We start from the raw sequence: 72,089 nt of genomic DNA, 5'->3' as shown, positions 1-72,089 counted from the left end.
TAATATTATCAAGTGCATTTGTTTTATAAGCTTGTAGCAGCGTGCATGCATGTTATCTCGTATATAAACTAAAAAACAACATTTCAATAATGAATTTAAAAAAATTAATTTATTCCTTGAATTTTTATTTTGCACAATTAAGTCATATTGAACCCAAATTAATACCCAATTATATTTTTTCCAGGGATGATTGAATTGAACGACAAAGCACTAAAATAAATTTAAAAAAAAGGTAAAATAGATGATGACTTTGAAATTTATTTTAAAAGTTTATTTTAGTACCCCTATATTTTTTAGATATTAGATAATTGGCCTCTCTAATTTTCAAACATCTAATTTTGGTATCAAAATTCATTTTCCTCTTGTTTCAGTTTGTTTTTAATGGAGGAGAGAGGGGGGGGTCGCCTAATTTAGGTGTAAAGAGAGAGAGTTTCTATTGGAGATGATTTTGGCCACTAAAATAATTGATTTTTGTGTGAAATAGTTCCATATGATGAAAAGAGTTAAGATTAAGTTTTTTTTTTTAAACCTTGACAGGACCTAAAAAACAGATTTGAGCTTGAGAAGATTTTTTATTTCATGTTGATTATGGATTTTAGGGTGATTTTTTTCTATTTTAAGGGGTCATGGATTGATTTAACAAGGTTTCAAATTGGTGTTTTATAGAGGTTATAAATTGGTTCAAATAGCCTTTTGGGTGAAAAAACAAGAACCACTATGGTGGCCAAAATCTAGGGAATTATAGACAATACGTTGTTTACCAAAACAGAGGATGCGTCATCTAATTTTTTTTTTTTATATATCAAAGAATGGGATAGACAACATTTCATCAACCTCATTAACATTAAAAAAAAAAAAAAAAAAAAACAAAAAAAAAAAACATTAAAGGCCCCTATGTGTAGGCTTGAATTTGCAAGACCACATGTGGACCCTTTGTTTGTGGGCTAAATGTTTGGATTAGTTTACCAGGCCCACAGTGTATCTCCTCATTTGTTTTTAACTAAATAATAATTATTTTTTAATTATACTTGTGTGTGTTTAATATCTAAAAATATTAGTATGATTCTTCTATAAATTTTGTAATATTTTATATAGATTATATATTTATTTTTTATGATATTTTAAATATATGCATTCTTGCATAGTATTTGTTTTTCTTTTTATTTTATGTGTGTGTTGGTTTCTATTACAAATTAATTTTAATAAATAAATTTATTAAACACAATCTGGTAACGAATTTTTTCCTCTTATTTATTCATGTTATCTTGATACCTTTATATATATTCTTGTTTACTATAGTTGTCTTTTCTCTCTCTCTCTCTCCATATGATTCAAATAAAGCTAGCTTATTTTGTTGGTTGGAACTGTAATTTGGGTTATTGAATTTCTCTTTCTTAAAAAAAAAATGCTTTCAATGCCTAAATATTTTACTAGAAAAAAAATGTAAACTCCCAGTGTAGCACAGGCACCAGTCTAGCGTGTGTGTGTGTAACATAGTAAATATTCACTATGTCCTTACATTCTAAAATATACCAATTATATCCTTGTATATGAAATTAGTTTTTAATCTATCATTCTTAAAATCATTAGAAAATATTAACTGATTTGTACATCAAACCAATTTAATGCAGCCAAACTTGTAGAAACTATAGGTTCCGAGCTATTAGATGAGGATTCTAACACAATATATCCTTACATTTTGCAATATAGTTCCTCGGAAACTTCAATTTTAGAACAATCTATAGATATACATTTCTCTTCCCCGTAATCATATAATCATGTTTTATATGTATTCTTCAATTCTCTCCCCTTTTGTTCAACAAGCATATAGGGAAAATATAGCAATCATAGAGAAATAAAACATAAAATCATTGCATAATGTTCAAATGATAATATCCATTAAAATAAGGAATGAAAAGTACTAAAACCATTTTAAAAAAAATGTGAAAACATTAAATAATTATGGTACAATTGTCTGGGTGGTGGATAATAAGAGAGCAAATTAGTCATCATAACTTTGATATCATGCACATCCTCTCAAATGTATTGCACCTCACCCAAATAAATTAGTAATGACTAATGCATGCAATTTTTGTTGGGAAGGACAAAATAGTCATTACACAGTAGCGATGAATAATGAAATGTGACAGGCTACAATGAAACCTCCTTATATTTTAGTTGTTTGTTAATTTGTTATAGTTTTTTTTATAAGGAAAACAAAAAATAAATCATGATTAGCAATTCAAATATCTAATGAAATAAAAGTTTTAGAAAAAATCATTTAAACTTCACACACATATATATAAATCCCTTACGAAAATTTCATAATTTGTCTTATGAAAATGTCCCTAGAATCACCACAAGAAATATTTATTTTTTAAGAAATAAAATAAAACGTAAAATAATAAAAAATTTAAAAAACCTTGAAAACCCTATAAAAAAATTGAAAAAAATAAGAAATAAGAAAAAGAAGTGAGTGTATACAATAAAGAGAGAGAAAAAGAGAAAAAAAGGGTTAGGTGTGCTAACATGGCCTTGATAATCAATCATGCTTAAACTTTTTTTTTAAAAAAAAAAACCCTGATGTATGGTCCTGTCAACCTAGGTCTAAGCACCCGGGCATTATTATTCATTTCTTTTGTTTAGGGGATAATGATATGTGGTGGATGGAAAAACATGGGGAGGAATATTTTGAGTTAGAAATTCATTCTTTCAAACTATTTTCATCTAAAAACACCTATAAATACCATAAAAAGCCTCACTAAACTACTTGTCAAACACAAAAACACTTAAAAAGCAAACAAAACAAAAACACTTAAACTATTTAGGTGTGTTTAGAGAAAAAATTAACACCATCAAATTTGTTTTACTGAATAAAACTTTATGACACAAAAAACAAGTTTCTTCATTGAAAAATGACTAAATCATTTTTTTAATTCCTCACCGTTATCAGAATTCTTTCTCCCTTCTATTTTAAAGCCATGAACCAAGAAAAAAGGGGTTTTATGATGTTGATTTTCTTACAGCATATTTGATAAAAATTAGAAATCATGGGGGCTCTTATTTTAGTAATAAAAGCAACTATTTTAAAAAATAAGGTTTTATGACGTGGCCACTTCATGTTTTTCAATAATAATTTATTTTTTATAGGCCATTGAAGTATTTTCTAGATATTATTTGCAGTTTTATTTACATAATATAGTGCAACAATAAAGTTTTATGATGTGCAATCTAGACATTATAAGAGTATTTTTTAGAAGAAAAAAAAACTAATCATGAATTCAAATTTGATGTATATTTAACGACATCTTTTTAGAAAATAAGAAAATAAGAAGCCAGCACATTCGATTGACTCAGGTTAACGAGGGTTGGCTGTCAAATTTCTAACTCAGGTCATGAGATTATAATAAATCTATAGAAAGAAAATAAAAACATTCACAAAGAAAAATTCTTAATTGGTGCAATGTTGATAGCTGAAATTTGAAAAAAAATATTAAATATTAAATATTTTAAAAAAAATTTAAAAAAAAAAACTTAATTGAATCTAAATTAACTTGGCCAACAAATAGTTTGGGCGATGTACCCTGTTATGTATAAAAGCTTTTTATAAATTTTTCTTTTAATTATATAACAACAATAATACATATTAAAATATTAAGCACGAACAAATAGTGGGATGTTCTTCAGATACTTTGATAATGCTACCGAAAGCAAACCAAAGCATATCAATGAAGACCAATTAAAAACAACTAATACAAAAGAATTAAATTGAGAAACAAAAGTCAATAAAAAAAATCCACACAAACACGGGATGAAATAAATAAATAAACAAAGAAAATAAAAATTAGGTGTGTAGGTGTCCTAGGCAACCCAACAACCCTCGGCCTTATTAAAAACAATCAAAGTGCGTGGGTTTGCCAGCCCAAGCGAGTATGTAGTGGACTTTTATTTTTTTATTTATTAAAATAGGTAGATGATGTATAATTGTTTATTTTAAAATGAAAAACAAATGATGTGATGTTTGATGTGTCAAATAACATGTCATGTGCAACTTAGAATCTCTCTGGGCAAGAAAATATGGGGTGATGAATTTTATATTCTAAAATCTATTTTAAACCATTTGTTACCTGAAAATAACTTTAAAAAAAAACACCCTAATGACCCAAACAAACCCACCTTAAATTAGCGAAAAAAATTCAACCAAAAAAAAAAAGAACGCAAACCCAAAAAAACTATCTAATCTCTTAAGAACTTCTAAGATGAAATAAAATCCAAGTGGAGACTATATTTTGGCGTGAGATTTGAACCTTAGTGACCAGAAAGGAGAGTAAATGTTTTTAACTATTAACTTTGCATAATTTGGCGTGAGGTTTGAACCTTATTATTTGACTAGAAAGGAGACTAAATGTTTTAACTATTAACTTGTGCTAGGCCAAGAACTATATGTGAATTAGTCGCGGACAGTTTGATATATAGTATATTAGAGCTATTACAGATCCATGAATTTAAGTTATGAGAATATTCTAACAATACGCCATATCTTTGTTACATGATCGCGTGAAACATCTTTAATTCGTAGACAGTTTGATGTATAAATTGTGCTGCATCGAAAATACATTAGGATGAAGCAGAGTATAGATGAGAAAACCTATGAATACATGCAATAATTGGAAACCAAAAGCAGTCAACAATTTTTCACTTCCCACCGTAATTCGCGATCGGAGAGAGAACCTTTTCTTTTGATTATTGCTGATCTTGATCTCCATGTGACCAAGTTGGCGGTGAGGAGTCATTGCTTTTGGAGCTTTGTTCATTATTTTAAGGTTTTTTTCTTGTCATTAATAAAATTTACAAGCATTGTTTGGCAGTTGGAAAGACCACTGGACCAGTCTACTGCCGAGACAAGTTCACCGGGGATCAGAGAAAAGGATTCTTAAATGATACTTACGATGCCAACCAGACCATTGTCTTGCTAAGACAAGTTAACCGGGGATCAGAGAAGAAGATTCTTAAATGATACATATGATGCCAACCAGACCATGTGGGCTGACTAATAGCCTGAATTTCTTTTACATGAGAAACTATGGATGCATCTGTACGTGGAATAGAAGGTTCTCATTGACTAAAGATACGTGGCAAAGAGACAGAGGTCATGCACGCATTTTTTATTTCTTTTTAAGTGGCACGCCAATAAAAAATATTTTAAAAAATAATAAAATTAAACACCATCACTTCTATTGGCGCAACATAAATATATTCATTAATAAGGTTGCGCTAGTTGCGCTGGCACAACCAATATTTTTAAAACAGGTCTGAAACTAAAATTAACTCAACAAGATACATTTTCTTTTACTTTTCCAAAATTCATAATAGTAGAAGAAAGAAAAGATTGAAGAATGTTTTATAAAAGCATAAGGAAAGAAGTTCTAGTTGACATAGCCAAAGAAATCCTCTTTGCTTTTAAATTGTTCTCTTCTTATAAGAGATTATAAATTCCTAAGTCAGGGAATTAGAGAAAAACGCTTTAAGAAAAGTACATGAAGAGAAGAAGATATGAATCAAAGACATATGGCACCTCATCTATAACCTAGGAAGGCCAAAATCTTGCAATATTTATTGTGCGCCGTCGAGTGGTCTTCCCAAAAAAAAAATTCCTTTTCTCTAGAAAATCTTTTTTTCATTTATAACACCATAATGCCTTTTCCTAAAGAAATACAATACATGTACTGGTCATTTATCTCCGTAAAAATCTCCTAAGCCTTCAGTGCAAGATTACATATTAAAGGCTTCTGGGGTAACTAATGGGTCAACTTATTTTTTTTTATTAAGATTTTTATAAATAGAAAATAATATTAAAAAATAAAATAGGTCTGGCAAATATGCCAAAATCGAAGAACTTGAACTTTAAAGTTAGCTTAGTCTAAGGTAAGATGCTAAAGAACTTGGACTTGGTAGTCAGCCAAGCTTAACGTAGCGTGGGTTTGACAAACATGCCAAACCTATAGGACTTAAGCTTGGCAATCAGTCAACCCAAAGGTAGAGTCATTCCGACAAACATATCGGACCCTAGAAAACTTGGACTTGATAGTTAGCTAAGTCCAAGATAGTATGGGTTTGGCAAACATGCCTGACCCCAAAGAACTTGGGCTTGGCAAACTACGAACGAAGCCCAAGATAATATGAGTTTGGAAAACATGTCAGACCCAAAGCACTCAGGCTTAACAGTCAACCAAATACAAGGTAACGTGGGTCTGGCAAGTATGTCAAACTTAAAGCATTTGGATTCAACCATTACCAAGTTTTAAGGCTATATGCATGATCCTAGACAAACCCCTAAAATAAAAGTATTGAAGACATGATAAACCATCATGCCTCTTAATCTAGAATAATAATTCATATTGTGGTAATAATTTTTCTATATTTATAGGTGTATACAAGGTCTCTTAAATGACTTACTATACTTACTATCTCGTTAATGATGTGTAATGGATATTTGTCACCCATTAAAGTCGCTGAAAGCATAGGACTTTTCAGTCATTCTCTTTTCTGAAAACAAGAAGGTTTATGGAGTATAAATACCCCATTAACCATCTAGATAATGATTATGAACTTTTTATCTCTTAAAATAAACTCATTTAGATTTTAGAATATTAATTTAAATCTTTGTTCCTTTAATTTAAGGTTTTTTTAAGTTATTTATTGTCTTTATCATAAATATACTAACTTTATCATCAGATAGTTTTTAAGTCCCCTGATTAATACTATTTTTTACAAGGCTTAATCTTTTACTATAATCCTGGAATTCTTTAGACTAAAAAAAAGAATCAAAGTAGTTGAATATTTTGATTAACTACAATCTCAAATACTAATTAACATATTATTTACATGTATTTAATTTTGCGAGATCATCAAGTCAAAAACAAACTATTCTAGGGTATTTATATTACGAAAACTCCTGAAATCTCATGGGACTTCATTAAGGGTTGCCTTTTTATTAATTCTCTCTCATGGGGCTGTAGTCTTCTGTTTTCCTGGTCCTTGCCGACATAGTAATCGACGAAGAGAACTGAGCTTATTATGTAAGAAGATGCTGGGTATAAGTTCATGCATTGAGATTAATTAATAGACAATAAAATGGAGCAACAACTTCCGTTCCAGATAACAACTAGAGATGGTCGCTGGATAGCCTCGATTGAAGACAAGTGGGTTTTACATATTTAGTTAATGAGAAAGACATGGGAGCATAGCAAGACAAGAAGTTCGGCACCGCACCCCTAGCAAGGTGCGGTCTATTCCGGAGATGGTCCAAAAATGGTAACAAAGAAAAGACTACAGGATCAGGTCACCCTTAATGCCCATCCACATGTATGGATGAATCATGTATGAGTAGGAAGCTCATCATGTTCAATCCAAGTGGGAAAGAGTAGTCATCTTCTAGGATTATTGTCCTTTGATTTCTTAAAATACACAAACACATTAAAATTAGTAATTTAAAATTTTGTTAAGATGTTTAAGGATCTCGTTAAATAATTTAGAGTTATTTAGAGTTTGAATAAATATTATCTGAAAATCAAATCTTTTTTTTTTGTTTTGAGATTTGATCAACTTTTCAAAGTTAAGTTGTCACAAACCACAAGTCATTCAATTATTCAACTTGTAATAATAATCCACACAAACCAACAAATCATAAATCTTCTAAGATCCTTTTAGAAGTGAGGGATTGCTATGCATTGAGTGTTGTCATTTTTTGACCATTTATTTTAATTATTATTATTATTTTATTTACTGAAAATGATTAAAAATGATGATGAAAAAATAATAATGATGCCTTTGCTAATTTTAAAACTTAATTGGACTTTGGATTTATTCTCAATTTTCAGAACTTTTTTGAAAATTGTCATTCCCATCACACAAACGGCACCGTTTTTTAGAAGCTGTTCATCGCCCTCTTAGGAGCCGTTTTCTGGCAGTAATGGCTTTGAAGCCGTTTCAAATGGTTGGTATTCTCTGGCTATATTCAAAATACCAACAGGTAAGTCAGCTTTCGTTTTTTTCTTCTTTGCCTCATTTTGTGAAGTATTGCACTGCGCGAAGGTAGCGGTTGCTTTTCAAATAGCTTTTCGTGCCGAAAAGCATGCCAATAATGTTTTTTTATTTTTTAAAAATCATTTTTGACATCAGCACATCAAAACGATCCAAAAAGTACAAACCGCACTCAATTTTAGCAAAAACAAAATTGAATTTTTTTGAAAAGCCGGTTTGGCCGCAATGCCAAACAGGCACTAATTACCTTCGCACAGTGCATGCACGCGTGGAGACACTCCACGCGTGCCTCCTATTTGGTTGGCCCAGCCGGGTCACTAGCTTGGGCCAAGCAAAAAAATAAAAAATAATAAAAAATGTGTATGCATAAATAAAAATAATGTAAATTTATTGGTTTATTCATTGACGCCAGAGTCAATAAAATCTCAGTTTAAATTTATATTATTTTTATTCGCTAGAAAAAATAAAAAAATTGTGCAGAGTACTACTACGAATTTTACCAACGCCAGAGTTGGAATTATTCAAGCTCGAATATTCATTGGCGCTAGAGTCAGGAATATTATAGACAAATCATCACAGCATAAATTAATAAATATTTAGCAATTTAAGACAAAACCAACAATGCATTCTGCCTTAGACAGAACGTTTAAGATAATATCTTCCCTTCTTACGTAACCAATCCCGAGTCATAGAATCTTTGTTGACCAGTTAGAGTTCCTAATGACCATAATACTAGGTGGCGACTCCTCAAACAAGACATTTTTCCTAAAAGAACCGGATGCCAGAATCATAATTAATTCAAGAAAATTATTATTTTTTAGATGTCGGGTGCGCAAGTGTATCTCTTTATTTTTAGTTTTTTTTTAGGTGTATCTATTTGCAATATATCACATGTATTATTTCAAAATAATTTTAGAAATTAATGTAATCAAGTCCTTAGATTTTTCTAACACTAGAATTGTAATCTTCAATGTTAATTACATTATTGTCCTCAATTTCTAGAAATTTATATACAATCAAGTCATATTTGATTAATCATTCTAGTTTATTTTTTTACTAATGATTCTTTAAGTGTGTGACATATTATGTTCTCTAAAATATTGGCCTAAATATAAATCACAATCCTAATCAAAATAAAATTCAATAAGTTAAATAATTTAACTTATTATCAATTCAATAAATTAATTGATTTATGTTTTAAAGATCAAGTTCAATGTCTAGAAATGTGTTAAGGTCCCTCAAATATTAGAAAAGACATACTTTGTTTGACTGAACATTTTAGTAATCAGTTTATCAATGTAATCATTATCTCTTCATCGAGAATGTTCTGATTTGAACATTTCAACATAGATTTTTGTTCTCAACACCATATTTATTTATTTTTGTTTTATAACTCAATTTTTTACCCCTTCAAAAATCAAACAAACAAATAAATTTTCATCCAAAAATTCTCACAAAAAATGTCCTTGTTACAAAAAAGAAATTGTAATTGAAAAAGAAAGAAAAAAGAAAAAAAATCAAAATACAAAAAAAATGAAAAAAAAAACACAATTGGGGTGAAAATGTGTGACAAAGGTTAAAATTAGCTAAAAATTTAAAATTGGAAAGTCATTGACCGAATTGAAATGGTATCAAAATCAAAGGGTCATTTTTTATTCAATTAGGGATTTGAACAGAAATTAAGAAAAAAAGGGTAAAACTTAATAAAAAATTTAAAAATAAAAAACCAAGGATGAAACTTATAAATTAAGGGAAATCAAAGGGCTGGTTTGAATTATGACATTGTAGAATGATACCTTTTTGGGTTTCAATTAAAAACTCTAATTTGATCCTAAAACAAAAATGATTTCACGTCATTTTAAGCAAAACAACATATTTTATTTGAATGTCATCCTTTCGTTAACTAAAAAAAATAGTAATATAAATAAAATAGTGTTGATGTGAAGGCTATGAACAAGTCATTTTTTTCCTCATGATTTGGCTAAATACAAAATTAACCCTTTACGAGGGGCCAATTGTGGCACAACTTTACTATTTGTTTCCTACTTGTTATGGACAAATAACTAACCCAACACTCTCTCTAACACCACACCTGTAATCCCAACTAAAAAACCTACTTAGCCCCAAAGATAATACCAATCCACGCAAAAACCAACCACCACACCTCCAAAACAAGTCATATTAGCCACTTTGCCAACCCCAACACTGGTACAAGGATAGTTTGGTGACAAGCCAAGGTTAGAGATTTATTCTTAATGTTCAAGGTCCTAATCTAGCAAAGATCAAGAGAACCCTAGAATGTTATAACACCTTTATAATACCCTTAAACCTATAGCCCTTATGAGGGTGGGGGAGAAGAAGAAAAAAAAAAATACGAAGAGCTGATACACGAGAGAAATAAAAAGACTGAGGGAGTAAAAAGGAAAAGGATAGTAAAAAGAGAGATATAAGGTGAGAGAAAAAGAAAAAAAAATCCTTGCAATTTTGTTGGAAGAAATAATGGTGGATATGAATATTGGTGATGATAACAATGATGGTTTTGTCTAACAATGATAGCTATCTCATTCACATTCGAGTTATGGACATCTAAGAACCATAGAAATACCCCAATGAAGTAATCATAATAATATCAAACTCTAACATTAGACCCATGTCACAGAAAAAAGTATTGGACGCTAATTTTTCATGAGTGGCCTAATCAATAAGTCTCGTATTTTTAGGGATGGGTACCATTTTTTACAAAAGGCCTAATCTATGAGCAAAATTTTCAAATGGTCTAATTGATGAATCTTTTATTTTTAGAAACAAATGTCAATTTTTTCATGAGTGGCCTAATCAATGAGTCTCTTATTTTTAGTGATGGAAATCAATTTTTTTGAATTACCAATTTGATAAGTCTCCTATGTTTAGGGATAAACATTGACAAGTTTTCTATTTTTAGAGAGAGGTATTAGATTTTTCTCAAATGACCTAATCTATTAATCTTTTATTTTTAGGGATAAAAGTCAATTTTTTTGAATGACCTAATTGATGAGTCTCCTATATTTATGGGCAAACATAAAAAAAAAAAAAAAAAAATTGAACTTGCCTAATTTACAAGTCTCATATTTTTAGGGAAAAATGTCATATTTTTTTCAAATAACGTATTTGATGAGTCAAATTTTTTGAATCGCCTAATTGATGAATCTCTTATTTTTAGAATAGATGTTGATTTTTTCACTAGTGACCTAACTTGAACAAGTCTGTTATTTTTATAGACACATATCAAATTTTTCATGAATGGCCTAATCAACGAGTCTCCTAGTTTTAGAGATGGACACTAATTTTTTGCAAATGACCTATGCAACTATCTCTTATTTTTCGGGATGTATATGAGTTTTTTTTCCAGAAACATTAGAAATAAATTAAAATAAATCATGAATAAGCTTAAAAAATAATTTTTTCTATCTTTCTTTAAACAAAATAAACCTTTTTTCTGAATCTCTAAAACTAGTTCTTATAGTAAGATTTCATGTTTTCATTATCTACTAAGTGGCAACTCTATTTTCCCAAATTTCCTTTTATTTTAGAGGTGCTAATGTCATGTTGGTTGCGACACTTTGAATAATATTTGAGATTCTTTTTAAATCTCATTCCATGTTGTACAAGGATTTCATAATCAATACTATTTAAGAATAGTTGGAATATTTTTCCTAATTTATCTCAACTAGTACCTTTCTCTTGAAAACTCAAAATATCTTTATATAATTCATCTTATACCCAGTATTTACTCATTTGTTACCCATTATGAAGGCAATCTATTTTGAGGATCAAAGCATAACATTTCCTATATAAGAAAATTTAGTGATCACAAGTTTAAGGATCATTTACGCAATTATCACATGAAGTCTTTCAATAGACACAAGTGATCTCTCCATGTGGAATCCTTATTTAGGTCGATTTAGTTCAGTGTATATATTATTAGACAAATACCTATATAATATTTCTAGGTATCTCTCATGCCTTAACTTCTGAGAATAGTTGTCTACAACTCTAATTAATAATCATGTCTTAATAGAGTGAGAAATATTTAGGAACAATGCTGATGCAAGAGGATCTCTTAATTATAATTTTGTTATAATTTTCTTTGCAAAGTATTTTATCTCAAGAATTCTAACTTTGCTATAGATTTATTGATTAAATATAAATGAATATTAAAAATAAAAAATGTTTTTATTAATAGTGAATATATTTTATATAAACAAAGTCAGTGTCATGTAAATCAAATAATTAGCTACAAAATATATACATTAATAATCATATAGTTCATGAGTCCTTAATTAATGGACTTGTGTTGCTTCCATGGTTTTGTTTGAACTTCCACAAAAAATGTTACCGTTTAAATCTAAATTTTGCTTTTTTAATGTCTTTAATTTACTACTGATTTGAAGAATAGTTCCACTTTAAGGGTATGGTAGGGTTGTCCTATGATTGTGCTTGTTTATGAAAATTTACTAAATTTTTTAGTTCAATATATGCCATCATATATAGGACGGCTATGACTATTATATATCTTTAAACTTCAATTTTTCTCTTTTTTTTTTCATGCATATTTTTTTTAGGTCATTTGATATTTTTTTCAACTATCAAAGTATCATTAAACTCGATACTAAAAATATTATACTCTTTTGTACTAATTGTTTGATTTACTTTTAATTACGTATTTTTTTTTTTGATCTGATAAGTTTTTATATTTTATATTTTAAAATTAGCTCATAATAAACTTTTTGATTGGATCCAAATCTAGGGTTTCATGGGTTGCCAGTTTTTTTAGATTTAACCGATGTTTGTCTCAGTTCCCTTGGTTTTTACTTATGTTTTTTAATTTCCATTCTTATGATTTTTTTAATCTTTAAAATTTAGTCCTTATTATTTTAATTACTATTTATTTTATTTTGGATGATTTCTTTATTGTTTCAATAGCTTGCAACCTCCTTGGATCTTTTCTATCAAATTTTATCCTTACTTTTTTTGTTGCTTTTGCAGGTTTTTTTATTAATATTTTTCTAGAGATCTCATATTTCAAAATTAAATTAGTTGAGAATTATTCTTCTTGATTAAAATTAGGTCAAAGATTTCATGGGATGTGACTTTTAGAAATTAGACAAGGTTTAAGAGGTTTGCTAGGTTTACTCTTTTTTTTTCTTTCTCTAAATTGATGCTTTCTTATTTTTTATCCTCTTTTTTAACTTTTGAATTGTTATTTGTTTTCGATTTGATTCTATTGGGTTAAACCCTCAATATTTATTTATTTATTTCACCTCTACCATTTTTTAATTTATAAATAATATATCATAATACAAATGATATTCAATTTCACCCCCTATAATTTTTTAATATTTCAAGTTTGGTCCTAATTTTTTTTAATTGAAATATTTTTTGTGTTTGGGATCATTTTTTTTATCAAATTTCATCCCTATTGGGGTTTTTTTTTTTTTGTCAGATTTTAGTCACATTTTTTTTTTTTGTGTTCTTTAATAATAGTTTTTCAAAGATTCTATCCTTGAAAATTAAATTAAATTAACTGAATTTTCTTAATTGAAGTAGAGTTCATGATTTAACAAGTTACAAGTTTTTTAGATTAAACTAGGTTTAAGAGATTTGTCTGAATTTTCTTGGTTTTTTTTTTCTCTTTTTTATAAGCTAATGTTTTTTGTTTTTTTTTTTTTTGAAGTCTTACTCTTTTTTGTGTTTTTCCTTCAATTAGGTTAGCGTTAGGTTGTTTGATAATCTAAATAGGCTCAAATGTGGATCTTTTTATCTTTTTTTCATTGTTTTTTTTTTCATTTTATTTATTAATGTTGGTTTTTTTGCATATTATTTAAATTATTACCTAAACCAATGACTTGAAACTTGAATTTTTTTACCTATTATTTTTTTACAACAAAAAAAATATTGTTCAGCCCTCGGCAAAGCATGGCAAACATATCTAGTAATAAACCAAATTAGTAGATATATAGTCCAGGTTATATTATAGGAGAACACACATCACGCTACAATTTATTTAATTTTTAAAATATCCTAAACATGCAGCATAAGAAAAATGCAATAAATATTTTAATATCAGATATTTCTCAATAGTAATCAAAATAAAAAACAAGTACTATCAAAATTCTAACACACCCAATATTTTAGATTATTTACCGTTAGTAATCCCTTTGGAATGTAGTCTCTCCACAAAATTTCTCGTTGGTGATTTCATTGGAGATTATAATTATTATTATTTTTGTATATTATGATCCCTAACCACAACAATCACAAAAAAAAAAAATAAATAAATATATATATTCACCGACTATACCTGACCATAAGCACACAATATATAGGATAAATTAAAAAAATTCAACACTAAACTTGTTACTTGCTTGCATTTTCTGCTCTTTCTCCAACAGCTGTGATCACTTGTAGTCGTGTTTCTAATTGGTTGATGTGTCACTACTTCTATTTGCTAGCGCCCGGCATTTTGATTGATCTATTGACCCGTCGTAACATTTTCTCTCGACCAGTTGGTCTTGTCACGTAAGGAGATCAAATTCACACGATAAATCTCAAAGCAAATATCTTAGGTTGTTATATTAAGAAAGCTCATGAGACTTAAGCAGGGGCTGCCTTTTTTGTTCATTCTCTCTCCCTGGGTTCTGGTCTTCTATTTTCCTGGTGCTTGCTGACATAGAAATCGACGAAGATAACTGAACTTAGTACATATGAAGCTGCTGTTCACGCATCGACATTAGTTAATTGTCCATAAATTGGAGCAAACTTTTTGCTCCAGATAACTAGAGATGTTAGTTAGATAGCCTTAAATAAAGTGGTATGATGACAACTTGGCTTTAAATATTTGGTCTATGAGAATGACATGGGAGCACTGGCAAGACAACATCTTCGGCTCCGCACCCTAGCTGGTGGCAGCAAACTCTGTAGTCTGTTCTGGTCCAAAAATGGTAATACAGACAAGACTACACAATCACAGGTCACCCTAAATATCCATTCACATGCATGGATGAATCATGCAAGAGTAGGAAGCTCACCAAGTTCACTCCAAGTGGGTAAGTGTTGTCATCTTCATGAAGTGCTGCAGATCATAGGTCGCTAGACTAATGGACTTGTGTTGCTTCTATGGTTTTGTTTAGCTCCACAAAATATGTCAGCGCTTAGATCTAAATATTGGTATATATCCCAGTGTCCTTGTGCTGCTGAATTTAGAGTAGTTGCACAGAGAATATGTAGGGCTTTTCCTATGCTTGTGATCGTGTGTGATGATCTACTCTGTTTTTTTGTTCAATACGTACCATCATATATAGGAGGGCTATGGCTATTCTATATCTTTAGATTCCACCGTTTTTTTTGTTTTTTGCTTTTTTCATGCATGCTTTCTTTAGGTGCTTCCGTCAGTTTTGAGCTGCCGTACGTCTTTGGCCTGTTTGCCTGACCTTGCTCCTGCTTCTCTTTCCCTTCTCCTTGCCCCCGTGTCTTACTAGGTTAGCTAAATTGTACAAGACTCCCTTGAACTATCAAAGTACCATTAAACTCTAGATTAAAAATTTAGTTCTCTGTCCAAATTCTAACTGAATTGGTGAGTGAAAGCCATGTGCTCTTATTAAAATAAAATTAATATAACTTTAATTTTCTTAAAATAAAATGGTAATATAAAAAAGATGAACAATCACTTTAGCTCTAAAAAAATTAGTACAGGAACTGGTGACATGAAATTTTAATTCACAAACTAAAGATATTTTGATCAATAATTAAAGGATCTCGTGCGGTTTAGTCTAATCTGAGTCATCAAGGCACATAATCCGTGTCAAAAAACTAATGAATACTGTTTTAATTTGTATAAAAATATATGGAAGTCTAATCAAAGCCTTTTTTTTTTTTAATTTTTTCCCTTACCAAACTTCAACATCAACCCCGAATTTCAGCACTTTTTTTCATCGTAATTCTTGGTTTTGAATTGTTTTTAATTTAGCTCCTAATTAATCATTAAAATTTCAATTATCTTCAATTTTACCACTAATTTCAGCTAATTTAAATCCCCAAAATTCGGCCTTTCTTTCAAAAAAATTATTGGCTGTGAATTTCTTCAATTTAGCTCTTAATTAACCAAAAAACTTTAATTTTCTTGTGATTTTACCAATGATTTGAATCAATTGACTTTGTAAAAATTTATTTTTATCCTCTAAAATTTTAAACTTCTCAATTAAGCCCAAATTAGGCTCCTAATTTACATTTTCACCAATTAAGTTCCTAATAAAATTAATTTAACCAATTTAAAGTATAATTAATTCATTGCACTTAGTTAAATCCTTTAATTTGATCCAAATTAATTCTTAATATAATTAAACTTTTAGTTTGGCCCATTATTAAATCAAATTGGTCTATTAAAAATATAATTATATCTCTGGACTAAATTTTTATACAGATTCATTCAAAAATAATTTAATTTATCCTTGAATCTGCATTATCTCTCTAGTTTTAGGTAAATGGTGTATGATTAAGCTCATAATTCCTTCCAAAACTCCAGCTTGATTTTTTTTATACATTTGAAATCCTCTTCAGCCTACTTTTTCCAAATCATCAATCTTCTTGCAATTATTTATTATTTTTTTTTTTTACGAGGAAGGAAAAATGGATAGATTTTGGGGAATAATAAAAAAATAGGTTATGACATTTGTCCTTCTATTTACAATACTTAATAAAAAGAAAATGACTTTAGATGGTAAACTTGTAAAGAAAAAAAGAAATCAGACTTCAAGAAATGGAAGTGAGGGCCTAAAGGTGCAAACTTTGAAGAAAAAAATTATAGCTAGAAAGCGCATTATTTGAGTGATTATGGCTCAAAAAATACTTGGAAAGGAAAAAATATAGGGCTAAGAAAGCGCACTACCTTAAACCAAGTTAAAAAAAAATTATCAGGAGACTCCTTGTAAAATTTCAGTCCGATCTAACGGTCATATTAAAAGTTATGATTGATATCATAAAACTAGATAATAGATAATTTGCTTATTGTTTTATTAATTAATTTATCATGATTTTCAAAATAACTCACTAAAGACTCCCATTTATAATCATAATAATATTATTACCCAGAGTTTTCACCATTTTTAGTTGAAATAGCATAAATTTACACGTGGTTATACTGGTGGGTCATTGTTACTTATGTGTAAAACCATACATTACTTATTTAAAATTCCACTCCATTATTATTATTATTTTCTAACCATTTTCATCTCAATTTATAAGAATTTCTCAATTTAAAATGATTATTAAGTTTACTAAATCATTAGTTACCACTTCGCGTACTAATTTTATTATTTTATTTCATCTGAAGTTTAAGTTGATTTACTTGGGATTTTTATCCCACATTATGACGATTCTCCCTTTTAATCTACCATTTTATTTTTTTTTGTTTTTGAAGATTACCCTATTTACTACTGATTTACCATTTTTTGGGCTGAGGGTTTAGCGGGTTAGATTTTTTTTTTTAACATAAAAAATATATAGGTGTTGCTAACATGTTCTCTTGTAAAAAAAAATAAACTAAAATGTTTGGAGGTTGATTTGATGGGACCCGATCAGCTTCATGGGTCCAAAGACAACTGAACAACCATTAAAAATAATGTTTGACTAAAAAGATTTCAAAACAATATGTTTTTTTATATAAATATTGATGCAAAAATATATTAGATTGACATAGGTCAACCTGGGTTGACCTACCAAATCCGCAACCCGGATCATGTGACCGAGAAAACTCTATAGAGAGTAAATTAAAAAAATTATAAAAAACATAATTCTCAATCAATCATGTTGTAACCCAATTTTGGCCATTGGCTTTTAATTTAATTTTTACAGGGTTTAAAATGTAAAATTAAAAGATCAGAGACTTATTTCGATGAAAAGTATGATTTGTCAACTTGCATGAAAATTAAGGACTATAATATGTTTTTACCATTCTATCCTTATCTTTGAGATAATCCTTCCTTTCGAGATAATCCTTACCTACGAAATAATCCTTACCTTCAAGACAATCCTTACCTTCAAGATAATCATAGTTATCTGCTTTCGAATTCGATTCTAATTTGAACTTCAAAAAAGAGAATGAGTTTGATTGAGACTTTACTTCTCGCAAGCGATAGGACTCTTGCACTATAAATACTGATCCCAGTCTATGCAGAAAACAGGAGGGGGGGAAAAACCCTAAAAGAAGAGACCCTAGAGGAGGTCATTACCAGAAACCCTAAAAGAGAGAAACATAAAAAAGAAGGGGGCGGCAAACCCTATACTAGCTGCCGCCCCTCTCAACCCTTTTTTTTAGCCCAGTCTCACTCGACTTCGCCTTCAGCAGCCGTACGCCTAGGTAAGTTTCCTTCCTTCCTTGCTAAAACAATTAACTGGTTATTGTTGCATGCATGTGTGAACCTTTCATGTATAGCTAGGCTAGATCTAGCCCAAAAAAAGAAAAAAAAGAGTGGGGTGGGTCTAGGCTTTAGGCCTAACCAACCCAAATTGTGTTTACTAAGGGTGTGCTTGGCAAAACATACCCTTATGTCTTGGCTATAATTTTTATGCCCATTCTAATTTGATATTTGACTAAACGAATCCCTTTTCGATAACAGAAAATTCCAAAAATATTTAGGGCCTTCGTTGATTTATTTGTGAGCCCCTCGCACTTTGTTTTATTTTTTTACTTTGTGTTTGTTTTTTTTTTTGTAGATGTGCTCAATCTGTGGACTATTACTGTTAAATGCAAATATGTCATGCAATGTTTTTTTTTTTACTTCCATCTAAAAAGGGCAAATAATAATAAAGGATAAACAAAAAAAAAATGACATAGAAAATTTCTTCAAATTCATTTTTTGCAAAAATATTCACTGACGCTAGAGTCAAGAGTATTGTATTTTTTGGATTTGTGTGATATTTACCAACGCCAGAGTTGGAAAATATTCGTAGGAATTGTTCACGGAGACTAGATTCAGGAACATGAAAAGAAGAATAAAAAAAGGGAAAAAGAAGAACAAATTTTTAGCAATTTTAGACAAAACCAGCAATGCAGTCTGTCTTAGGTAGGACATTTAAGGGGTGATAGCATTTTTCCTTTTGCGTAACCAGTCTCGTACCATATAATCTCTGTTGACCAGTTAGGGTTTCTAGTGACCATAATATTAGGTGACAACTCCTTAAACAAGACATTTTCCCTTAAAAGAACAAGATGCCAGATATTTGTTCATTTTCCAATCAAGTGATAATTTTTTAATTGGTCGCCGTGATGTCCAGGTGTGACAAATCCAGTGTTTAATGATGAAATTAAAAAAAAAGACCAAAACACTAACAACTCGAGTCAACCCGGGTTAACATGTCAAAACCCGCAATCCAAGTCATCTGCAAGGATAACTCCATAGAAAATAAATTGAAATAAATTATAAGTTTAATTATCATTCAACCTATGTTGATTGATTTTTATTAATTGAATAAAATTTAAAATTTTAGTATTATTATATCAATTTTTATTGTATTTAGTTTTTAAGAGTTCTTCAATTCAACAAACCATGTTAATTAATTTGGGTACATACTGCTTTTAGTTTTTTTATTATTATTAATATGGGTGTTTGGACTAGCTTATACACATTTTAATTAATTTTATAAGTCTTAAAAGTAACAATTATATAAATCTAACATTTAAAATTTTTTAAAACTTAAATTAATAATTTTAAAAAATAAATTTAAAATCTAATTAATTAAGCTATATCTCTTCGTACTTTAACAAGAGGTGTCGTATTTCAGAGCTTATTACCTGTTCCCAAGACTCCACAAATATTAATGTAACGTCATAACCAACAACAATATCTTGATATAATTACGAATTTGGCTTAAACCGTGAGCTGAATTACCCCACTCCCCAACCACATGAGTCATTAATATCCAGTACGATCAGGCCATCCCTCCAGCTGTGTGCCAAATTACAAGGAAGCAGGGAAACGAGAACAACTTGAAATTCTCATCTTACGGTCAGGATTGGCGGCCGCCTGGTTGTGACAGAAATATGAATGTGTAAGTAGCTAGTAATGAAGATTGATTAAGAACTTCAACTGTATCTTTGGCCTTTCATCCAGGCTATATAAGCACGTGAATGCATACAGATTTCGCAGTTACAAGTGACAGATATACTACATTAGTTGAGTCTTGAAGAGATATTCAAAGAGAGAAAGACAAGAAACTTGATACTCCCTTCTTCAATCTCCCCCCCTCTCCCCTAAACTCTTCTTTAAGGGAAGGGGTGCTTCATCTGGGACTTGTGTTTTTTCTTCATTTGTGGTGTAGCTAGCTTGCTACCTGGGCCTATAATTATTGGGACTTACACCCTTTTCTTTTCCGACAAGATAAAGCTGCTTACAGCAGCAAAATAGAGATATATATACTACTTTAGAAACTAAAGAAGAAATAGACGAAAACCGTTGAAGATCAATTGCTTTACGGGGAAAATGGTAGCTGCTTTTTCAGCCTGGCCTTGGGAGAACTTGGGCATTTATAAGGTATAGGAACTTTCACATGTTCTTGATCAACCATTTCTTCTGCTCAAGAATTTTATTAGGTATTACAAATGTATGTGTTTTTTTTAGTTTGTTGATATGCTTCTTTTCTCCCTCATGTGTCTTTTGTATGAAGTATCTGCTATATGGACCTCTTCTTGCAAAAGTGCTGTATACGAGGATTCTGGAGGGTTCCTTCAAGGATGATTGGTGCCTCCACATATTGATTATATGTGTTGCTAGATCATCTCTTCATCAACTGTGGAGTAGTTACGTTAACATGCTTTTCCTGACATGTAATCGCCGGATTAATCAACACGGCTATGATTTCAAGCAGATAGACAGAGAGTGGGATTGGTATATAATTAAGCTTCTCTTCTTGTCTGCGTTTCACCCAGGAGGGTTCTTTTTAAATTCATCTTTAGATTTGGCATATTCATAATGATAGCTGCTTCTCTTTTTGTTGGTTATTTTTGCAGGGATAACTTCATACTTCTTCAAGCTCTCATTGCGTCCATGGCATGTTACATCGACCCACCATTTATTGAAAATGTTCCTCTATGGAACGCAAAAGGTTTTATTATCATTTTGTCACTCCATGTGGGGATTTCAGAGCCCCTATACTATTGGGTGCATAGATGCTTTCATAAAAGCTATCTCTTTAACCAGTACCATTCAATCCACCACTCTTCTCCAGTACTACACCCTTTTACAGGTAAAAACAAAGCAAATATTCACATATGTGGACAGAATTTCTCCTCCTCCAACTTCATTTTTTTCTTATTTTTACTTGATAAGATGTTTAATCTTTTGTAATGCAGGTGCAACTGCAACATTTTTGGAGCATCTTGCTCTAACCACAGTCATTGGACTTCCAATAATTGGGTCTTGTATGCTGGGAAATGGATCAAGAATCGTGATTTATGGGTATCTCTTGGTGTTCGATTTTCTTAGATGCTTAGGGCATTGCAATGTGGAGGTTGTTCCTCATCAATTGTTCGACACTCTTCCCTCTCTTAGATATCTTCTCTACACTCCAACGTAAGTACTAATATTTGCTATTCATTTAAAAAGTAGTACTAATATTTGCTCCCACACTTTCGCGGAGATGCCATAACATATGGTTTTTGTTTTGTTTTATTCTCTCTCTCTCTCTCTCTCTCTCTCTGGCATGTTAGATTAAATACCGTAATATCGTGTTTACCTAGGCTTCGATCTATTACTTAGTGCTTGCATTTTTCAAACAAATTAACTGACTTGATAGAATTTGTTTTTGAATTAACTGTGCTTAACTATGACTTCTCTTAAATTATCAATTAATGTATATAGTTTTCTAGTAAAAATAATAGAGGTAACTATGGATATAGTTGAGTCGAGTTTGAGTTTATAATTATATCAAATTTAATTTTTGATATTTTATAAATTATAAATTTGATCAATTTAATTTTTTATTTGAATCCGATTGGGTTGGATATATCGGGTTGAGCTTACATTACTAATTTTCATAAATATGTATTTAAAGACAAACTTACAACATGCATTGTAGGTATCATAACACCCCTAATATAGATCTAATTTTCATACTTTATATTACCATTAAATTCAAATTACCTTCCTCATTCCATCTATCAAAGAGACAAATCATTTTTTATTACTTTAAAGAAATCTAATAGGCCTACTAACAATAATCATGAAGTCGAAATATTTCTAAATAAAACAAAAAAAAACAAACTTAATTAATAAACTATCAAAATATAAAGATAAAAAAAAAAAGTAAATGGCGTATTAGTTGGGTTAGGTTGATTAGGTTTTAAAAACCCCAACTCGCCAACAGTCCTATAATATCCATTTCTTAGGTTTTTTATCTACTATCATCTATAATATTCATATTATCTGACTTTGATTGGGTCAATTCAAGTTAAATAATGTCAATATATATTATAGATCAACCATTTTTCTTTAACACCTAATGACAAATCAAAATATAAATTAAGTAAAATATTAAACCGCATGGCACACTTTATTTTTTGTATTTATTAACACAAATAGTTGTCATAGGCTTTTTTTATTTATAATTAATATTTTAAAAAAAAAAATAAATGTAAAAAACTTACATATTTATTTTTTATTTCTTACTAAAAAATTTTATCCAACATGTATGTTCACATAAATAATATTTATCCATGTCATATCTTGTTTCTAACAAAAAAAAAAACACATTGCCCTGTCTCTTTGTATAAATTCATGTATAGTTTTTAGACTCGGCCCGGTAGCGGACCCTGTCCAAGGCCCGTGTTCTGGGTTTTAACTGGGTCACCGGATTTTAATCGAGTCCTGCATGCCGGTTAACAGGATTACCAGGTCATACTAGGTTTTTTCTTTTCCTATTTTTTCTTTAACCTGGCTTAGTTCCAGTCCCGGATCGGCCAAATCCCGGATTGACCCGTCGAGCCACTTCAGGTTTCAAAACTATGAGTTCATGTCATTCCATGTGTGCCAATCAGTGGCATGTCGAAAGAGTACGGTAGGGTGAGAAAATAAGTGCAATATCCAATTACTCCATCCAACCCAAATATCTTCATTTTTTAGACAAAATCCCGAAATATAGGTGTTATTATTTGAACAAATTTTTTTTTTTCCTGAAAATATTCTTATATTGATGAGTGATAACTTGTTTGGTGGTGATACAGATACCACAGCCTCCACCACACAGACATGGGCACCAACTTCTGCCTGTTTATGCCATTCTTTGATGCAATATGGAAGACACTTAATAGTAACTCGTGGGAACTACACAAGAAAACAAGCACGAATGCAGCAGGTAACCCCAAAACAATAGTAATGCCATGATTGGGTATCAAATTGTGCCTAAAAAATATACACTGCTTCAGTAACTGTTGCCATGAGCAATGTTAACCACACGCCTCCATAAATTTGATGGACTCCTCTCGTCAAAAAATACACCTCAAAGTGCTGTAGACGGTGGGGCACAGGCACAGGGCACGGTGACAACGATTTTGTGGAAGGCACTTGGTTATGGAAATTGTAGGATTTAACAACTGATTTGCCTCCTTTTGCCAATCTGATCATATATAATTTCGGGACTGTTTTAATATACACAGCAAATCATCTTCTTCTTTTTTCTTAATTCTTACATTTGTTTTTCATTTTTGTTTTTCTCAGAGTTGAAGCACAAACAAATCTAGACATTTTGACTAATGATTTGCGGTCATGCAGGAAAATACAGGAGGAATATACCTGATTTCGTTTTCTTAGCTCATGTGGTGGATATAACATCTTCAATACATGCCCCATTTGTTATACGATCTTTTGCTTCAATGCCTTATACGACAAGGCTTTTTTTGCTGGCTTACTGGCCTCCGGCGTTTATTGTTATGCTTATGATGTGGGCATGGTCTAAGACCTTCTTAATCTCTTTCTATAATCTCAGAGGCAGGTTGAATGAAACATGGAGTGTTCCAAGATTCGGCTTTCAGGTTAATTTTCTTCAAGTTTTTGGCCTTGCATTTTCTTGCTATAACACATGTTGTTGAAGCTTGCTGGGAAATTTATTATGCATTAACTAATAGTTTTGTTTTTGCAGTATTTCTTGCCATTTGCTAAAGAGGGTATCAATAAGCACATAGAAGAGGCCATTCTTAGGGTTAACAGGCTCGGGGTCAAGGTCATTAGCCTCGCTGCATTGAACAAGGTTGGTACTGTACTTGTGCTATAAATTATGTCCGTGACACCTTGCACTTGTTTTGATAAAAAAAACACAAAAGTCTTAGTTTTGGTGCTTTCTGACTGTGGTGGTTGAAGGAAATAATACTAGACATCAACCATGTTCTGCAATAAAAAAATACATACTGGAATGGGACCTATCACTTTTTGAACTTTTTGCAGTCCCGTTAATGCAGTGTCTAATGGTCTCCATTAGACTTGAAGATTTATTTATTTATTTTGGAAACATACTGTGCGTAATGATCCTCTCCTAAGAGTTCAGATGGGTGTTCACTATAGATGATGATTCAATGCCAAAATTGAACTATATATTTATTCAAGTTAAAAATAACATTTTCCCCAAAAATATTATGCAGAATGAAGCTCTGAATGGTGGCGGTACGCTGTTTGTGAACAAGCATCCAAACCTTAAGGTTCGAGTTGTTCATGGAAATACCTTAACTGCTGCAGTAATTCTCAATGAAATCCGTGAGGACGTGAAAGAAGTGTTCTTAACAGGAGCAACTTCCAAACTTGGAAGGGCAATTGCCCTCTACCTCTGCCAAAGGAGAGTGAGAGTCCTGGTAAGTGTTGCTACATCAATCTTTACCAGACAGAGTATCGTGCTTGGCTTTTCATTCTGCTTAACAAAACTCCATAAATAAACGCTTAAACTCAAGAACTATATAATATAATGTCTCCTCGGTCTTCTGATGAAATACATGTGCAGATAATTCATCTTTATTTCTTGGGCTATATTAAGGTATGCATCCATCTTTGATTTTATTGGTGAAAATTAATACTGCAGATGCTGACTTCGTCGAAAGAGAGATTTCAAAAAGTTCAGAAGGAGGCCCCACTTGAATATCAAAGCTATCTGGTCCAAGTCACCAAGTACCAAGCAGCTCGTGGTTGCAAGGTACTGTGCCCAAAAACAGTATAAAAAAAATTATTTGGATTTAGATTTTTTAAAACTAGCATGTTAAAAAAAATTATATACTGTTTTTTTATAAAAAATAAAAATATCTCAAGTAACTAATAGGAATACTATATATTGAATTGGGTTGTTCTATTTGTTCAAAATATTATTTGTGAATTTTTAATGTGACGGGGTCGTATTGGAACCAATGGTAGACCTGGATCGTGGGCAAGTGGATCACACCAGGGGAGCAAAGTTGGGCCCCGACAGGGACACATTTCCATCAATTTGTGGTGCCACCCATTTTGTCCTTCAGAAGGGACTGCACTTACGGTGATCTTGCAGCCATGAGACTACCTGTTGATGTTCAAGGGCTTGGAAATTGCGAGGTAAGGAATTATTTTGATATATTTTTAAATAAAAAATACTTTTAATTATTGATAACTATATATCTAAAGGAATTAAAAAAGAAAAGAAAAAAAAGACTCATAAAAATTAAATTTTGGGTTAACAAAGGATTCCATGTTGATTGTCAATGGATTGAAAAAACTCAGAAAGAAAAACATGTGACGATGAGCTAACTTGCACAGAGTGAGTTAGGTGTTTCTGTATGATTAATATGTTTTGGTGGGTGTTTTAACAGTACAGCATGGACAGAGGAGTAGTCCACGCATGCCATGCAGGCGGTGTGGTTCACCTGCTAGAAGGCTGGGCCCACCATGAAGTTGGGGCAATTGATGTTGACAGAATCGATCTGGTTTGGAATGCTGCATTGAAGCATGGCTTGAAACCAGTCTCCAATGTTGTCACCAGACAAAATTCAATGTGAATGACTGCCTTCTTACTAAGAATCGAAGGATTTGGTTGCAACAAGAAATATTCCTTTCTTTTCTTCATATTAAAATTTAATTGTAACAAACGAAAGTGGTTTCAAGTCGCAATTCAGATGCGATATATATTGTGTGACATATATGTGTCAGACAAGATATCTACTTCAATTAATTTCAAGGACCCTGAAATTAACGACAACATAAACATTTAGTGGCCATAAAGTTTGTGTAACTCGAACTGATGATTTCTAGGAAACAAACCTAAGATCTGACCAGTTGAGCTACATCCTTCAGAATTATACTAGAGCTCTACCATTATCTTATTCTTCTTCTAGTGGAGGTTTTATATATTCTAGCTTATTGTACGTGTTTCATAGCGGGTTAATAATAAATTTTATTTTAAATATAAAAAAAATTATAAAGTGTGATTTTAAATGTTTTGGATTTGGTTGCGATGACAGATTTAATAGCCTAGGGTTTGGCTTTTTGGGTTTGTCATCACATCAAAATAATATAAAAGCATAAAAAATTATTATTTGGAAGTAAAGAAAAAAAATAAAAAAAAATTCAAAATTTTTTAAAAGTATTTTTGAAATGCAAAAACAAACATGCTTTAATAATGAAATTCAACCTAATCTGAAATTGAAAAAAAAAAATTATTATCACCTAACTTTTGTACAATAATAATAAAAAAAAAGGTCCCGTCAATTTATTTCTTCTTTATAATATGAAAAAAAAGTCAATAAGAGAAAAATAAAAAAAATCTAAAAAGACAAGAAAATAAAATTATTTTGCTTTGAAAAAACAATATTCAACTTGCAGCTAGACAAGTTAAATAAACATGTTAGTGCTTTGTTTTTTATATTTATTAATAATTAATTAAAAAAAAAATAGAAAAACTAGCATATTTATTTTTTATTTTTTACTAAAATAATTTATCCAATATGTAATGAAGTGTGGTCCACATAAATAATATTTAGCCTCGTCATATCTTTTTCTAAAAAAAAGAAAAAAAAACACATTATCCTGTCTCTTTGCATACTTTCATGTCAATCCATGTACATATTTTTTTTTTATTAATGTGGGTGTTCGGACTAAATTGTGCGTACAATGACTAATCCTACGAGCCTTAAAATTAACGACCATGTCCTCCAATAGTTATAAAATTTGTGAGACTCGAACTGGTGATCAATAAAATTAGAAATATCTTAAAATGAAAAAAATTAAAGGGAAATAAATTAGTTGTTGGTGTATTGAGCGCTGCTTTGCTATGCGTTATTCATGGTGCTACTGTAGAAAATACTCTATTTGAAGATGGCGATGGTGCAAATATATTTTGTGCTTTTAACTCAACTCAATATCAGAAATTCGCTTAATACCAATAGATTTACAGACGGAATACTTTTATCGGTAATTTGAGGTCGACATTACCGAAAAAATTTCTTTCGTTCGTCATTCCGTTGGTATATACCGACTGAATTATGGATGGAATGTTTAGCATAAAAAAACAAAAGGCGGTTTACTAACATGGAGGTTTTTGCGGGTGATTTTTTCAATGGAATCATTGAGGGATTCAAAACGGCAGCTCTCCGTATGGTGACGTGACCGATTCACTGTTTAAAATGCTAACGGAATTACTGAAGGATTCAAAACGGCAGATCCGTATGGTGACGTGTCCTTTTTGCTGACGAACTCATCGACGGAATACTTCCTTCGGTAAAACTGTCGGAAAAAGTTAATATATGCCCACTCTACTAACCCTCTCCTCTCCTATTTCTCCTTCTTCTTCTCCATCCCAACTCTCCCCAACTGCAAACAACCACCCCAAAAAACAAATCTTCCTCTTCTCAGCACAACAAGTTATATTTCTTGAAGTTTTGTGGTCACAACATCCATGTTCTGATTTATCGACGGATTTTATCAATTTTTGTAAGTAATTCTATTTTTTTAAAATTTTAACATTTAAATGTCAATTTTATTGTTTTTTTTTAGTATAAGTATTTTGTTAGTACATGTACATGTTTTATTGTTATTTCTCAAACTAACTTATAGTATATGAATGTATAATTTTATACTTGTTATGGTTTGTTTTAGATTTTGTAAGATTGTATTTGTTTGTAAATTGTTGAAACTTTATTGAATTACTAAATTACATGTGTTGTTTTGAAATAATTAATAGCTTGTTTAAGGGGTCCGTTTTAAGTTTTATCAATGGTATTGTGGAGTTGTAATTTTCGTAAATTTATATGTATTAATTTGTATGAACGTTGATAATTGATAATGAATATTTAATATTTATGAGAAATAGTAATTGGTTTGTTGGATTATCTTGAGGTAAACCAATATTTTTGCAAGTTTATTTACTTAACATAGTTAATTAATACATGTTGTCATCATAATTTTATAGAGGTTCGATATAAGTCATGGATGATCGTTCATAAATGTATCGAGATTCACCCCAAGAATTGCGGAGAATGGATTATTGTAACGAGGTTCAGGGTTTTATTAACTTCGTAATATCTATTCCCAGAAATTTTACTGGAGGCGGTATTAGGTATCCATGTAGGAAGTGTCAAAATAAAAAGTATCTGAATCCAGATATTGTAATGATGCATCTCTACACAAAGGGTTTATGGAGAATTACTAGTGTTGGTATGCACATGGAGAAGTATTTGTTAGTAAAAAGAGAATGAGAGAAAGGGTGGTTGGGTCAACCTCTAGTGCTAGCAACATGCATGAAGCGGCAAATGACAACACTAATCCTTACAGGAATATGGTTATGGATACAATAAGAATGAATCAAGGTAATGTCAGTCAATGTCCAATCGTAGAAGAAAAACCTAATGCAAATGCAATTAGGTTTTTTTATTTGTTGAAAGATCTGATGAACCATTATAGAATGGTTGCTAATTAGTACTTAAAAGTTTATTTTTATCAAATTTTTATATCATCATTTTGCACTTCAAATATCAATAACTCTTTAACTAAAGCATGATTTATAATAACTATCTAATAATATAAAATACCTTTAATTTATGGTAAATGTTCATCTTAAATGCAGGCCTATCACATAAATGAAAGGATTGATTGATGATTTCAAGTACTGAAATTGAAAGGACAAAGAAATGGTCAAACTTAGAAAAGAGATGTTAGTGCAATCCAAACTGGAACACTATTCAATAATTGGATCATATCTGGAGCCATAGATCTCGGATTTAAGTATGCTTTATATGGATGGAAAGGTAAGACATGGGCCTATAAATTTTATGGGAGTCCAAGATTTAAAAAGGCTATTTTTAAGTTCAAATTATAGCAACAACGGAGAAGTCCGAATATGTCATGCAACCCAGACTCTGTTCAGTGTTCATCTCATATCTCAAGTTCTAAAATTCCAAATAACCTCAATTATTTTTCTTGAAAAGATAAGACAATTTCCTAGAACTTTCATGAGTACAGTTGGTTCCAATTCTGATGTTAGCAATGACATTTTGTTCAGACAAGAATATAAGGATTTTCACAAAGTCAAGAGTTGGTCACCCACTCAACAATTAGTCATCAAATCAACAGTTTCAAATTTTGGCCTATAAAAGAAGGCATTTGCCATGTAATTAGGCATCTTGGTTGTTCAGATCAAGATCATGCTCATCCTACGAAAACTCCTCAGAAAATTTGAGCGTGATCCAATGGTCGGAACCAGCAATGACATTTTATTCAAACAAGAATATAAGGATTTTCACCAAGTCAATAGTTGGCCACCCACTCAACAATTAGCCATCAAATCAATAGTTCTAAATTTTGGCCTATAAAAGGGGGCATTTGCCATGCATTTAGGAGCTTGGTTGTTCAAATCAAGAACTTGCTCTTACTCTCTCTCTTTATATTTTTTTTGTAATTCTTAAGTTTTGCTTTCATTAATATATTATTTATGCTTTTCATTTCCATTCCTTTACTTAGGTAACTTGTATCTTATTTATGTTTTTATTTTATTTATTTATGTTTCTCTTCTTCTTTATGTTTAGCTAAGTTTATTATGTGAAGGTGAAAATGTTACACTAGTGGTGTAAGAATAAGTATAGTGTAAACTCAACATGGACCTTAATATTTAATATTAACATGTCTTATCTTTTTATCTTGCTAATTCTTAATACCTTGTTTGTTAAATGGTTAATCTAGATTTGTGTTGTATAACAATTGGTACAACAAATGCTTGGCACTCTCGTAGCCCACCAACCACCAACCGTATGGTATCACCTACACTTGTGCTATGAAAGAAACTTGATTTGTTGTTAACATAAGTTAGCATCATGAATTCTTGACAATATTTAAAAGTTTGATGTTACTTAAATAAGATAATTAATATGATCATGTTAACAATTTATAATGAGTTATTAATGACAAATCATCTGATTGGAACCTCCTTTGTGTGTGGTTTCCAGTTGAATAATAAGAGTTTATACTATACTTGTTTGACATACCATTAGTGGAGCATCTAACCTTGACATTTGTTTTTATCATTGTTTAATCATTACATTAATCTTTCATCTCAAAGTTCTCATTAACTTCTTCTTCTTCTTCATTACTACTACTACTACTACTATTAATATTATTCTTATTATTATTGTTTTTGTATTATTGTTGTCTATAATTTATACAATTAATATTCCTGTGGTTTGACCCCGGTCTTACCGGGTTATTTATTACTTCAAAACTCTTACACTTAGGAGAAGACATCAATCTTTTAGTCATGTCACTAAACATAATGAAGAAGAGAAACATAAATAAACAACATAAGAACATAAGTATAGTAAAGGAAATGAAAAGCATAAACAAGAGATTAAGAAAAATATAACATGAAATAAAACTTAAACATTACAAAAATATAAGGAAATAAATAAAGAGCATGATCTTGATCTGAACAACTAAGATGCCTAAATACATGGCAAATGCCTCCTTTCATATGCCAAAATTTGAAACTATTGATTTCATTTATAATTGTTAAGTGGGTGGCCATATCTTGACTTGGTGGCAATCCTTATCTTCTTGTCTAAACAAAATATCATTGATAACGTCCAAATTTGAACCAACTTTACCATAAAAAGTTCTAGGAAATTGTCTCAGCTTTTCAGAAAAAAAAATAAAATTAAGGTCATTTGAACTTCTAGAACTTGAGATATGGGCTGAACACTGAACAGTGTCTAAGTTGCAGGACAGATTCGAGCTTCTTCGCTGTTGCTATAATTTGGACTTGAAAATGGCCTTTTTAAATCCTGGACTCCATATGAAAGTTTTAGGTCTATGTCTTAGCTTTCCATCCATATAAAGAAGATCTAAATCTGAGATCTACAGCTCTAGATATAACCCAATTACCAAATAGTGTTCTAGTTTGGACCGAACCAACATCTCTTTTCTAAGTTTGGCCCTCTCTTTATCCTTTCAATTTCAGTACTTAAACTCATCAATCAATCCTTTCATTTATGTGATAGGCCTGCATTTAAGATGAATATTTACCATAAATTAAAGGTATCTTATATTATTAGATATGTTATTATAAAACATGCTTTAGTTAAGGAGTTATTGATACTTCAAGTGCAAAATAATGATATAAAACCTTGATAAAATTACACTTTTAAGTACTAATCATGTGACATCTAGTTGATTTACTTGCACAACCTTGATAGCTGAGGTCTGGCCTCCTTAGAGCTCGCAAGTTTATGTATCATCTTTGCTATATTGTGGCCTTTTTCCTTGAGTAAAGTCAAAAGCCCCTCAACGAGTTAGTTAGGTTATCCACTTAATCCTTTAAAGATGTAATCTCGGTCATCATAACTGAAATGATGCCTAAACTCAAAGCCTTACTTTGTGATTGATATAGAGAAGTCTTCATGTGTGAATTGTCAAAGTATTCACCTTGAGTGCCAAGAAAAGTCCACGCACCCCACTTGACTTTTATGGTAGAGTTACTTGTAGTTTCAGCTTCGAAATGAGATCTCGTGCCTCATTTCCATTCAATGTTGACATCAGCTCGAGAATCGAATTAGCGTATACAACTTGCCAACAAATTTTGTTTTCAATGGCAGGGTTAAAGAATCTTCAATGATATGTCAGTGACTTGAATCAGTAGCCTTGTTAGTTTTGGAAGCTGAATTAGTAGCCTTATTGCTCTTGGATTCATAATTATGCTATTGATTTTTATTCAAGCTTATTGAAATTTTTTGAAATGGCATGTATGCTTTCTAGTTTCTTTTAATCTGTAATTGTTGTTAGGGACCAGAGTAAGAAGCAAAAGAATTGATTTGATTACTATAACTCTTATTTTGATTTATTAGGAAAGAATAAAATAAGTTAAATATCAAGCTTTTGAACGTTTACTTAGAATAATTTAACAAACTTTATTCCTAAAGCTACTGTCGAGTGAATAAGAATTGCTTTCAATATTAAATTTACTTGATAGTAAGAAATTGATTAGAAAGTTTTATCTAATTAGTTTACTCGTAATCTCATTGATTTTCCCCAGCTTTAAGAGATCAAATTTATTTGCTTGACGTGAAAGGATATTTATTTTACTTCGATGATCAACATATTTATATGAATGGATGTATAAACTCTTGAGTTGAGTTAACAACATATTAATTTATTATTTTTATTTTCATAATTTTATTTCTTTAATCTTTTATTCAAATTCCTCATTCTTTTTTATTTTAGTATAGTGTAGGAAGATTAAATAAATTTTTCTTTTGGTTCGACTTGGTTTTCATAATTATACTATAAATTTATTTTTTCTATAATAGTAAATTTAAAATTGTATTTTGAAGGTTCGATACCCGACCAATTAGCCCTGATTCCATGTGTTAAATTATTTAGTTCAAGGATATATGTTTAATTTTACTGTATAAAGAAAAGAAAAAAAGTAAAAATACCCTACCCGACGGTGTTAGTCTTTTGGATTGGGGAGCTTTTTTGTCACTTTACTATTCATTAAAATATGGAAAAAAACAGTAATATCTTTTAAACAAATACTAATTTGTGGATGAAAAAGATAAAGAATGCCCATTAAACGGTAAAAAACAATTTTTAAGAAGTGCAAAATGATGATTTTACGGTGGCAGTGAATATGAAAATATAAGTGGGGCCATGGGAATTTGCCTTCCGTTTTAATTGTTTTTTTATATGGAACAATGTCGTTCGGACACTGACAGTCATTAGATTTGCCCGAGAAAGCTTCATATGACACGTCGCTCAAACACGTTCAGCTCTGAACCGCAAACAGCTTTGTGACCATCCTAAACGTTGTTTCTGTTTGTGGTGTATTTGATCTCTTTTGGTCTTTCGATGTCGATCTTTCTCTTTGTTCTCTTAATTTGCGCAATTATGCATTTATTTTTGTGTTTTCTAGATGTTTTGCTGCAGGATTTTTTTTCCTTACTTTTGTTTGTTTCCTTTGGTAAATGCTGTGATTTCTCCTCGTACAATTTGCTATCATTGGGGTGGGAATGCCCATCGTGAATTCTCTTTAAGAATTTGGTGGGATTGAAGTATAAGAGAATTTGAAAAGTTGATTAGTACTTTGGTGTAATTGAAAGAGTGATGAATGCTCCTTAACTTTGTTACTGTTTCAGTGTTAGCAGCGGAGCGAATAGAGATGGAGAAGAGAGTGTTATTAGGGGTGCTAAAGAAGAACAATCCCATCAAGAAAAGGTTCCTCAAGAAAGTTGTGGGCTATCTGGAATCTGATTCTTGCATGTTTGCGCCTCTAATCTCTACCCCTCATACTGATTTTCTTGCATCAAATCCCAGCTCTCTTCTACTACAGGTAACAATCAGTTTCAGTCCTGTACTTTTTTTTTTTCTTTCTTCTGCCAATGGCTTTTTAATATATTCTCCTTTGTGTGATCAACCGGTTATTTCTCCTAAAGCTACTGTTCCCTCTCCCTCTCTCTCTCTCTCTCTCTGTTTTTTATTCCATTAAGCCATACCACCTCTGATCATTGATATTTTTGTTGATGTGCAATTAAAGAGTCGTTGATTTCATGTTTGGTTATTGCTTGTGCAACACTGCCATGCAAAATGCTCTCTCTCTCTCTGTTTTTGTTCTTTGCTTCCATTAAGCCATACCACCTCTGATCATTGATATTTTTGTTGATGTGCAATTAAAGAGTCGTTGATTTCATGTTTGGTTATTGCTTGTGCAACACTGCCATGTAAAATGTCTGATATTAGTGATAGCAACAAGTCTCGATCCCAAACTAGTTGTGTAAGCTATATGGATCCTTTTGTGCCATTCCGTACGGTCATTTCCAATGTAGCACCTAGGTGGGCAACGTTTGTATCAAAATAATCCATACCTAGTTCCTCTTTTATCCTGGGTTGAGACCGATATTCTGACCTAAGCTAGCACAGATGGAGTTCTTATAGTAGTGATGGACACATAATATTAATGCAACTTGGTTGGTGTAGCTGAAACATAGTTTCTCACAGATTAGCTCGCATACCAAGATTTAAGTTTCATAAAACAGCACCTTGATTACTGGCTTGCTGATTGAAGATGGTACTTTTCTAGTTGAATAATTGAGCACAATAGGCTTTTCATGTCACAATTTTGTCTATTTAGGTTTGATCTACTTCTTTCATTCATTTTCTCTTGGGAGTGTTTGGATATTCATCCAGGAAAGAAATTGATTTGTATCTCATCTTTCAAAGGAAAGAAGGCCAGCTGGCTCTGTCACGATGAAACAAATACATCATTTGCAACACCAAAGAATTGCTTAAGGATGCCCCTGACAATTATGAAATGGTTTTGTTTAATGCATAAGCACTATTCTGACAAAGTTTTGCTTCAAGCTTCTAATCTCCTTAAGAAAAAATGAATTGGGTGATTATAATCCATTTTGCATATGCTAATTGATACCTTGTGTTATGCTCTCTTTAGCTCTAGCATCAATCAATAAGTATTGGATTTTATAGACAGAAAAACGTATCCTATTATTAAGTAATTTGATAGGGAAAGTAACTCAAAAACTGTTATTAAGTAATTCGATAGGGAAAGTAATTCGTAATGCATGATGTACCAATATGTACAAGGAATGTATCAAAGTATCTCCAAGTATTCAAAGTGTTATTCCATTTCTTAACACATTTTGATTTATAGGGAATGTATCTTATGCATATTTGATACTGACATGCAAGGTGGTTTTAGAATATTCAGTCTTCATAATGCTGCTCATATCACATCATTATTTGAAACAAAGGCTTATCACAATTTTTTGTTTCTAATTTCTTAGAATAGATGTATGTTGGTGTATGATTGAAGTTGCTCCAGCTTCCAGACAACAGAACATTGTTCTGTCTGTTGCGTGTTATCTTTCATTTTATATCTTCTAGTGCAGCTCCTCAACCTGGTTTTGCATTATGTTATTCAAAGAGCAATGCTCATGAACAGTGATCATATTTTGCCTGCTTTACCTCTGTATTTGGTGAAGTAGTAAGTATGAAGCTCTAAGAGGAGATCTAGCGCAGTTATATATGAACTGAGTCGGATTTCATCCCAATTTATATTCATCTCAATCTATCAGATGCCTCCATGGGGACAGAGCTCCACTCATATTCAGTCATGCACTACTCAAGGGCTGAATCCACATCCCCAAGTAGCGTAAATGCTTAATCATTGTTCAGACTGCTTCTAACTGATAGTAACCTACAATGCTGTTGACTTCTGTTGGGAAGTTCAAACAGTAGCTAACAAGTTCTTAGTCTGGTTGTGTGCATGAACATGCACTCAATATGTTGGGGAAAATGCATCCCCACCTTCAGCAAGACTTCACTGTTGCTAAACTTGTTATTCACCCTTCTGAACTGCCCTTGTCTCTGCTCAAGCAATTCAGTTTCATATCTGTTCTGGTGTATCTGCTCTGGAAGAGACTTGATGCTTTACAAAGAGCATTTATTAGAATGAAGTCCTAATATTAGTTGTAGGAAAACCGAACCAGACCATAGCTTGATAAGCTATTTCCTAGAAAGTTGAAGTATGACTACTAGATTCATCAAATTTTTATCATGCACGAATCTGTTGAATAACTTTTGATAGTAATCAAATAATTCCCTTGCCTAGTATAAATGATGTCAGATGAATTTTTCTGGGGCACATGTTCATGTTTTGTCGGTCAACATTCATTTTGGACAATAAACATAATAGCATGTTGTGATCATGAGAATCTAGCATATTGTGATGATTCATTTCTGGTTTTTACATTTGTAATGCTATAGAAGTCTAAGCAACTCTAGTTTCAGTTATGGTTTGTACCATGGATTAGGCTTGATTATCTTAACATATGGATCAGTATTTGTGTGGTTTCATACTTGTTTGTGCATTTATTTATATTCCTTGTTTTCTCCCTTTATTTTGGAGCATAGAAATCCTTCATGTAATTAAGGATCATACTAGTAAACTTCTCATGTTTTCCAAGCCTTGTAATTTATTACTGTAATTTCTGAGGTGGTTTTAATTTCAGGACATTCTAGGTTTATTAAAAAGATTGCTGTGGAAGTGTCAACCAGGAAATTAACAAGGAAGGATAATCAATCAACTGTTGAGACATCAAATGTAACAGTACAAGACCAATTCTCTGAGCTCCTGAAAAAGGCATTTCTGGCCAGCAGAAATTTGTGCTCAAGGAATCAGTGAAGCACATAGTTAAGTTGCTGCTCTTCTCTGTCAGGTTACTTTCTTATGCCACAGGCACTTTTTTGTTATTTATCCGGGTTTCTCCCTCTGCTCACGCTAAAGTATGACCAGTCTTTGTAGTTGTTGACAAAAATGGAGCATACTTGGATCTTAAGAGTTACTTTTCAAGGTCTCCAATTATATAGGGCTTATATGCTGTTAATTGTGCATTTTTTTTAGAATAACATGGGTAAACTGAAATTCAACTGTCAAGAGGTTATGCTCACGAAACTATCTGGTGGAATACAAACATGTATTGTTGCTCAAAGTTATTGGCAAAAGAATATATCACATTGAACATTGTAATATGCAAGATGCTATCTAACATTGGTTTTATTACAACATCAAACTGCCAGACCTTACTATTCTCTACTGAGAAAAAAAACTTTTTTCTGATTGCTTAGCCATGCGAAGTTGTTTATTGTGTTCTGTGTCAATGGAATTTTTAAATTACTTGGATATTGTTTACTTATCATTGTGCTATTAGATCCTTGAAAAAAGTTACTTGGATTATGAGACCTTGTTTATCCAGTCACAGAGAAGGGAACACATGATTCACAGCTGCGGGAGCTCCTTGTTGACTGAACCATCGATAAAGTACGACGTGTACGCATGCATCGTGCTGTAATCAAATGCGAACAATGTTTGAACTTGGTTTTTTTTCTTCGTGTTGTCAGAGATGAGCACTTCTATTGTAGAAAAAACTCTCTTGGTGTGATGGAATCAAGGTTTTTGTATTTGTTTTTGCAGTTGAGAAGTGTCCTGACCTTCAGAATCTGAGGTCTAATTTGCTCTACTGAACAGTACAGGCCGTTAATATCTGTCATGCCATTGAAGACGGACGGAAGTTTTTATTGGGAATCACTTGGAAAAAGCTGGAAACTGCAAAGATCATCAGTGTGGGTGACAGCTTACAAAGATTAGACTGCATAAAGTGCTTCCTCCCTGTACGGGGGCCACCTGAATCAGTATGAGAAACTTGAAAATGTCATCTGAGTTGATTATACCTAGTATGGGCAGGATTGCATAATTGTGTGCTGGCATCTGACCTGATGAGAAACGAACAAAGGGTGCAAAACAACATTGCTTTTATCCGATTTCAATTATAGAAATCTCAACACTGTTTGTATTTTTCCCAGTCTGTGTTGTCTATATCATGAATGAACTATATAACATTGCATGATTATAACTGCAGGTTGTCGTGTTAGGCAATGTACGATTAAAATTAAATGTTTGACTTGTCAGTTTCAGAAAGTAAATTATCTCAACTTTCTTCCTGCTCTTCGTGGCCCTTTTCTTTTGGCTTTAATGGCTCCATCTCCAGCAGCCGAACTGTTGGCTGAAAACTACTATGCATATGTTCTTGATGGTTTATAATTGGCGGGTACAAGGTGCTGTGTTGACATGGAAGTCCAGTTCTTTCAAGTTCTGCACCGTGGAATCTCCCTTCTGTACATGTTCAAGTGAAAATATCATGCCTTTCCTTGCAATTTACAAGTTCAAGTGACCATGTAATAATGCCGACCATAGCGCGGACATTACTTCATAATATTGATAAATACATCAAAAAAAATAAAAAAAAAAATTGACTTTTGATTGGCTATTAAGTTTAAACAATACTAACATTATAATTTATTATCAATATTAATTAGTAAATTCAACACTATTTCTAATTACGAAAAAGTCAATATTGCTAAAAAATTTAAGAAGAAAATTATTCATTTTAAAAAAAATTAGAATGAATACTAAAATAGTTTAATAATGTTTTATTTTTCATTTATATATCACATAAATCCTAAAATAATATAAGATATCACTTCTAAACTATATAGTATCACATTAATACTTTAGTTAGACTATCAAAACTCTAAAAAGGTTTAAAATATGTCAATAAAAAACATAAAGTACTAAAATTTAAAAATAATTGAATTACATCAATATCTATCAAATTACTAAATTGATTTTTTATATTTTTAAATATTGTTTTTTGCTATTTTTTAAATTATTTTTTTTACTTTTTTTTGGACCAACAAAGCCAAGATTCATTAAAAAAAAATAATTTATGAAAACCTTATTCCTATATGTACCAATAGATAAATAGATATAATTATAAGCGTGTTTTATGGTTAAGACGTATGGATTTTTTATGAATTCAATATATTTAAACTCTAACCAATAATATTATACCATATATTATAAAATTAACATATAATTTGGGTATCTCTTGTCACTTATACAAACAAAAAGGTGAAAATTTAAACATTGATACTAGGTTGAAAAAAAAAAGAGGAAATATGAGAAAACATTTCAACTAAAACTTTGAATTATAAACTAGTTTTATTTCAATCAATTGAAAGCTCCTATACAAAATCTTTGATTTAATTTAAGATGCATATTGAATTTAGTTTTTAAGATATAAAAGAAAACAATTGAAGAAAACTATCTATTAAACTAAATCAACCAACCTCAAAATCTTTCAAGTAATTCATAATAATATAGCAATTGAATTATGTATTATTTTAATCTTTATTTTTTTTAATTAAGTACTTTTTATTAATAAAATTATAAAATCAAGTGATACAATAGAATTTTTTTCAAAAATCAGCACCGACTAATAACTTAAATTTCTTATGAATCAAGAAAATAAATATATTATTTATTATTTTAAAAATTTGTATTACCTTTTTGTTTTAATTTTAGGATATAAATTTTTAGGATTAAATCTCAAGTCAATAAAAAATATTTAAATAATGATACCAATTTGAAAACAAAATGCTATAAACATTAAATAAAATGTTGGGTAAATAATTTTTAATGGGTATGAGATCTATTAATATTGAATATAATTATAATAACTATGATAACTTACAAATAAAATTATGATAATATAATTTCATCATCAAATAATTAATTATATATGCATAATCAAATTATTAAATTTTAATTAGTTATTTATTTGGCGAAGATGTAAATGATGTAAAATCATATATTTGGATTGCAAACCTTTTATTATATGTAGTTAAAGTAAAAGGTGATAGAGAATGCAACATATGGGGGGTAGGGTCAGAAACAATAACAACAACAACATTTAAATATATCCTTCTTTGACCTATTTATAATTTATATTGAAAAATCATTCTAAAAAAATAGTTAAAACTAACTAAATTTCATTTCTAATTAATTAAGAAATAAATAATTCTCTGTTTTCTTCAATAACTATTAATATAATATGAAATTTCTACTTATATTTTATTTATATTTCAAAAAAATGTTATATATAATTGATTATAAATTAATTTATATTTCTTATTTCTCTTAACCTTACCTACACACCCGTAATTCGACAGGCTTGATTTTAAAATTCAATAATCCTATTAATTAGCATTGGACCACTGTTAGGAGGGATCAATAGCTATGTAGCTAGCAGTTTTCTTTTAGTAATTCAATAGTCCTGTTCATTGAAGCCCATGTGGATTTGTTAACAGTTGTAGCCTGCCAGCATGCATGTAAGCATAGGATAGCATTCAGTACTGTAGGACAAGCACGAGTTGCATGATTTGAACTAGGCAGTATTGTGCCATCGATGCTAATAGCTTTTTTTATATTTATTTTTAAGATTAATATGGGTATTTGAGTCAATTTGTATGTACCACGATTAATCTCATAGACTTTAAAATTAATGACTATATAAATCTCTAGTGGCTCTGAGGTTTGTGAGACTCGAATTGGTAACCTTTAGGGAGCAAAGCCAGAGTCTAACTAGATGAGTTACACCCCTCAAGATTAATTATAGTATCTTTTAAAGCTTACGCAATAAAACAAAGTTATTTTATATATATATATAAATAATAATAATAATAATAATAAATTGTTCTAGATTAGTGAGCAAGTGTTATTGGGCTTTATCATAAGAAAAGGATTTTTGTGTAATTTTTTTATTTTTATTTTGCAACTTTTTTATTTATATTTATAGAGGAGTTTGTTATCCCATTATGCAAAATATATGGAAAGATAAAGTTATTTTTAACTTTAATGCTCATAAAAATTAGCTATCTTATCTCTTATAATATCCTCACCCATGTATAAAATATCAAGTTAAGTACAATCATTTAACAATTAGTTTGACCAAGTCAAACTCCACATGGTCAATTTGATCAAGACTAGACTAATAATATAGAGATATTATTGCAATGTTTTTAAATTAATTTTAACCATTACATTGGAGAGTTATTTGACCACTTATTTTATATGTCCTAGAGAGCTATTTGATCATTCTATTCAACATTACCCATATGGTCAAATAAGCCGAAAAAAGATTTATTTTCTTAAAGCTTTGACTCTAAATGTTTTACAAATATCATAGAAGAAGTTGCTTTTTCCCATGGATTTGTTATCATCTCTTTTATTAAGATTTAATTAACAATAGTCTCATTTTTTTTTTTTGTACTAAATCAAAATTTTAATAATATTTATGGCCAATATACCTTTAGCACCAATCTCTTCCTTTTTTATGCTATAAATAAAAATTTAATTATGACATATAATTTTGATTGAATCATCATTAATTTCTTTAACTTTTAGATCTGCAAGAAATCTTATTCATATAACTTGAGAAGTTCCATTGCTATATTCAAATTCCATAGTACTTTCAACTGCATTTATTTGTATTTTGTTACACCAAGAAACAATCTCTCCTCTTAGGAGGAATATGTTATTTGATGTACATTTGTCATCATTTGTATATCTAGAGAAATTATCATCAGAGTATCTAATAACTCTTATATATTTACCTTTGTTATAATATAGGATCATAAGCATTAAATTTTATTTTGATCTTATGAATTAAGCTCATATTTACCATTCTTATAATGTTTTCCTAATTAATATGTCCTCATCATAAATGTCACATATGAAAATCATCAACATATAAACAATCATCATAAAGAAAAATAATAGAAGCAAAAGAACAATTTAATGCCTTTTTATTATTAGTAAAAATATTAAGTCAATAAAGTTCATCAATATTAGCCCTCCACAAAAGAATTCTACTATGTTTTTCAATAGAAACTTTTACTCCATGAAAACTCAACTCATAACCTTTATCATTCAAGTGAGGGACAAATATTAAATTACATCTCATGTTAGGCACAAACAGCACATCAACCAAATAAAGGCTTCTCTCTCTAGGTATCATGATCTTTTGCATTTCAAACACCTAGAATATCATAATAAGTATTGTTTTTCATATACACGTGATGATCACCTGGTTTTACTTGCTTTGTATGAACAAAAAAAAAATATTTGCCACGTGACATGATGATGCAAAATTCATCCATTAATTCGTACTATCAACATTCACCAAAAAACAATTTAATAATGAAGGATCTTCATATAATTATGTATACCTTGATGCTTATCTACCTTGAAAAGGATTGAAATGATGACCACAAGGATGGTCTGAGAGGGAAGAAAAATGTATCAAGTTATAGTCCAGGAGATAAATAAAAAATTCTAAGGACCAATAAAAGCTTAAATCAAGCTTTGATACCAATTATAACTTTTATAGGTCTTGCAAGGAAAAATATTTAATCTAAACAAAAGAAAATAATTTATTCCAGATTTTTCGGTTAATGACTTTGGGGTTTGTCCAAATAAAAAGATTTTTGTGTAGTTTTCTTGTCTTTATATATAAAAGAGTTTGTTAACCCACTATGCAAAATATATGGTTAAATAATGTAATTTTTAATGTTATTGCTCATTCAAAATAGTTGCTTTATCTTCTATAAAATCTCTATTAACATATAAAATCTCAAGTTAAGTACAACTACATAACAATTAGTTTGTTTAAGTCAAACTCTATATAGTAAACTTGACCAAGATTAATAATATGAAGATATTATTGCAAGGTTCTTAATTTAATTTTTATTATTGCATTGGAAGGTTATTTAACCACCTCTTCCATACATTTTAAAAAATTATTTGACTACTCTATATAATATATGCTAAATCAACAAGTCTCTAAACCAAAGCTGAAAATGAAAGGACATTGTTATTGATAAAGTAGTTTTCCTTTTCTATCTATTGTTAACATTATAGTAAATCAAAGGGTATGTTTCTTCTAAATCCTAAAAAATGGAATAATCCATTATAATTAAATTATTTTAGTTGGATCTATTAAATCTATTGTTGTAATTTTTTCTGAATATATAACAATATTTGATGATAATTCTATGATGAAATATTTCATTATTCAAAAAAGTACTAGTGTGTGTGTGTGTATTTTACATAAACGTTTTATGCAAGTGCACGTAATAAACTATTGATTATGTTTTTTTTTTAATATAGATGAATTATTTATTATTTATTATATATGATACTTATCCTTTATCCTTTTATAGTTGTTATAGGGTACATCAAGGTGAACTGCACGTAAAAAGGATAAAAATAGAAAAAGGAGTTGCTACTAAGTTTTATGGTAACTAAGAACGCAAATTGATCTTTCAGAAATTCTATGTAAAATGCTTATTATTTAAATATCCTACCTAGTATAAGCCATTTCATGTTTGTTTTTAATGATAAAAGTGCTTAATGTACTTACACGCTAAGAATTTTTCTAAATTGGTATGCATATGTTTTTATGTCTCAAGGTTCTATTTACAAGAGTGAATTATGGCCAGCTATTAGCATTGACTATTTTATCATATACAATATGTCTCAGCTTTGGATCATTTGTAAAAGACTTGCTAATTTCTTTATACCAAGCTAGCATTATTGTTATTATTGCATGAATATTGCTATGTTCTTTCACTTTTGATTCTTTATTTTATGTTGAGTTGTTGATTATATTGACTCTTCTAGACAATGCATTTGTAACAACATTTGGCATATCTCAATCCAAGTAGCTTAGTTAAACCCTTTTTTCATAATGGAGTGAGGATCTTTTACTTTAAAAGATATTTCAAACTCTTATAATATTTTTTTTATGATGAACTATTCATATTCTAAGTAATATCTCCACCTTTCAATTGCTTTTAAAATTGCCATAAGCTCTTTTGATTAATTGATTAATTTGACGTAACGCCCTACTGATAAAAGTTAAACCCCCACCCTTTTGAATTCACACAATCCCCAATCGAATAGCGCAAGCATCAATCTTAAGAACAAACACCTTGTGAAAATCTGGTAAAACCAACACTAAAGCCTAAAGGCTTTTTTAAATTGATCAAAAGTTGTTTGAGCCTTCTCACTCTATCTAAAATTATTCCTTATTTAATAATTAAATGAGTGTCTTACTGGTGATGCCAAAACCTCCAGTAAATCTTTTTATAGTAGCCTGTTAATCCTACAAAACTTCTTAATTCTTTGACAAAATATGGAATAAGCCAATTGTTCATATCTTTAGTATTACTAGGATCAATTCCAATTCCTTCAGTAAAAATAATATGTCTTGGGTACTCTTGTTTCTCATTGCATAATGAACACTTAGACTATTTTGTAAATAGTTGGTTGTTCTTTAGTGTTTTCAAAATAGTTCTAAAGAGACTGATGTGTAATTCCATTGTAAAACTATATATTAAAATATCATCAAAAAATACTAACATAATTGTTCGTAAATAAAATTCTAACACACTATTGATTAAAGTTTGAAATAAAAATGAAGCATCAATCAAGCCAAAAGGTATTACCTTGAATTCATAATACTCAAGGTGAGTTTTGAAGGCATTTTTCTCCACATTTTTTTCACACATCCTTACATGGTGATATTATGATTTAAAGTCTAGCTTTAAGAAGAACTTAGATCTATTAAGTTTATCTAATAATTCACCTATGAAAGGAATTGGGATTTTTTTTCTTGATAATAATGTTGTTTCAACCGCCTATAATTCATGCAAAACCTTAATATTTTATCTTTTTGTAACCAACAGAATCTATGATGCAATGTTAGGTTTTTCAAAATATATACATGCATTGAAAACAATATTTTTTAAAATTAATTTTTTAGAAAGAAAAAACTTGTTCAAGTCAAGCTTTAGATTAATAGGTTACTATAATGACACATCAAATTAAGACGGTTTTAATAACTATGCTATGAAATCCTTGCAAACATATTTGTAAGATAAACTTTAAAGGGAGAGGGAGAAAAGCAGAAATAATACAAGAGATGTTTTTTTTTAAGAAAAGCATTTGGGCTCTAGACAGGCATCCATGGAGCACCTATATGCAGTCCATATGTTACCAAAATGGTGAAAAATCAAGAGAAGCATTTGGGCCCAGCTAGTTGTAAGAGAAGAAGAAAGATAGTAATTGCCATACATGCATGATCATGTTGTTGTTCGGAGGAGTGCAGGAAATGGAGTTAATGTATTATTTGGAAAACTTCTAATGAAAACACGCTTATTTGTTTTTTAGTTTAAAAATATTTAAAAATAAATTGATTTTTATTATTTTTTTATATCAAATTGATATCTTTTTAATATTTTTAAATATTTTAATATGTTAAAATAAAAAATAATTATATATAAAAAAAACATCCCTTGTATATCCAAGATGTCGTACGACTCAACGACCTCTTTCAACTCATGCACGTGTGTGGCATTAATTAGGTTCTCTTACAGAGAAGGACATCCCCCCAATCGCGTGTTTTTTTATGGAGGCTAGGCTGGTTTGCTGGCCACTTTCAAAGACTAGAAAAAGACCTGCAATGGCCAGATACATAACATGCACGACAGCCACAAAGTCTGATTCATCTTTATCCAGCAACCATGCTCCTTATCTGACCCGCTGCGAACTACTTACCATTATAGTTTTTCGGCGGTTGGATAATTTTTTTTAATGAAAAAAAATTTAATGAATTGCAAGCTTTTTAAATGTATTTTTATAAAAAATATTATAATTATAAAATAAAAAATTATGCATGTATTAAATTATATAAATTAAGAATTATTTCTGTTAATAAATATAAAAAAAGTATTAATTGTTTATTTGACTTGCTTTGCTGCAGGTCAAATAATTTTTTTTGTAAAGCAAAATAATTAATGTGTAGATATCATTAATGTGTTTTTTTGATATCACTTGAAAAATATAAATGCAATTAAAAAAGTTGATGTTTTCAAATAATAAAATATAATAAAGTTCATACGCCTTAATAAAAACATATAAGATCTTAAGCTAATTTTTAACATAGTAAAAAAATGAGATAATATTGCAATTGCTATAGTGAAATACCATCTCATTGATTTTTGTATAATAATTTTTCAAAAACAAAAGTGTAGAGAAAAAAAAAAAAAAAATTTCAAAACAAATTGCAAAAGAATGAAAATAAAAACAAAAAAAAATGATGTAAATAAACAAAGTACAGAGTGATAAACCAATCTAATTTGTAGAGTGTTTTCTAACCTGTTCATCCCTTTAAGATTCTTTATTAAATTAATTCCACATTAATTTAATTAGAGATTTTATATAAAATTATTTTTGAAATCTAAATTCACAACTGATATTTTAGAGTTGAGATGATTTTAAACTAGTTTTATAAAATTAAGTGTATTTTTTAAGACTAATGATATATAGTATGGAAAGATGAATTTGAAATATTTATTGGGATAATGTATTCATTTACCCTTATATATGTCCCTTTATATGTCTTTTTAAGGAAACTTCTCCCTTGTGTCTCCCTTGTATATTTTTATTTTCTCTTATAAATCATTCTGTAATTTCTTGGATGAAAATACCACTTAAACCATCAAAAGAAAAAATCAATTCCAAACATTAAAGCTTAATAAATTTTCTTTTCATGGTTTCGGGGGGATTTATTATTATTTTTTGTATGTTCTGGATTGTTTTGATGTGTTAACCTCAAAAATAATTTTAAAAAAATAAAAAAACATCATTTTAATATATTTTGACACGAAAAGTATTTTAAAAAGCAATCGCAATTATACTCCTAAACAGACCAGAAAGAATTTCATTTTTATATTAGTTTAGATTTCTTAAAAAATTCTATTCAATAATTCAGTTTTATTTAATGACAAATTTATATACAGAATGTGAATATCTAATCATATTGACAAATTTGTATAGATAACGGAATTTATAGAATTAACGTTGTTAACTATAAAAAACTAAAAGTGAAAAACATTAAATAAATGTAATTTATTTTTTAATAAATTTGATTTATACTTTTTTTTAATCCTATACTAGAAATTTATTAATAATGTAAAAGTATTTATATAATTTTTTTAATAAACTAATATTTTGGTTTTATTTTTGTTTTTGGTAAGTAGTTTCTGTAATATAATAGTATATAAGTATTTATAGGAAGATTTTTGCTTCTAATAAAATGCAAGATATTAAAGATTAGAAACTGAATCTACCCTATTTGTTTTTGTGTTTTAAAAATACTTTTAAAAAACTTTAAATTTTTTTTCTTTAAATTAATATTTTTTTATGCTTTCAAATCATTTTGATGTGTTGCTGTTACTATTAATTATTTTAATATATATATATATATATATATATTATTTTAAAATATTTTTAAGTAAAAAATATTTTAAAAAACACCTTTAATTTTACTATTCCAAACAAAAATGACATTATAGACTAGGGACCATTCGTAGTCATCCCTCCTTTTTCTTTTCACATTTTATCCCTTTCGACAGCAACTGGTTTTTTGATTCAATTATTGATTGATCCATCAATGCTCTCTACCATTAATGGATGGATTCATCCTTCCTCTTTCATGGCAGTCAATCTAGACGTTACATTGCATTCCAATAATCCTTTCTCGATTCATTATTGATGATACTGTACAGTGAACAATATTGTTTTTTGTGACTGAATTTTTTATTTTTATTTTATTAAGATATTTATGATATTTTATATTTTATTATTTGTTAAAAAAATCATCTCATCTTAAAAAAATCATGTTCTTTAAATTCCAACATGAACGTCACTTATTTAAGGGATAGGTAAATTCTTGTTCGGATCGTTTTTTATTGCTCATCTTATAAATGGGACTCCAATTTGATGCTAAACATAACATGTTACAAACTTAATTAGTGAATTCTTAATTCGAAAATTTTATTATTGCAACTATAATTTCAATCTAAATTAATCACAAAATGTAACTCTAGTTAGCCTAATTTTTTCTTACCAAAAATAAAAATGATCACAATCTATCATGTAGCTATCATTTATCTCTCTCACACTATTGTGTGAGTTCTATTTTTGTATTTGTTTGGTAATGTGATACATGATATTTTTTTAAAATAATATTTTTAAATTTTTTTAATATTGATATCAACATATCAAAACCATTAAAAAAATATAAAAACATCATTTTAATATATTTTTTTACTATTTTTTAATATAGAATATATACAATATTTTTTTACGTGGCTATTCTTAGTCATTTTTGTCCTCTTATAGCTACTGTCACATTTCTTTAACCAAGCATCATTTTTAAAGTGGTCATTTTATTTTGTCTCAGTTTTCATCATACTGATATATTTTTCTTCTAATAACTCCTTGGTTTCTTCTCATGGGAACATCTCTCTCTCTGGGTAGTCTCTTTTGTATTATCTTATTTTTTATGCAAGAACTTATCAACTTGCACTAAGCTTTTTTTTTTTTTTTTTTGGTGTATATGTGTTTCTCTTGATATAAGATCTCAATTATAATGTTGGGTTTTCTCATCTTACACCTCCATACTTTTTTTTTTTATTCTTTGAATGTCATTTGATCATCCACATAATCTTGATATTTCTTCTTCTTATGAGTTGATGTGTCATTGAAAAGAATAGTGCAAGTTAATATATATTTTACATTCAAACTTGTGTAGAATTCATATAGTCATGCAACAAGAAACATTAGGAAATAGAATAAAATATATTATAGAAAAATGCTTGATCATCTCCTTGACTTAAATGACTAAAATCATTACTAGAAAATCAATAAATACAAACAGAAATACAGAGGAAACATTTCCGTTGGTAAATTTCCGAGGGATTTTTACCGACGGAAATATTCCCTCGGTATATACCGAGGGAATTACTGTGGGGAAAAAAAATTAAAATAAAGCAAAAAAAATGATGACGTGTCATTTTTTACATATAGAATTACCGACGGAATTTATTTCGTCGGTAATTCCGTCGGTAAATCAGTAAATCCATCGGGAAATCTGTTGGTAAACTGTGAATACTGTTCAACATGTCAATTACAAAGGGAATTACCGATGAAATTTTCCGTCGGTATTTTTCAGAGAGCTCCAGAACTGTTCATCTTCCAATTGCACTTTTAGTTGTTTTACTTTACGGACAAAATCACCAACGGATTGAAAATTCGTCGGCATGTTTTGGTGGTTTTCTGAAAAAATTCAATTGATTTAAAATTTTCATTTAAATATTACAGACGGAATTATCGACGGATTGAAAAATCATCGGTAATTTTTGGCGGTTTCTGAAAACTTTTTACAAAATTGAAAATTTAAATTAAATATTACCGATGAAATTATTGACGGAATAATTAAAAAATATTAATATTCAATTATCCGTCGGTAACGCGCCTCAATAAAAAATTACCGATGAAAGATTCACCGATGGAAATTCTCTGTCAGTGAGTTTGTCGGTAAATTAATTAACGATGGAATATGTGTCTTACACCGGCGGAAAAATTCCGTCGTTAAAACTGTTAAATCTTGTAGTGAATAATCTATTGATTGCCTTGAGTTGTTTAATTCATTTATCAACATTCTTTTATTGATTAAGAAATAATCAATAATATTTACCTTAATTATTTCCTTAACACATTATACCATAGTTAATTTTTTTAAAAAAATTGTTAATAGTGAAGGTGCATTTTAAAATATCATGATTTTTTTAATTAAAAAGCATAAATATATTGTTTACACAAACATGCTTTTGATGTTATTTCAAATTAATTTCTAATGTGACAAAAAATAATCACATTGTGATATGCTTTCATGTATCATAATTTTATTTTAAATAAGAATTGAAAAGATGATATCGATACTTTCTAAAATGAAATAAGAAATATATGAACTGCTAAATAAAACAATAGTTGTTAATATTAATTAAATATTAAAGAAAAATATTAAATATTAAAGTAGAATTGTTAATAGTAATTAAATATTACAGTACTATGAATAACAGATAAATGCAAATGTTTTATAGTGACTGCCCTTTTTTATTTAAACTATTTTATTTATTTTATCTTAGTGGATAAATGCTGTTATCAATAACAAATGGCTTTCCTTTTTATATAAGCTTCATATAAATACAACTAATTCTTATAGTGTGTGTGTATATATATATATAAAAGGAAAAAAATTCAATACATTCCACCTAATATTTTTGAACTATTCGGTAACTAAAAAATACAAAAAAGTCCATCATTATTTTTTCTAATTTTTTCTAATTCAATACATTCCTAACCAAGAGAAGCTAATTTTATTTTTTCTAATTTGATCCTTATTCTTTTGATTTTTTTTGTTCTTTTATTGAATTTCCTTTTCTTTTTAATTTAACCCTCCAACCAAGAATTTATTATTTCCCTCTAATTTATTTATTTTTTTTTATTTTTACCCTCATTATTTTAATTGCTATTGTTTTTCTCTAATTTGGATCATTTTATGTAATTGATGTTTTTTCCTATTTCATCATTCATCATTTGAATTTTTTTTTTAATTTTTTGATTTCATCATTCGACTTTAATTTATTTTTTTTAAAAAAAATTGTCTTTGTGATTTTCTTAAATTTATTTTTTATTGGGTTATCTAAATTTCTTAACCTGGACTACGAGTTTTGCAGGTTGACTCAAGTTGACTCGTTTCCTTATTTTCTAGGTTACATGTCTAACAAATTACCCCAAATTAATTCGAAAATGGTTGTTTTATCTCTCTTTTTTTTTTTAATCCAATTACATACTTCCAATGATTGCTATCCAAGTTATCATGATCTTCTTCTTTTTTTTTTTTTTTTATATATATATATATATATATATGGTTACTATCTTTGTCAATTTTTAGTTGTTTTATGAAAATAAAACAAACTTAATAAACTTCGTAGATATTATAACTCAAGTTATTTTTTTTTAAAAATACATTTATGGTACCTAAACATTTTATTTTTTAAAGCAAATACAGACCTGCAGCATAGCACAAGACATATCCAGTATTTTCTATTATTCATGGTGATTTCAACCAGAGCACTCGATGCAAAAGGTTCATACAAGAACAATATAAGCTGCAAAGAGTTTAGTTTATAATTAAAAGTGATAGATTTATAAATTTATTTAAAAATTATTTTAATTTAAAATTTTAAACTAATCAAGTGAAGCTACAATAATAATTTTATATTAATTCTTCAACACAGTTTTTATTTTGAAAAATATTTCCACCATTATTACAATTAAGACCTTTCTATAGTCAATAGGTCACATTACTGCTTTCAAGTTGATGTGTGCTGAAAAATCATCTATAGACTATAATAATTGTCTTTACCAAGCATAGGCTATGAACTTGACACAAATTACCTACGGAAATAACAGAGCAGTTCTTATCATTATTATATCAAAATTTACCAACGGAACAGGAAATTTGACATTAATTGTGGACCGTCAAAACTCGAACTCCGAGCGGTGATGGGCATAGTCAATAGAACAAGAACTCCAATATTTTTTTCTTGTATTTATTTCTGAAGTCAAGTCGTCTCACTGTCAAGTGTTTCGGTAACTTCAATCACATTCACGAGGTTCATACACACAACATTATTTGCACTAAATTGGTGGCAGATTATCAAAGTTCGGTATGAAATTGACAACCCTAAATTTCTCTCTAGCCTTTCTACTCTATAGGTTGTTCATTGTAGTAATTTTGGATTGTATATTTTATTTATTTAGAAATATATTAAAATAATTTTTTATTTTTTTTAAAATTATTTTTAATATTAATATATTAAAATAATTTAAAAATATAAAAAAATTAATTCTTTTAAAAAAAACACGGTTTAAATAACATTGTAATAAACAGCTAGATGAAGGGCACTTTTTTAGCTACCTATCCATTTCGAATTTGTGCACATGCCGTACGTACACATGCATTTGATTTTTAAGCCATCAGTCAAAGTTTCAAAGCTTGAATCCGTGATGCTTGTTTCGTATTTTAGAGTGTGTTTGTTATTGTGATAGCTATTGTGATTATGATTTGAAAAATATTATTTTATAAAAAATATTTTTAGCTGAGGTTGATTTGAAAAAATAAATATTTGGTTAAAACTGTGGTTGAAATTAAATTTGAATAAAAAATAGTTTAATGTGTTTGGTTAAGAATGCTTTTAAAATTGAGGTTATAAAATAATTTAAAAAAATATATGTTAATATTGATGATTTTTAATTTAAATATTATGGATTTAACTATTGCTATTATATCATAAAATAAATCATACTCTATATAAAATATTTTTTATTATTCCATGAAGCCATCTATAATTCCATTACGTACGAAATATATCTGACAAGAACTACAATTTTCATAATTTTTTAGCATGTAATAAAATTAGATAGAATATTATCATGTATAAAATTCACTCTAAACTAGTTTTTTTTTTTTAAATGTTAAAAAAATTAACACACTAAAAAAGAAAAGAAAAAAATTAACACACTAAAAAAAAAAAATGTCCATGCAGTGCAAGTGAACAGTGCAAGAGAATTGCATTATTCACTATTTTTAGTGTGTTAATAAAAAGAGAATTGCACAGTGCAATTGAACAGTGCAATTAATATGAACAGTGCAAAAAAGCAAGGAATTCTTGCTTTTCAAATGCTACGTTTCCAACTCAGAAAAAAGATGGGACCCAGTAAATAGTATGTTTTCTTTTTCTTTAACCAAACGGCTGCAACTGTGTTTTAAATAAAACGCAGCCGCAACTGTAGAGCCAAACAGGCTCTTAATATAAGTACCTATTAGTTACTCTTATTTGTGTTCCTTCAAATCATTATAATTTTTTTTTTTATCACCAAATCATCATAATTGAAATCTTTATAAATATTGAAGCAAATACACGTTTTTATTTTAATACTGTGGAGTTATTTTATCTAAACACAAAATAAACTCTAACATTATAAACATGTGCACATGGATTTTCTAATTTTGAAAATACATATATTTTTAGAAAAATGGAGACATGATAAAAAATGTTAAAAATACATATTAGCAAAATAAAAATAAAAAATAAAAAGAAGTAACATGGTTATTGAAATTTAATTTGAACTATAGCATCCTTTAATTTATATATATTAAAAAAATCACATTATATCTTGTGTCAAAATCTCCGTTGAATTAATTTGCATGTGCGTACCATAATATTTCCGACCGAGAATACTTTAGCCAAAGTGAACAAGATACGGCTGTCGTTTTTAAGAGCAATTGAGGCGACCAAATCCTTGATTTAGAGGAGACCGATTGGTGGACTCTATATGGAGGCTGTAAAGACAACCAACTCTTTTGACTATGTAGTGGTTTTGCTGGGTAATAATCAGCAATGGAATAAGTGGTCCAAAGTACTGTACCAAGCAGTCAAGCTGGGTCACTGTGCTACTATTCCAGTTTTATTGCTATATATGTTGTAGCCCTTTCCCAGCATAATTTTAACCAGAGTGATCTCAACTATTGATTCTAACTCTAGATTCATGTAATTGTGACAATAAAGAGTGGCAGTTGTGTACTGTGTGAAGGTCAACCATCATAAATTCTTAACTTTGTCTAATTAAATTATACAATTTCAATCCGAGAAATTATTCCAATTCTATTTTGATACAAATATTTATTTTTATTATTTTTTTATTCCTAATTGAGAGAGAAGAAAGAGCGGTCTATGAATTCTAACAATAGAGAAATAAACTTGTCGTTGACACAAATTTAGACCACCAAAATAAGAGATTTTTGTGTCAAATTATTTTATTTGCTAATGAAATTTTATATTAGGGGTTTTTGTGCCTTGAAAGTTCGTGAAAAAAAAAATATGAGCTCAAGTTGATTTTTGATTTTGGGTGGTTGGGCTCAGTTTTTTAGGTGATTTTTTGGGTTTTTTAAGCCCATGGATATGTTTGTCATGATTTTATAGGTGTTTTGGGTGCTAAAACGAGTTGAAAAATAAGTTTTTGAGTCAAAAGAACATATACCCTGATTTTTTTAAAAAAATAAACAGGTGACAAGTTGTTTGTTTTTTTTTTTTTTTTTAAAAAGTAGACAATATGTCATCCTCCCATGTAGTGATTAAAAAAAGGAGCGTGGTCGCGCGGGCCTTGGTTAAATGGGCCAGGCAAGCTGGTCTAGCTTCTTAGACCCAGCAGCACCTAGCCCTTTTCCCCCTATTTTTTTGTATTTCATTTTTTTAAAAAAAATAATTATATTTACATTAATACCCCTTTTCTTTTTTATTTTGTTTAGAGGGCATCTTTTAAATAATATTTAGTTTTTGGTTATGTGTTTAATTTTCAGAGATATTTTTTTTGATTCATCTATGGTTTTGTTTTTATCTTTTGTATAGATAAACTATATTTTTAAAAATAACAAATATTTATTTTTAGATGATATTTTTAATATGTATAACCTTACATGTTATTTCTTTTTTCTTTTTATTTTATTCAATCAATTTAATGTTCTATTTTTTGAGATTAAATATTTTGATCTACATTTATCTTTTGGTTTTTCAAGTTTTGTTTTTGGGTGTCATTAATGATTTATTTATTTATTTATAAGCACACATAATTATTAGTTTATTTTATTAAATGTATACATAAACCTTTTGATTTGTTACATTTTTTTAACTACAAAAATACATTGAAAAAACCTGCATATATAATTTTTTATGAAAAAAAAATTATTTAACTCGTGTCGTAGCACAAGTTACGTAGCTAGTTATAATCTAAAAGGCGAGGTGAAATCACTACTCACCATGTCATCGTTCACATAGTCAAATCATTGTGGAATGCTTTAGTGATGTTTATTTCATTTTTATACTTTTTTTTCAAGTACACTTTTATAGACTAAATTGAATGCCACTTAAACCAAATTTATTGAGAAATAGTAAGATTCAAAGACAGAGGACCAAAGTAAAAAGACAAAAAAAAGGGATAGATATTTCGAACTTGGAGCAAAAGGTTCACTTTCTTAAATCTTTTCAAATTATAAACTTGGGGTCCCTTCCAATTTAATTTTTTTTTTAAAATTTGATCCCAAACTTTATTCTTTTAATCTTTTTATCCTTAGTTTGAGAGAGAAAAGAGAAAGTGGTCAGATTCTGGTGATCGAAAGAGTCTTGGTTAACACCGATTCTAATGAAAATAGGATATTTTTGTATCGATGGGTTCCATTCGATAAGGGAAGTTTAACCTTAGTGTTTTTTTTCCCTTAAACTTGCTTAAAATATTAGATCTAAGCTCAGAAAGAATTTTGATCTTGAGTTCATATTTGGTTTTTAAATTGATTTTTTAGTTGTTTGAGGCCATGTATAGGTTTTTCAAGGTATTTAGGGTGTTTTTTAGGTGTTTTAGGTTAAAAATAGTTTAAATGAGCTCTTTGGATGTAAAACACATTTGCCTTAACTTTCTGACGACCAGAGGTCATCGTAATATAGGCAGAGTAGGTAACGCGTTACGTGTTATTTTTTTTTAAATCAAGGATGTACGATTATAAAGAAAATTATAGAGGCCCAAGCATATGGGCTACTCCAAGCCCGCAAGCCCATAACTTTTATTTGGAAGCCCTGGCTTGTTGGGCCAACCATTCGCTATCTTTACATAAATAGGTTGATAGATCAAAATGAGTAGTAACATATCCATGCATAACATACTTGATACTAACAAATTAATTAGACCAAACTTCTTGGAATGGTACTGTAACGTGAGAATCATTCTCAAGTAAGAAAGAAGGTTATATATTCTTGAAAATCAAATTCGTATTACCCCTGATGAGGATGCTGATAGAGAAGTTAGGAATACATATCAAAATCATATTGATGATGATGAGCAGGTTGTATATGTGATGTTAGTTAGTATGACACCTGGATTTCAAAGGCATGATGAAAATATAGATGCTCATACTATAATTATGCATCTCAAAGAATTGTTTAATGCAACCAATACTACCAAGAGGTATGAGACCTCTAAAGAATTTTCCCATTGAAGATGATAGGTTCTTCATTGAACATTTATGTTTTGAAAATGATTGGCTATATTAATAAATTAGGCCAATTGAGCTTTATCATGGACCACGAGTTAAGTGTTGACTTAGTTTTACAATAATTACTCTAATGATTTTCACAATTCATTATGAACTATCACATGAATAAATTGGATAATACATTGTCTGAATTGTTTAATATACTTAAAACTGTTGAAAGGGCCTTTAAGAAGAAAAAAGATCATGTTCTCCTTATTCAATTTTCTAGTATGTCTAAAAAGAAAAACAAGAAGAATAAAGGTTCTATCTTTAAAGCAAAGACGGCTGCTAGAGGCATCAAGAGATATAAATGTATTTGTCATCATTATAGCAAGGATGACCATTAGAGGAGGAATTACAAGGAATATCATGCAAGTGCAAAGGGAAAGAAACTTATTAAGGTTTTTATTGTAGGTATGTTTATGATTAAAAACTATATTTCTACTTGAAATAGTAGTTCTTGGGTATTGAATACCAGATATGGTTTCAGTTGCAATACCATGCATGAACTAAAGAAAAAGTAGAAGATTAAATATAGGCAAAGTGGACTTATGAGTTGGCAATAAAGCAAGGGTTGTTGCATTAATTGTAAGAACTTATTATTTTACTTTTTCAAATGGGTTGATACTATAATTTAATAATTGTTATTTTGTTCTAGTATTTTCTAGAAACATTATATCCATTTCTTACTTAGCTTTAAATGATTTTAAATTTATTATTGAAGTTTTTATTTTTATAATAATAGTATTTTTTTTTATAGATTAGGTGATTATAAAAATAGTTTGTATATACTTGATTTTAAAATTTCCATGTTACATATAAACTATAAGAAGAACATATTTGATAATTAATAACCTTAATAATTATGGCATTGTAGACTAGGTCATATTAATGAAACAATAATCGCTAAGATATATAAAGAAAGATATTTTAATCATTTTAATTATGAATCGTATGAAACTTGTGAAGCTTGTTTATTAGGTAAGATGACTAGAACATCATTTATTGAAAATATAGAAAGGTCTAAAGAATTGTTAGGTCTGATATGTATAGATGTATGTGGACCAATGATGATTCGTTTCATATGTGAATATACTTATTTCATTTTATTTACTGATGACCATTATAGATATTATTATGTATATTTAATAAAATACAAGTTTGAATCATTTAAAAGGTTTAGAGAACTCATAAATAAAATTGAGAAACAAATTGGAAAGAGTATCAAAATATTTCAATCAGATAGAGGTGAAGAATACTTGAGCCAGGTATTTCAAGATTATTTAAAAAGTAATAGGATTTTTTTATAATTGACACCTCCTAGAACAACACAATTTAATGGAGTTTCTTAAAGGAGAAATTGTATCATATTGGATATGGTACGATATATGGTGAGCTATACAAACCTTTCATGTTCTTTCTAGGGATATGTCCTGCAAACTGTTGCTTATCATTTAAATAAAGTTCCATCAATATTTATTGATGAGACTTTATATGAGATATGAAATGGTAAAAGACCAAATTTATTGTACTTAAAGATTTGGGGATGTAACATTTATGTGAAGCTTATAATATTTGAAAATTTAGGAGTTAAGTCAGATAATTGTAAGTTTATAGGATATCCAAAAAAATTTGTTGGATATTATTTCTACCACCCTGTTGAGTTAAAGGTGTTTGTCTCAAAATATGCCACTTTTTTAAAGAAAAAATTTGTTTTTAAAAGGAGTAGTGAGAGAAAAATAAAACTTAATAAAGTTTAAGAACCACAAGCTGACATCTAAATGGAACTAAAGCTTGAGGTTATAACATTTGATGTTTAGTCTGAAACTCAAGAAATATAAGAACTCTATAGATCTAGCAGGACACTTCATGCACCATTAAGATATCAACTTCTTGTGGAAGCTGATGCTGAAACCCATACTAGATATGGACTTTAGTTAATCCACCTAAAGGGATAAAACTCATTGGATGCAAAAGGATCTTTAAGAGAAAGACTAACATAGATGGAATGTATAAACATACAAAGCTAGACTATTTGCCAAAGGTTATAGATAAAGATAAGGTTTTGACTTTGATGAAACCTTCTCACTGGTAGCCATGTTAAAATCCATAAAAATTTTGTTTGATATAGTTGCACACTATGATTATAAGATTTAGCAAATGGATGTTAAAACTGTATTTTTAAATGAAAATCTTCATAAAGATATTTATATGACATAATTTGAAGGTTTTTAATCTTAGAAATTTACCAATAAAGTATGCAAGATACAAAAATCTATATATGGATAAACAAGCTTCAAGGAGTTAAAACATCAATTTTTATGAGATAATAAAATAATTTGCTTTCATAAAAAAGTATAGATGAACCTTGTGTTTATAAAAATGTTAGTGGGAATAGAGTTATTTTTTTTAATATTATATGTAGATGACATATTATTGATAGAAAATGACATTCTTTTACTTTAATCAGTAAAGATCTGGTTGTCGAAGAATTTCTTTATGAAAGATATGAGAAAAGCAACCTATATATTAGGAATAAAGATCTATAAAGATAGATATAGAAGATTGCTTGGATTTTCTCAATCCATGTACGTAGACAAGATGCTAAGAAGATTTAGCATGAAAGAATCCAAGAGAGGATACTTACCTATTTGGCAAGGATACATCTCTCCGAAGATATATGTCCTAAAATACAAATTGAGAGAAATGAGATGAAAAGAATATGTCTCTCCAAAGATATGTATCCTAAGATAGAAATTGAGAGAAATGGGATGAAAAAGATTCCTTATGCTTTGACTATAGAATCCATTATGTATGTGATATTATGTACAAGATTAAATGTATCTTATGCTTTGAGTATAACAAAAAGATACCAATTTGATCCAGGTGAGTAACTGGAAGATAGTTGAAAACATTATTAAGTACTTAAGAAAAACGAAGAATATAACAGTTTAGAAAAACTCTATACAATAGGTACCTATATTATCAAACCAAATATGAAGCAACTTACCTTAAAGAGGATATATAAGGTGATTGATATTTTCTATTACATAATTAGCTCCTTACCTACAATATTTAAAGAGTGATTAATGTTTCATATCTATCATAAAACTAGATGATGATTTGTTTTTCTAATTTGATTATTTTACATATAGTTCATTGATATATCTCATGCGACACAAATTAACCATGTTCTCTCATTCATTATCAACTTGTATGAATGTATTAGAACCTAAAAAGGTCTATTAGATTTTATAACCAAACAAAGAGATGTACTTTTCCTATTATGTATATTTCATGTTCTAGTTTAAGATATACTTTTCTTATTCTTTCTTTTTTATTATTTCTATTAGGGTTAGTGTGTGTGTGTTTGTGTGTGTACATAAGAGAGAGAGAGAAGAGACTTCTCTAATACTTCTAATGTATTAGAAATGCGTTGAATTTAATACAAAAACTCAATACAAAGACAAAATCTTCTTCCAAATCTTCCTTATTCTTCTTGTTCTTTTTTTTTTCCCATTCCCTTCATAGTATATAATTGTCAAAAGATTTATTGCAAGAATTATAAACAATATGAGAAATATAAATGAGAGAAAAAAAAAGAAAAAAAAAGAAATCAAATATTAATCAGTTATAATTTGATCAAATCATTGAACAAAATTATAATTGAATAAAAGCTCTTATCATAAAGAGCTCAAAGACACCTAATTTTTTTTTTAATTTAATCAAATTAAGATATCAATTTCTCAAAATGAAAAATAAATTGTTTTCTACAACTTTATAATTTGTAACAATTAATGAATGAATTTGAATAAATATTTTTATGAATTGAATAAAATTAATTAGTCAAATGGTTATTTTTAGTAAAAGATATAAGAAGGATTTTTTATTGAATGAGTGAGTTTTTTAACATTATATAAAAATAATATTTTTATGAAAAAATTAATATAATAAATAAAACACACATAATATAGAGAAATGAAAATTTATCATGTTCTAAAAACAAATCAAATTTAATGATGAAGAGGTAGGGATTGAATGATAACAAAAAATAAAAAGTATATGTGATGAAATTATTCATTGCATTTCCAACACTATGTTAGATTTAAACTTTATATTAGTATAAATATTTTATTTGATATATGATTGGCTTAATTATTTATTATATTATTAAATATATCTGAAAAAATAATTTAATGACCGAATAAATCATAATTAAGTTATATTTTCTTTGTAATAATTTTTTTCTGATGATTACAAATTCTTTTTTAACATGATTTAGAAGAGTAGAGAAATTACCATTTCAAGCTAGTTAGAAAAAAAAAAAAAAAAAAAAAGCTAACTTAAAAAAGATCCCTTTTCCCACTCAACTTTGCAGCACAACCAGAATATGGATCGGGTTGGGTTATTACTGTATTTACCTTGGACCCTTTTAGAACTTGGAAGTCCTCAATGCTTGTAAACCTGGGTTTGATCCCTTTTTAAATTACAACCCAATTTACACTATTGTTTATATATATATATATATATATATATATATATATATATATATATATATATATAAAACTCTGTGAATGCATATTCACAGAAACCCTATCACAATGCTCTTAGAACTTGGGTTGGGTTATGACTGTATTTACCTTGGATCCTCTTAGAACTTGCAAGTCCTCAATGCTTGTAAACCTGGGCTAGATCCCCTTTTAAATTACAACCCAATTTACACCATTGTTAAAAAAAAAAAAAAAAAAAAAAGACTGTGAATGCATATTCACAGAAACCCTAACACAAGGCTCTGCAGTTTGGAGGGTTTGACCACAAGGGGCTAATAGTATGCTTTTGAACCAATGAAAAAGAAGGGTTACTCCTCCATCATTGATTCTTGTAGGGCTGTAAGCCTATGTTTGGACAGCAGTGGGTCCCATCCATGTGTGCTACATGTGTATGTTACCTCGTGTGCTTGCGTGCACGATTACCGCCACTTTAAATGCTTTGCTTCTCATATCAGACGCCCTCATTCCCACAATTTCCACAAGCTGCCACCGAGCGTGGTTTATTATTACTATTATTCTTTTTATTTTTCTTCTCGTGTGCTCTTCTTCTTTTCCCTTCCTACCGTAAGAAAAGAATGCAATCGAAGCAAATAATATAAAGAAATCTTTAATTTTAAATAATGAATCAATAAACTTTAGCAAATACGAGCACAGTGGGAGCTTAGGAGCTGAGGGGGGTCAGTTTTCTATCCTTAAAAAGAACAACGAAAGAAGAGATTGCTCACCATCACCCTGATGTTGGTCAATTTCCTTGAACAAGCTTCGTAGGAAGTGCAAGGTACAAGGAAGACTGGACCCCACTTATCAGATCGAAATTCATGTTTACTGTTACAAAAGAGAAAAAAGGTGTCTATATATATATATATATATATATATGAAGAACAAAGAAACATTTTCTTTCGGATAGCTAGGGAGAGAAAATGCTGATTACTGGGTGAAGTGGCACTCACTGGAGGTCAATTGAAAGGATAGCCGTGACTCACGGGGGCTGATCCCTCCTCCGCTCATCTGCTTGGACCACTTCCCTTTATCATTATCAAACATTTTCAATTAAATCTTGACATAATTTGCATGGTCCCTCTTTGGCCATGCATGCAAACTACTTTTATTGCATACATATATATAGATATCAGAAGCATGATTTAGATTTATTTTCTTATTTCATCTTTGATAATTCCTCTCCAAAAAACAGTAACGCGTTTAATTATACATAGGAACTTTTTGGCGTTGGTATCTTTGAGATTTAGAAATCATTTTGAAGCTATTGTTCATCAATAAGTGAATGTATTGTTCATCAAAATCATACACAAGCTGTGCGTATGAATGTATTGTTCAGAAATAGGATCTAAAAGTAGGAACGGTAGTGGTTTTTGTTTCTTGAGAATGAGGCCCACTAGCTAGTGAACTAGCATAGAAATCCCACAACTTAAGCTAAGCTACACTTTCACTTCTAGCAACTGTGAGTGTTTGTCTTAGAGAGAAAGAAAAAGAAAGATAAAGAGCTGTTTGATTGAAAGACACAGTGATGGACTTCAGGGGAACAAAGGCAAAGGCTAAACGCATGCGCCTCTTGAGTCTCCTGATTTTCTTCTCTAATCCAATGATAAGGCAACCATTTTTCCATTTTAGGTCCCACCCAATATTTATATGCTTTATTTATTTTCCATGGGAGCGCTAATATCAACCACATTTTATGTCTATTTTCGGAGGTGGTGGTGATGGTGATTGTGGTAAAATAAATATAGTAATTAAAAAATCTGGATGAATTAATGTTAGTAAAGTATTTTATAAAATTTCATGAATTGCAAATATTTTCCAATAAATAAATTATGTTTGAAGGTTAACTGTAAAATATTTTTTATTGATTAGTTTTTTGAAAAATATTTTATTAGAAAAAACATGAGAAAAATTTTATGAAAATTTTTTTTCAAAAAAAAGAAAAAATGAAAAATCTAAAATATATTCTTATATAAAATATTTCACACCAAACAACCATATTCTAAAAGACTAATACCGGTTATAACATAAAATTTAAACAAAATAATGAAAAAGAATCTATACAATCTACGGCTATTAATGATTCAATAGGTATATAGTTATTTGCCAATATATAGCGGCATTAATTATAACAATTTCATAAACTAGATGATCCTATTTTAAAACATATATATATATATATATATATATATATATATATATATAAAAGTAGAAGATACGTATGTGTGTATATTTAATAATTGAAATATGTATATATTTAATAATTGAAGAAGATCTTTGAGAGAGCCTACACAAGGCCATCCTTTTAAAAACCCCATGTGGAGACCATGTGAGAGGATTTCTTTTCTCTGCTCAAAGCCCAACTTCATGCCCTAAAATTTCTCTTATGTGGGCCCCTGTCCCCCTCTCAGCATTACCATGTTTTCCGGATCCTGCCAATTCCCTCTCTCTCCAAATCAACATCCTCCAAATGTGGGCGCCAAAGGCATGGAACTCGAAAACCAAATATTGGATTTCGAACAATAATATTAATGATAATAATCGATTTTATCTGACTCAAAAATATATTGCTGTCATATTATTGAAATTCCACGATTTATTTTATATTGCATAGCATTAAAATGGACCTTACCCATTATGCTGTCGTGGAAATACTAGCTAGAATAGACCTCAGAAAGAGTTTCAAATCATTAAGTTGAAAACTCAAACTTAAAATTACTTCTACTTCTACTTAATGTTGATTGGGAAATTGTTTTTTTATGAATAATTATGAATTTTTTAAACAGCGAATAGCAATAGGAAAATGTTTCTTTCTTTTTATTATTGTGTAATTTTCAAGATAAAGTATCTGCATGTGGTAAGTAAAGAAAATAAATTAAAAATCCCCGAAATACAAGCTACCATATATGAGAATACAATTTTAACTTGAAGAGACTATTTCTTAATTAGTCCATAACATAAATTAAAAAGAAACAAAAATATATGTATTTATAAATATCAATAATTTTTTTAAAACAAATAACATGCACGGCAGACAATTGCAAATCATTGATAAAATATTTTATCGATGCTTAAAACATGTCATTAGAAAATATGTCGGTGACTTCTATTCTATTAATCATTCAAATGATAATATAATCACCAATGGATTCATTAATGGAATTAACACGCCAAAAAAAAAATATTATCGACATTAATTCTCTTGGTAAATTCATTAGTAATTATGATATATTATTGATAGAATAAACTGTTGGTAAACCTATATGTTATTATATGCATATTACTAACATGATTAATCCGTTAAAGAATCACTTCTAATAGTGGTAGATTTTGTATTTTTTTTTTCAACTTTATAAATTCTCTGAAGGACTTAGTCTGTGGTATTATGATGGTTTTTAAAATTTTATTAGTAATTTTATCGGTACTATATGTAACTACCATATATGAGAATACAATTTTACCTTGAAGAGACTATTTCTTAATTAGTCCATAACATAAATTAAAAAGAAACAAAAAATAAATGTATATATAAATATCAATAATTTTTTTTAAAAAAACTAATATGCACTGCTAGACAATTGCAAATCACTGATGAAATATTTTGTCGATGCTTAAACATTGGATCCATTGAAAATAAAATTACCGATGAAATAACGGATGAAAACATGTTGTCAGAAAATATGTCAGTGACTTCTATTCTATTAATCATTCCATCGATAATATAATCATCAATGGATTCACTAATGGAATTAACATGCCAAAAAAAAAAAATATTATCGACATTAATTCTCTCGGTAAATTCATTAGTAATTATGATATATTACTGATAGAAAAAACTGTTGGTAAACCTATATGTTATTATATGCATATTACTGACATGAGTAATCCGTTAGAGTATCACTTCTAATAGTGGTAGATTCTATAATTTTTTCCAATTCTATAGAATTCTCTGAAGGACTTAGTCTGTTGGTAATTATGATGGTTTTTTAAATTTCATTAGTAATTTTATTGATATTATATGTAATTATTTTTTAAAAATAAAAATAACAATTCAATTAAAAAATATTATTAAATACAACTTATCTATTTAGTGGACAAAAGCTAGAGGAGAAGATGAAGGTGGATCTTCGCTGAAACTAAGAGTCCGATGAGGGGGAGCATATATACCAATGAGAGTTGCCAATAATTGCTCGATGACATTCAATTTATCCCTCAATTGAGTCATCTCAACACTAAGTTGGGTCATCTCACCTTGAACTTGCTATTGTACAATTGCCTGGATGATCCATGATTGTTTGCTCGATCTCGATTATGAGGTCTTAATGGTCGAGACACTATAACCTATTCGTATATCATCGGTCGTAGTGTTGAAGATAATGTAAACCTAATTTCTATTGGGTTCACCGATAAATCCAGCCTCGAATCACAAATTTAGATTGAGTTTTGAATAGGTCAAAGGATCATTTCCATATCTCTCGTGTAATCAGGTGTTATATGTTTCCTGAAAAAAATAAGTCAGCAAATATAAAAAAAGTAATAACTTAAAAAATATTGAAATCTAACGTACTATGAACTTCTAGGCTCAACTATCTACAAGTTGTTGCACCCCTTTTTATTTGTCATCCTTCCATATGTGGGTTTCAACAAAATGCTTTCTTGGTCTTGGATTATGCCCAAGCACCATAACCTGTAAAATAAAACTATTGTTAGCTAAATATTTTCATATAATACAATATTTTGTTTTTAAAAAGATTATCATATAAAACAAAATCTTACCATTTGCTTTGCATATAAAATGATTAAAATGGATTCGTTGGTATGTGTGGTCATGGAACCATGAATCTCATTGGTCTGGCTCTTCGAACTGAATTGTGTCCGCCTCAAGAAACACTTAGACATCACGTGCTAGATATAAATGTCCCAGGTACCTTTCAAGACATGTGGAGGTATGAAATCCCTTCACATAGCCACGTCTTCCTAGCTTGTAAGAACTTTATCTCTTGCATATTTCTTTGTTTGTTTTTAAATAGCATATAATTATAAGCATGTCAGAATTCGATTTCTATCAAGTATCATTTCCTCATTTTTTTTTTTTGATAAAGATCTTTTAAGATGAAAAAAATATTGACAAATTCTCATTGCATCCACAACTATACTCCTATAACGATTACTATTATCATTTATAACTCTATCAACGTTACTAGAACTACAAGTTAACCTAACTATCTTTTCTACCATGGTCTTATAAGGAACATAAGGTTCTCCATGTGCAAATCAACACAAATATTTTTCTATGAACTCTTTTTTGTAGAAGTTACATCGTAACAACATCTAGATCGAAAAACTTTTTATTTTTACACCTCTTACATGGACATTTAATACCGTTTCTTCTAATATTTTTTTAAATTGGATAGAGCATAATTAATAAAACCCTCAAGCATAATTAATAAAACCCTTAACATTTTACAATAATCCATCATGCACAAGCTTTCAGGTGAAACTCAATACATCCAAGAACAATTATCCATTACTTATATGAAACCTTTATGGAATATTTATGACAACATGTATTAATTAATAATGTGAATTTAATAAATTACCAGTACCCAACTAAGTAGTTGTCATTGATTGAACTCAAACTTATTCAATCCATTTTAATAGTATCTTTTAATCATTATTAATTTTCTCCAAAAAATCAAATTCCTCTAAATTTACCAAAATCTTCATCTTAACAATAAAATTGACAAAATATGAAACATAATTATTAAATAACCCATTATTTCTTTCATTATAAAACACCTAAGTTAGAAAATTAAACTCAATTTCATGAAATGACAAACAAATATAATTTTTTAAAATCTCATACAAATCCTAACATGTACAAATCATATATTCATACAATAAATTGCTATTGGAAAAAGTTATAAAACAAGTAAACAGACAAACCATATATACTACAAAAAAATGCAAAAAACAAAAAAAAAAATAAAAGGTGGGTTATAATAAAAAAAAAATGGATAGGTTTGCTTACTTGATGTGTCATATCTTAAAAAAAAAAAAAAATGAACTATCATAAGGATACTGACAAACTAAGTGCTGTGGTAGCTAGATTTGTGATGATAGGAGCATTATTTGTGAAAAAAATTGGAAGGTTGTTTTCTACATAAAAAAAAAGGGGAAAGGAATAAAATGAAATGAGGGAGGGGAAGAAAGGAGGTTGTAGGACAGGTTATAACTTAATATATCCGATGGATTTCCTAATGAAAATTATCAACTGTAATTTTTCATCAGTAATTCCATCAGTAAAATTGACACGTCATATTTGCCGATAGAATCAACGAGGAAATGCATGCCGAATTTTTTTTCATTCTTTGAATTCCATTGATAATTCCCTTTATGTTCACCAAAAGAAATTTTTTCGTCAATGAGTATTGACGAAAACAACGACATGATATTTCATCAGTAAATTGCATCATAATTTATTGATGATATTTTTTTTATTGGTATTTCTGTTTGTATTTAATAAATTTCTTGTAGTGATAAATGTATGAATAACTATCATGTAAGAGAATAAATTCAAAATTGATGATAAGAAATATATACTAGTTAATAGTCCAGGTCGTTAAGACTTAAGCTGAGACCTTGAAAAAATGTCTCAATGATTGAATTTCCAATTTTTAAATCATCAGGAATCATTCTTCATTTTCCTTTCTTGTGCATTTACATATCGTTTGGTATACCAAGTTTACTCTTACCTCTCTATATATATACCAAATATTACTAAGCCAAAGTTTGAACATGTCAATGTATACAAAAATCACCATTAAAGGTAATATATACAGGAAAAACAAACATAACAACAACAAAAAAACTTAGTTTTTCTAAGTTTTTTTTTTTTTTTTTGTATACTAAACAATCCAATCTTAGTTTTAAATTTGAAGAGGGTGAGGCATAAATAATATATAATTACTTTTCATGAAGGAAATAATTATGGTGATTTCTTGATTTAAAGGATGTTATTCAAGTATATGCTCATGGTGTAGTCTTTTTAGGTGCTAGTTTTTGTTGTCCTTCTCTTATATATCCTTAGAAAGGAAAATCAATGATGAAAATATGAATTTTTTTGTGTTTAATGACTTGTTTTGATCTCACTCTTCTCACTCTCAATCATACAACTCAAACAAATATTTATTTGCTAAGCTAAGCCCGTGAATTCTATAACGAAGATGGTATTTCAGAAATAAAAAGAATATTATCTTCGTATAATTTTTCTACATTTTGCCATCGGTAGCTAAATTTAAACAATTTTCCTGTGGTTCTCCCTTTTATTTTTTAATCCTAATTATTAAGAATAGTACTTGTTCGGATACAAATTCAAATGCAAGTGTAGAAATAATTAACAAAATAGCTAAAATATTTGAGGTGACAAACATTGTTGGTATGAGCAGTTAAGTTGTTCCCCCAACTTCTTTCTTTTCATTATTTTTAAAATTTTTTCCTTGATGTTTTTATTTATCTTGTTAAAACCTAAATCCTTGATGATTTGTAAAAAATAAAAAGAGTTCTACCCATGTTGGTTTCACCTGTCATCATTGAATTACAAGTATAATAAAACAACTAGGTAAATCATATAGCCATCAACAATATCCCTATTTTTTTCAATTTAATTCTTGTTTTTTTTTTTTTCAATTGTAGTCCTCTATAGCTAAATTAATAACCAATTTCAAAAAAAATTTTCAAGGAAAGAACAATTCTAAAAAAATTGACCAAAATGTAAAAACAATGATAAATCTTATGGCCAATTTCAAATTCACATTAAAAAAAACTTTATTGTCCATCTATTTTCTTATTTCTTCTTTTCAATCTCTATAGTTTTTGAAATCTTAGTCTTGGTCTAAAAGTTTATTTTTAATATGTTTCAATTCTTAAATGTGATATAAAAGAGAGAGTCATTAGATTATAGTGAAAGATAAAGAAAGTCAACGATTGATCACATTTCAATGGTAAAAAAAGTCAATCTTAGTGTCAACATGTTCTATTTAATGGGGTTAGGGCTATGTAGGTGTTTTGAACCTTTATCTTTATTTAAAAAGTTGATTAGGTTGAGAGAGGAAAATATTTACTAAGATTTTGTTATTTTTTTTAATTGATTGGAGGTGTTTTAGATTGATAATTTATTTTTTCTATGTTCTAAGGGTGTTTATTATGTTGTTTTGGTGAAAATAGGTTGACAAATAATTTTTAAACAAAAACAATAACCCCTAATTTTCCATCCACCATTATGGTACGTGATCAAATTATAGGTAAGTAGATGATGTTATGTTTGCCATTGCAGAATACTCGTCATGTAACTTTATTTAGAAAAGAATAGGGTAGACAAACCTTTAGGAATAAATAAATAAATTATGATGAGAAAAACCTAAGCACCCTACTACAGTCCGCTTGTAGCCTTCTTTATCAATAGGCCAAACCTACTAAGCAATTGAGGCCTAGACACCAACCCCTTTTTTAGCTTTAATTTTTTTTTCTCTTTAAATATAAATTAATTAAGTGTAAGTGTAGAAAACTGGACCTAACTGATATTTGATTTTAATTGTGATTATTTAAAATAAATGAATGAAACAAATTTTTATGATATTTTCAATAGACTATTGTTTATTTTTGTACATAATTTATGAAATAAGATTGCTAAATTTTTTTTTAAACATTAGTAGGCATTTTTAATGGGCAACTTTACTTAATTTTTCCTTCAATTTTACTTAATCGCTTTCTTGTTCATGTCTTTTTTAATATAGTTTTATTAAATAAAAAATTGATTTCAAAAAATAAAATTATTAAATACAGCCATGTCCTTGCCCATTGTTTGAAGACCAAATATCTAGATCCAAATCTATCTCTCAAATTCGCAATTTAGGCATAAGATAATAAGATAATAACCTTTTTATTGCTAATAATAGTTGGTGTTCTTTTAAGGCAACCTTACAAAATATTTTTTCTTAGATTTTATTTAATTGCTTTCATGTTTGTGTCTATTTATATTATCATTTGATTAAAAAAATATTACATATAAAAAAACAAGGTTATTAAATACAACCGGATTTATGAGCCGTGTTGTGAAATCAAATATTTTGAAATATATTTATCTCTCAATTTTTAGCTTTGTCTTTGGTTATTGTCAAATTTTTTATGCATTTATTGGTTCAAATTATTATTAATTTATTTAATTATATGCATGCATCAAACTTTTCATTTACAATTATGATTTTTTCTTGTTGTAAAAAAATGTATCGGAAAATCCTGCTAATTCATTGTCTCCCGTAGTTACTTTATCGTTACCTTTTTAAACAACTTGGATATAACCTCTAGGTTTGATTTTCACCACAGATAACTAATCAACCTTAGAATGATTCTTTCTAAAAGAAAGAGATTGTGTGTAATAAACCTGCTGATTTTGTTTGACAAAAAAAAAAAAAGATATTGTTGACGCTGTGAAGTTTAGTCTTTGTATTAATTTTGATCAAACCATGGTGGAGATCTACCTTGATTCTGTTAACGGTGGTATCATACCAATAACATTTGAATAAAAAGAGTATATTATGCTTGCTATAATATTACAATTCAAAATCTCTTCTAACTTTCTATAATCATCAACTTCAAACTTCACTACTATAGGTCTTTTTACTCTGACCATATTTTTCATTAAAAAAGACATATTCAATGATGAAATACCTATTATAAAACTTGACCTTTCTTTTAGAACCCAAACATAGTAAATTCAAACTATCACAAGCATCTTATCCCATTTGATAAACCTGGTACATGACTATAACCATTAACAATTAAAGAGAAAGTTGTAACGAAATTAAGTATTATAAGAGTTTAGAATTATCAAGTACTGCTTACATGTTTTCTAACCCACGTGGTAAATTATTTATCTTATAATTGAAAAATTTGAGATTGAGTCTAATGTAAATTTTGAGATAGTAAGACTTGATAATGTTGTTTACAAGGAATTATTTTATCTATTAATTTATATGAGAGTATAAGACAAAATTGTTTAAAAATAGCAACATGTTAATACTGATTAAAAGATCTCAATTTATTGCAACTAAATAGCATATAATTATGTGCATATTTGAATTTGATTTTTGTTAAGTATCTTCCTCTCACTGCTTTTTTTTTTTTAAAAGTCATCTAGGATGAGAAAATATTGACAAATTCCCACTTAAATTAATTTCCCTACCATTATCATGTCTTAGAACATAGTTGATTTTTATTTTCAAATAAGGCTGAAAATAATACAAGATAAATTTTGAGTTATCCTCAACAATATAAGCCTCGATTATCAAAGCCTTAATGTGCACATTGGTTTTATTTTTTTCATAAGGCTGAACAAGTGTTTGTATGGAATTAAATGAATGTTTTAAATTTAAAATTAAACAATAAAAAATTAATTAGAATATATGTGTAATCTCTAACCTCTCGAATGGATACATTCATTTGTATTGGATAAGGCCTCCAACTTTTATCTCAAATGGTAAATGTATGATTAGATGCTCAATTGAGTTAAAGAAAGATGGATGAAATATCATCTCAAGTTTACAAAATTGTCCGAATGATATTTATTTCAAGCTTCTCTATATGTTGGGTATATAACTTGTTAGAGTATATATCTATAAAAAATTAACTGATTTTCATGATGTATCCCATATCCCTTTTTGGAAAAAAATTTCAATCAACTAGTGGAATGAGTGTTATATAAACAAGTGGTGATCATGACTCTTCATTTCATACAATCTATCATCCTCTAAATTCACCAATTTAGATATGTTCAAAGTGTATACATTAAAAAAACATATACTTTTAATTCATCGGTAAACAAATAACTGTATATTATTGTCTAAGGCAAAACTAACTTTAGGCTTCGTGAACTGTGACCTATATAAACCAACTTTATATTCATATGGTGACAAAAAAAGGTATATCCTTTCTAGCCTTAATGTTGTCCTTTGTCTTTTTTTTTTTTCACATCCATTACCGTGTTAAAAATATTTTCAAACATGATTTTTTTTATATGTATGGCATTTAGATTATGGCAGAAAAGATTAATCTTCTAATAATGAAGCTCACAAAAAATACTTTTTTTTATAAAATTTTGGGTCACACCAAAACCATAAAACTTCTACTTGGCGGATTGAAAACAAAAAATAATGCCCTCATACTACGAGACCACATCATACAATTCTTCACCTAATGATATCGGCAGTGCAACATCCCTTTTAACTATAATTATAAAGAAGTCCTTTCTATTCTTTTTATATTTGTGATCGGTTGGCAAGAAATTTTGTTGGAAAAAAAAGATGTTTTACCATTATTTTTAAGGTGAATGTCTTGTTATTTTCCAAACAATGTGTATGTTAATTTTTCATACGTGCTCTAATAAAAACCCTTCCTATATACATAACAAATGAATGATATTCCACATTAAAATTGCCTATATCTAAAAATCTTAC

General features: G+C 29.2%; 1 protein-coding gene and 1 long non-coding RNA gene across 4 annotated transcripts; both read left to right on the top strand.

Annotated features, from left to right (window-relative positions):
- The first annotated feature begins 20,241 nt into the window (after positions 1–20,241).
- LOC118058215 (very-long-chain aldehyde decarbonylase CER3) lies at positions 20,242–26,406 on the top strand. The gene is made up of 11 exons (XM_035070915.2): positions 20,242–20,609; positions 20,743–20,963; positions 21,086–21,321; positions 21,428–21,647; positions 23,297–23,427; positions 23,844–24,103; positions 24,211–24,318; positions 24,707–24,913; positions 25,138–25,248; positions 25,464–25,637; positions 25,892–26,406. Exons 1-11 carry the CDS (start codon positions 20,559–20,561, stop codon positions 26,075–26,077), a joined length of 1,905 nt encoding a protein of 634 aa, XP_034926806.1. The 5' UTR covers positions 20,242–20,558; the 3' UTR covers positions 26,078–26,406.
- Positions 26,407–33,386: 6,980 nt separating this feature from the next.
- On the top strand, positions 33,387–37,931 carry LOC118058210 (uncharacterized). 3 transcript variants are annotated; one of them, XR_012170231.1, is made up of 3 exons: positions 33,387–33,888; positions 36,584–37,401; positions 37,546–37,931. It is a non-coding gene; the product is annotated as an uncharacterized lncRNA (long non-coding RNA). The 3 variants fall into 3 exon arrangements; XR_004689119.2 differs by having other exon boundaries at positions 36,584–37,449; XR_004689118.2 differs by having other exon boundaries at positions 36,584–37,931.
- The last annotated feature ends 34,158 nt before the right edge of the window (positions 37,932–72,089 follow it).

This window comes from Populus alba, chromosome 6 (genome assembly GCF_005239225.2).
Source record: "Populus alba chromosome 6, ASM523922v2, whole genome shotgun sequence".
NCBI lineage: Eukaryota > Viridiplantae > Streptophyta > Magnoliopsida > Malpighiales > Salicaceae > Populus > Populus alba.
The sequence above is the reverse complement of the archived record's forward strand: the minus strand, read 5'-3'. Positions and strand labels throughout refer to the sequence as shown.

What these genes read in the sequence shown, in the direction of transcription:
- LOC118058215 (XM_035070915.2), top strand. Translation starts at nt 20,559, where the DNA reads ATGGTAGCTGCTTTTTCAGCCTGGCCTTGGGAGAACTTGGGCATTTAT. An exon ending in AGAACTTGGGCATTTATAAG is followed by an intron (nt 20,610 to 20,742) that starts GTATAGGAACTT and finishes TTTTGTATGAAG; the next exon opens with TATCTGCTATATGGACCTCT. An exon ending in AAGCAGCTCGTGGTTGCAAG is followed by an intron (nt 25,249 to 25,463) that starts GTACTGTGCCCA and finishes AACCAATGGTAG; the next exon opens with ACCTGGATCGTGGGCAAGTG.